At 39.3% G+C, this 64242-nt stretch overlaps 2 protein-coding genes across 4 annotated transcripts; one reads left to right on the plus strand and one right to left on the minus strand.

The window, feature by feature from the left end:
- The first annotated feature begins 46817 nt into the window (after nt 1-46817).
- Nucleotides 46818-50673, plus strand: LOC104221191 (ACT domain-containing protein ACR1). Its single transcript, XM_009772192.2, has 8 exons — nt 46818-47076; nt 47590-47734; nt 47998-48043; nt 48484-48598; nt 48797-48864; nt 49121-49777; nt 49892-49996; nt 50112-50673. Exons 2-8 carry the CDS (start codon nt 47661-47663, stop codon nt 50502-50504), a joined length of 1458 nt encoding a protein of 485 aa, XP_009770494.1. The 5' UTR covers nt 46818-47076; nt 47590-47660; the 3' UTR covers nt 50505-50673.
- LOC104221192 (uncharacterized) lies at nt 50578-55762 on the minus strand. Of its 3 annotated transcripts, XM_070168114.1 has the most exons (4): nt 54984-55752; nt 53415-53605; nt 51528-52193; nt 50578-50757 (listed from the first exon to the last, which is right to left on the minus strand). In XM_070168114.1, the coding sequence occupies exons 1-3, from the start codon at nt 55552-55554 to the stop codon at nt 51534-51536; spliced, it is 1422 nt and encodes a 473-aa protein (XP_070024215.1). In that variant the 5' UTR covers nt 55555-55752; the 3' UTR covers nt 50578-50757; nt 51528-51533. The 3 variants fall into 3 exon arrangements, with proteins under 3 accessions (XP_070024215.1, XP_009770496.1, XP_009770495.1); XM_009772194.2 differs by lacking the exon at nt 50578-50757 and having other exon boundaries at nt 51373-52193; nt 53415-53602; nt 54984-55762; XM_009772193.2 differs by lacking the exon at nt 50578-50757 and having other exon boundaries at nt 51373-52193; nt 54984-55751.
- Nucleotides 55763-64242: the final 8480 nt, after the last annotated feature.

Raw genomic sequence — 64242 nt, forward strand, 5'->3', positions numbered from 1 at the left:
TCGACGGTTTTAGAGAGGGGAAATACTTTTCTAGACCGACCAGTATCCGCGCAGGTGCTTTTGACCTTGACCGAGTATTTTCTAGTACGGACCTGGCAGAGTGCTTACATGAGGGTATACCTGGCACGGTTAACCGAAAATTGATGAAAGATTGGTCTGGAAGGATCCAAAACGTGATTAAGGCGTATGAGGCCTATACTTGTGAGGTATGCGGCCCTAACAAGGATTATGAAATGCATTTCTTAAGAAAGGTGGAAAGAATTGATTCTCTCTCATGAGGAGTTCCAACACGGTGTAGAGCTTAAAGAAAACACCAACCTCGCTACCTACCGTAGCTACACTGGCCCAACCATAGAAAAATGGAGCCCCTAGAGGAAGGATGCGGTCCAGATGGCGGCAGCGGCTGCTGCCTACGCTAGGATGCATATGGACCCCATTATCTGTAATAATAAGTCTGACTATACTGACACCGACTCTGTTGTGCTTGGTCATCCACTCCCTAACGAGCTGCTTTCTCCTTCTGTCTTAGGTAAGGGGAATAAAGAAGATTGGGGAACTCAAAAAAAGGATAGGCCCATCAACATTGACTCTTTAGATGATATCGAAGCGGAGTCCTCGGGGTAGTAGTCAATCCGATGTAGCTAGGCATTAGTAAACGAGTACCCATGAATATAGTAGCCCTATACAATAGATGGCAGTTCCAGTCTAACTATATGTCTTGGCGCTTTCAAAGGCCTTCAAAAAAAGAAAGAACTGAACTCAAACTTTCTATTCTATCTCGGACCCAGCTGCTACTGAGAAAGTATTAGGAAATATGAAGATTCAATGTTCTAAGAGTGGGATTTTCGCTTTTCTGGATTTCCCACCAATTCCTTAGATCCCTAGTCTTAGAGCTAAAGGAAGTCCTCTAACTAATCTAATCCACCGAAGGAGAAGGCGGAGTTCTCTTTCCTCTGCTATCAATAATAAGGAATAGCAGGCTGCCGTTAAGGTAGCTCACCCGGCTCAACAATAGAAATCCCTGCAGTTCAGCCACCCGCGGCTAATTCAATTCACTCTTCTTGAAGCTCTTGTGAAATGGTCTCTGTCCTTCGCTTTCCCTTCCATTCTTATGGTAACTAGGCCTGATAGCATCTTTGCTAGTCTTGTCGGACTAGGAGCTCTACTAGGCTTGACCGTGGGAAATTGCTTGATTTATGAAAGAAAGAATGACGTAGGTAGATAGAAGTAGTAGGAGTTCCCGTCGAAGGGCAAATGATTCATTTAGAAAAGATCCGATACCAAGTAAGAGCGCACTAGCTGGTCGGTGTGAATGATAAAGTCTTAAGTCAGTCTTTCTGGAACGCCACATCTTAGAATAGCAACATCCTTCTTATTACAGCACAAACCACAAAAAAGGAATTGCCTATAGAGAGGAAGTAGGCTTTAGACAAAAAGTGCCTCTTGTGCCCCTAGTAGGGAAAGCAGCTGAGATAGAGAGAGCAGCTCTCCCTTAAAGTCCTTTATAGATTTCTAGTCGGGAATAGAGCTGTGGCTTAGATCCCCTGATCGAGTAATGGGCTTTGTTTTTCTCTCGTTCACGTTGATAGCCCCGGTTCAGTTCAAGCTGCTGCGAAAGAATTTGTCGAAGTGGTGGAACGAGCTTTCCTATTAAAAGCTGCTAGGTGAATCCCTAAAGTAGATTAGTTCGATCAGCAAGACCCGTCTCCGCAGCATTGGAATCAATATTTTGCCTGGCATAGTTGCAGTACGACTTTCCTGGTCTATTTAACTAACTGAAGCTAGCCGAGATCGAGAGCTTTCTTATCATGCAACTCCTGGATTGAAAAGAAGCTGGTGGGCCAAGGCTTAAACTGCCAGACAGAGACGAGCTAGCTGGACTCTTACGTAATTGAGTATAGAAAGAGGAATCGTCTTATGTGCGGATTGAAGTGCGTGATAGAGATAGATGCTTCCGTAAGTTTACTTTTTTCAGGAAAGCTAAATTCTTTTAGTCTTCCAGGGGGATCGAATCTTAACTAACTGACGTATTGTAATATCAACCAGCCGAGAATAAAATCAAAAGAAGATTGATTGAAAAAGCTAAAGTACTATTGATGGACTTCATGCAGCTGGCTTTCACTCGAATCTTTTTCAGTTATAAGGTTTTCTACTCCTTTATCCTTTGACTCTCAACTCAATGCATCACAGACTGACGAGTCTAAGACAAGTTAGAAGAGCTAATAGAACTTGGCTTACTTCTTACTGAATGCCGTACTTAACTGAGAGTTCTCCCGGTCCCGAGAGAACCCGGGATGTTAGCGATTAGTCAGTCCGGGTCCAGCTAGTCTTGCACTTCACTTTAAGACCGGTCCTTCAAACAAAGGCTTAGTAAGCACAGATTCCCTAGAAAGAAAGATTTCCTCTCTTACCCAGAATTCGAATGCTTAGCTAAGACTGAATTTTTCACCTTCTCGTTCATTACATTAGGTTAGGAGATCTAACCAAGCACGCGAAATGCGACATTGACTCAAGAAAGTCAATAAAAGAAAAAGCCAAACCTTAGAGTTCGCTGCCGGTACAGTGCCTATTCCTTATGAGTTCTAGGCGTCTTCTAGGCTTTCACCCTCTGCCAGTCAGCTATCGAGATTGAGATGCCTGCCTCAAAACCAGTCATCCGAGTGGGGCCCTGCGACATGTGCCATATTTAGGTTGCTTGCTTCCTTACACTAAGACCACTATCAGGCTTAGAGCCAAGGGGCCACTGCTTGCACGGACATAGGGGCATACGAACATAGGGGTAGAGTAGAGGTTTTTCCAACGCAGGACGGAATGGACTAGATGGACAGCTAGCACTGCCCCCTCACTTCCCACTTCCAAGAGAGGACCGAATCGAGGACTCGAAGACTTAGACAGAAACCCCTTTATATCGCTCCTGCAACAGAAAGACTCAATCAACAGCCGTATAATCAAGCAAAAAACAAAGAGAAAGATTCGAGGGAGGAAGATGCTCTCCCTTACGGTCGAGTTACTTTGTTCCTTCCTCTCGCTTCGCTCGAGCATCTTCAAACCTCACTCCGGCGAATGGGTACCTAGGCTTCTCTTGCCAATGTATACAAATATAAAGACCTGGCGAACTATCTTTCCAAAGCCCCTTTCTTGCTGCAAGTATAATGATTAGACGAAGAAGAGGCCGTCAGACCAGAAAGAAAGCTACCCTTTTCAGCTAGATTGAGATTTAGGTAATGGGCCGTCAGACAGAGACTGAGCGCAGACGCACCCGAGGAGTTTGATTTCTACGCTTCTTCTTCCTTTCTGAAGGGCACTTTCTTTCTCTTGAAAGATTTGATGCGCCACACGACTTACCCAATAGCTTTTCGATTGTTGGCGCCGACTTCCCCTTTCAAAGTAAGATAGTTTCGAACAACATATATGATATTGTAACTTTACTCTTTTCATCCAACTCGAAATATCGTAAGAGAAGCACTTTTACGCCCAAAAAGTCCCATGTCTTTCCGGACCAACCACCGGCGATTTCCGACAAGTCTTTTCCCGGGGGAGCGGAAAAAGAAAAGAAAATGAATCAAAGCAATAGACTTGCTAATTTCAGAATACATCACATCTCTAGGGTTAACCCTGTCTATCGCCCTTCTTGTGGCTTTTAGGGCTGGACAGGCCAGAAATATAAATTCCATTAATATGAGGAATAAGCTCAATCAATTGACTATAGATACGCTAAAAGAAAGAATCGTATCCAAAGTAGAAATGCTTGTACTGGTTTATAAAGAAACTACTCCAGGTTTGGACTTTGAGCTGCCTCCCATATAACCTATTGCTCAGTAGATCCTTTTTACAGAGGAAAGTATTCCCTATCTTAATTCCCTATATATGAGTCTCATTGAGAACGGGACCCAAGGGGAATACTTTATCCAAGTTATACAATTTATTCTAGGATAATCTTTCTTTTTTTTGATGGTTCCTGATGTACTGGAGTTATAACATATGAATTTCTCTTACATTATACGTTCACTTTCACACTGAAGCTTGAAAGGAACAGTCAATTAAGAGAAATTCATAGCTATCTCCCGCAGGCTATTCTTTAGATCGTTCCACTCGTTTAAGAATACTCATACAGTCTAATAAAATAATAAAAAAAAACAAAGAAAAGAAGCGAGGCTTGCTGAACTATTGATTACGTCCTTCAAAGAAAAGAGCGTATTCTATTCCTTGCATGAAGAGTTTGATCCAGGCTCAGGATGAAAAGCTGGCGGCATGCTTCACACATCCAATTCAGACTATGTTTTCGATCAATCTCATTCGCTCTCTAAAATTTCTTATAATAAGAAATGAAATGTCTGATTTGCTCTTTCACCTAGTTAAAGAAAGGTAATTGTCCGCCCAATAGAGCTTAGCCATGAATAGGCCGAAATGGTCTCGCGAAGCCGGTCCCCGGAATCCCAGCGACAAAGTCAAACTTAGACTGGCCTACTTAAAGCTAGCTTTCTAACTCTTTGATTGATAAATAGAACTAGATCTCGACCTGACTTTCTCACACTAAGAGGAAATGCAGACTTTCTGGCTTGAAGACTAACTTGGAAACCAGGCTTTCGCCCTCTAACCCAGCTTTCAAAGAAAACTGTCTGGAACAGCTGCTTTCAAGCATCAAGAATTGATGATGCCCCCCTTAGGACAGCAACTGGGCCCCCGGTAAATGGAACGGGCTGGAAAGAAACAACAATAGCAACTCCTTCTAAAACCCCAGGGAAAGGGGAGATAGAAAGACTATTCAGTACAGCGGAGAGAGTCTATTTGATGGTAAGAGCTATAGGAGCCCTACTTAAGGCTTTTACAGTATAGTAAAAATAGATGATATTCGAGAAGAACGAGGAAGCAAGGGAAGGAGAAGCTGTTGTGAATGAATCCGGTCTTGGGAGTAAAGGCGTGCCTTAAGGCAGCGAGGGACAAAAGGATAGAATGATTCTTTGTATGCGCGAGCTGAAATACAGTTAGTTTCATTAGAGCCATTTTCTCACTTAGTTACCAACTTCCAATTCAAATGCCACCGAGTAAATGGTAGCTTCAGATGAGATAAACCCCTGAGTCCAACGACGGATCGTAAAGTAATGGTCTCCAATGACCCAAGGTTTTTTTTACATGCTGATTATCATTCTTATTCCCTTTCTCCAAGTTGAGGACATTCATTGGCTACGGTGCCAGTTACACGATCGAATCACTAAACCTATCATTTGTAACTCATACAAATAAACCAAAATACATTCATTACTACGAGAATAATGGTAATGAATACAAAGTGCCTAACATTTGATTATATCGGAACCTAAAAATACAAAGTGAAATAATAACTCATATTTATGGCAAAGCACAAAGGTTGATACGATATAAACGATTCTTTGATTACGACGTGACTCTTATACTATGACTTGAACTCTTATTTGATATGATTTTATGTTTCAAAAAATATTTCTATTTTGAAATTTCAATTTCTAAAACTTTATATATATTATAATAATGATTATTTTTATAATGATGCAAGTGAAGATATTATCCTTAATTTAAAATTCACTTTAATCGGCTATCTAAAAATTTAAATGATTCTTTGGCCAGATTTATTTCAGTATGACTCCACTTTAAGTTTATCGATATCTCTAGCCCCAGAATTTGAATTTTTAATACCCTATATATACAAAAATTTTGTTCTTTGAATTATTAAATGTTAAATTAGTTGATTATTATTATTATTATTATTATTATTATTATTATAAAATATTGCATATATTGTCTTAAAATTGTCAAGTAGTTTATTTTTCGACACCATACTTGGCTTAACCTCAATGCAAACTACTCAAATTGCATTCCAATTCAAATTCAAATATCATATTAGTTTGTTAGTAATAGTGATTTTTTTAAAACGACACAATGTAAATTAGAAAAATATTCTAAGATAGCCTTATCTTATAATTGTCACGACCCGGATTTTTCACCCTCGGAAGTCGTGATGGCGCCTACTAATGTTAGCTAGGCAAGCCAATTATTAGACAAATTACCCTTCTACCAATTTTTATTCTCTTTAACATTATATAAAACAATAACGTGTAAATAGCAAAAATTTAGAATAAGCGGAAGAAAGCAATAAAATATCTGAACATGCGTCTATTACAACAGCTTAAACCTTAATCACCCAGCACTGGTGTCACAGTACCACAGACGGTCTAACATTGCTAAATATAAGGTCTGAAAATAAAGACACACTGTTTCTGAAGCAAAGAGATAAAACAGGACATAAAGGATAGAGGAGACGCCAGGGCCTGCGGACGCCTGCAGGTCTACCTTGGATCTTCGCGTGGACTGAAGGTAGCCTCCAAACTACGGTTCGAGAGCTGCTTCGGGATCTGCACATAGTGCATAGTGTAGTATCAACACAACCGACCCCGTGTGCTAGTAAGTGCCTAGCCTAACCTCGGCGAAGTAGTGACGAGACTAGAACCAGACTACCAAATAAACATGTGCGGTTATATAATATATAGCTGAAAGTAAAGCAGGAATAAACAAGTAAAGATGGGAGGGGGAAAGCATGCTTCGGGGAATAACAGGTAAAAACAGAATATCAAGAGAATTATAAAGGAACCAAAATCCAGCTACTAACAACGATAAGGGAAACAAAGGCAGAATTCACTTTCATTTCACATCTTGTTGCAGGCGTGCAACCTGCTCCTATTTCATATATCTCGTGGCAGGCATGCCACCCGCTCCCATTTCATTTATTGGCACGCTCCCATTTCATTTATCTTGTGGCAGGCATGCCACCCGATCCCAGTTACAAATAAACAACAATCACAAATAATCCCGGCAAGAGAACAAGAGCAATATAACAACATCACGGCAAGGGAACAAGAGCAATATAAAAATATCTAGGCAAGGGAACAATAATATTTCAATAACATCCCGGCAAGGGAACAAAAATATTTCAATAACATGTGAAGGGCAATAATTTACAACGGAGTCATAACAATTACAATACAAGACTCACAGGCATGCTTGACTGTCACAACCCGGATACCCACCCTCGGGAGTCGTGATGGCACCTACTAGTACGAGCTAGGCAAGCCAATTAATTGCACAATTTACCTTTTTACCCATTTTATATTGATTAACAACTTCGAAATAATAACATTTAAACAACGGAATTTAACACAAGCCGAAGAAAGAAACAATAAGCTATCTGAACATGAATATCCAATACAACTATTAGAGTCACAACTACCCAGAACTGGTATCACAGCTTTACAGACGGTCTAAGAATACTACATATAAAGGGTCTGAAAGGAATAAATACAACACTGTCTCTAGAAATGCAAGAAAGAAACAGGAATAGTAGATAGAAGGAGACGGCAAGGACTGCGGACGCCTACAGGACTATCTCAGGTCGCCTGATGATCAAGAATAAGCAATCTCATTGCGGTCCGAAGTCCACAACACTGGGGTCCGCACAAAAGAGTGCAGAGTGTAGTATCAGCACAACTGACCCTATGTGTTGGTAAGTGCCTAGCCTAACCTCGGCGAAGTAGTGATGAGGCTAGGACCAGACTACCAAATAAACCTGTGCAGTTATATGATATACATCGGAAAGTAAAGCAGTAATAAACAAGTAAAGATGGGAGGGGGGAACATGCTTCGGGGAATAACAGGTAAGAACAGATTATCAAAATAACTATAAAGGAATCAAAATCCAACCACTAACAAGAGTAAGGAAAACAAAGGTAGATTTCACTTTCTTTTCACATCTTATGGTAGGCGTACCACCCACTCCCATTTCGTTACATCTTGTGGTAGGCGTACCACCACCTCCCAATTCATTATATCTTATGGTACGCCACACCACCTCCCAATTCATTATATCTTGTGGTAGGCGTACCACCCACTCCTATTTATAATATTGTTGCGGCGTGCAACCCGAACCACATATAATATTATTGCGGTGTGCAATCCGATCCATATATAATATTGTTACGGCGTGCAACCCGATCCATATATAATATTATTGCGGCGTGCAACCCGATCCATATATAATATTGTTGCGACGTGCAACCCGATCCATATATAATATTGTTGCGGCGGGCAACCCGATCCACATATAATATTATTGCGGTGTGCAACCCGATCCATATATAATATTTACAATTATAACGAGAGTCCCGACAAGGGATCAATAAGGTCTACATTATCCCGACAAGGGATTCGACAGCATAAGTAAATACATCCCGACAAAGGAGAAACAGCTATAACCAAACTTGTTACGACATCTAACCACCTCAGCTATAACCAACCTCATTCCGACACCTAACCACCTCAGCTATAACCAAACGTGTTCCAACATCTAACTACCACAGCTATAACCAAACTTGTTACAATACCTAACTACCTCAGGTTTAACCAAACTTGTTCCAACATCTAACTACCACGGCTATAACCAAACTTGTTACAACACCTAACTACCTCAGTTATAACCAAACGTTTTCCAACATCTAACTACCACAGCTATAATCAAACTTGTTATAACACCTAACTATCTCAACTTTATACTCAACTAGTTTCAACATCTAACACGAAGAATCATCAACCTAAGCGTCCGTAGTAACAATTAAGAACACAATGCAAGGGAACCTCAACTCAACAATAGCCCGGCAAGGGGGCAACATAATGATCTCTTCTCTTTCTCACTTTTACTTCACAGTTCACTTCACAACTCGAGCCAATGCTATAGAGTTTCCAATATCATTTATACTTTCACAATTCGTTATACAACTGGAGCCAATGCTCCTCAATGCTCATAGGTCACAATTCTTCCCACAACTTTACACAACAAATAGAAATCTTCACCAAGGCGTGAATAATACAACGAAATCATGAAAATCACAATACAAGACTCACGGTCATGCTCGACACCAACGTATAGATACTCGTCACCATGCCTATACGTCGTACTCAACAAGAAACAAATAGCAAATAGAACAAAACTCCTAATCCCTCAAGCTAAGGTTAGACCAAACACTTACCTTGATGCCACGAACACAACTCAAGGTTCAATTATAGCTTTACCCCTTGATTCCACCGCCAATTCACTCGTATCTAGCCACAAGTTACTTAATTACATCAATAAACGCTAAATGAATCAATTTGAATGCATGAAAATGAATTTTCCAAAGTTTTACCTAAAAAGTCAAAATCGCCCCCGGGCCCACATGGTCAAAACCCGAGGTTCGAACCAAACCCCGATTACCCATTCCCCCACGAACTCAAATATATAATTTATTTTGAAATCGGACATCAAATCAAGGTCCAAATCCCCAATTTTTGGAAAAAACCTAGGTTCTACCCAAAACACCCAATTCCACCATGAAAATAATTGATTTGAAGTTAAATCATGTTAAAAGATGTTAATGATTGAAGAAAACTAGTTAAAAATGACTTACAATTGATTTGAAGAAGAAATGTTGTTTGAAAAATCGGCTATTATGTTTTTGGGGTTTTGAAAAATGAAAATAACTGGAAATCCCGCCTATTTATGCCCCCCTCAGACCCCTGTGCGGACCGTACAAAATGGACTGCGGGCGCACAGGCCTTCCTGAGGTACTGCGGTCCAGTGCCCTGTGCAAACCGCACGACATGGACTGCGGCCGCACAGGTCTCCACCGCGGACCGCAAGAAATCGAGCGCGACCGCGAAGGCTTGGCCTTGCTCACCGCACAAATCCCACCGCGGTCGCGGAGTCCCCACCGCGGTTGCGGAGTCCCCACCGCGGACCGCGAGACCTGGCTTCAGAGACCTGCAACTTCTATGAATCTGCAACTTTTTCCTAAGTGTAAAAACATCTCGAAATTCACCCGAACCCTCGGGGCTCCAAACCAAATGTCATACTGACTCAAAAACATCATATGGACTTACTCGTGTAATCAAATCATCAAAATAACCTCATGAACATCAAATTAAATCTCGAGATCAATGAAATTTTCTCAAAACTTCTTTAAACATAAATTTTGCAATTTAAGTCTGAATCACGTCACATGACATCTGGTTTTCACCAAATTCCACATAAATGTCTTAAATCATATATAGACCTGTAACAGAACACCGGAACCAAAATACGGGCTCGATACCATCATGTTCTAATCAAATTTCATTTCAAATTTCTTTAAACAAATTCCAGAAAATAATTTCCTTTAAAAATTGATTTCTCGGGATTGGGACCTCGAAATTCGATTTCAGGCATACGCCCAAGTCCCATATTTTTCTACGGACCCTCCGAGACCGTCAAATCACGGGTACGGGTCTGTTTACCCAAAACGTTGACCGAAGTCAAATTAGCTCATTTTATAATCAAAACTTATCATTTTCACAGATTATCATGTTAAGCTTTTCGGCTATGCGTCCGGACTGTGCATGCAAATCGAGGTGACTCTAAATGTGGTTTTCAAGGCCTCAGAACACGAAAGTTTTGTTTTAAAATAAGTGATAACCTTTTGGGTCATCACATTGACACCGACGTAGAGATACTCGTCACCATGCCTATACATCGTACTCCACAATTAACACGTAGCAAATAAGACACAACTCCTAATCCCTCAAGCTAAGGTTAGACCAAACACTTACCTCGATGCCACGAACACAATTCACATTTCAATTATAGCTTTACCCCTTGATTCCACCACCAATTCGCTCGTATCTAGTCACAAGTTACTTAGTTACATTAATAAACGCTAAATGAATCAACCCCAATGCATGAAAATGAGTTTTTCAAAGTTTTACCCAAAAAGTAAAAAATCGCCCCCGGGCCCAAATGGTTAAAACCCGATGTTCGAACCAAAACCCGATTACCCATTCCCCCACGAACCCAAATATATAATTTGTTTTGGAATCCGACCTCAATTTGAGGTCTAACTCCCCAAATTTCAATATTCTTAGGTGTTTCCCAAAGTTCCAATTCCACCATGAAAAGCCTAGATTCTAGCTTGTTCCAACATCTAACTACCACAGCTATAACCAATCTTGTTACAATACCTAACTACCTCAGCTATAACCAAACTTGTTCCAACATCTAACTATCACAGCTATAACCAAACTTGTTACAACACCTAACTACCTCAGCTATAACCAAACTTGTTCCAACATCTAACTACCACAGCTATAACCAAACTTGTTACAACACCTAACTACCTTAGCTATAACCAAACTTGTTCCAACATCTAACTACCACAGCTATAACCAAACTTGTTACAACATCTAATTATCTCAACTATAACTCAACTAGTTTCAACATCTAACACGAAGAATCATCAACCTAAGCATCTGTAATAACAATTAAGAACACAATGCAAGGGAACATCAACTCAACAATAGCCGGCAAGGGGGCAACATAATGATCTCTTCTTTTTCTCACTTTTACTTCACAGTTCACTTCACAACTCGAGTCAATGCTCTAGAGTTTCGAATATTACTTATACTTTCACAATTTGTTATACAACTGGAGCCAACGCTCCTCAATGTTCATAGGTCACAATTCATCCCACAACTTTACACAACAAATAGAAATCTTCACCAAGGCGTGAATAATACAACGAAATCATGAAAATCACAATATAAGACTCACGGTCATGCTTGACACCAACGTATAGATACTCGTCACCATGCCTATACGTCGTACTCAACAAGAAACAAATAGCAAATAGAATAAAACTCCTAATCTCTCAAGCTAAGGTTAGACCAAACACTTACCTCGATGCCATGAACACAACTCAAGGTTCAAAATAGCTTTACCCCTTGATTCCACCGCCAATTCGCTCGTATCTAGCCACAAGTTACTTAATTACATCAATAAATGCTAAATGAATCAATTTGAATGCATGAAAATGAATTTTCCAAAGTTTTACCCAAAAAGTCAAAATTTCCCCTGGGCCCACATGGTCAAAACCCGAGGTTCGAACAAAAACCCGATTACCCATTCCCCCACGAACTCAAATATATAATTTATTTTGAAATCGGACCTCAAATCGAGATCCAAATCCCCAATTTTTGAAAAAAAACTAGGTTCTACCCAAAACACCCAATTTCACAATGAAAATAATTGATTTGAAGTTGAAATCATGTTAAAAGATATTAATGATTGAAGAAAACTAGTTAAAAATGACTTACAATTGATTTGGAGAAGAAAGGTTGTTTGAAAAATCGCCTCTTATATTTTTGGGGTTTTGAAAAATGAAAAAACCTGCAAATTCCTATCTATTTATACTCCTCTCAGACCCCTGTGCGGACAACACAAAATGGACTATGGCCGCACAGGCCTTCATGAAGTACTACGGTCCAGTGCCCTGTGCGGACCGCACAAAATGGACCGCGGCCGCACAGGTCTCCACAGCAGACCGCAAGAAATCGAGCAGGATCGTGAAGGCTTGGCCTTGCTCACCGCGGACCTCACAAATCCCACTGCGGTCGTGGAGCCCCACTGCTGTCGCGAAGCTTCCACCGCGGACCGCGAGACCTAGCTTCAGAGACCTGCAACTTCTATGAATCTGCAACTTTTTCCTAAGTGTAAAAACATTCCGAAACTCACCCGAGCCCTCGGGGCTCCAAACCAAATGTCATACTAACTCAAAAACATCATATGGACTTACTCGTGTAATCAAATCATCAAATTAAATCTCAAGATCAATGAAATTTTCTCAAAACTTCTTTAAACATAAATTTTGCAATTTAAGTCCGAATCACGTCATGACATCTGTTTTTCACCAAATTCCACAGAAATGTCTTAAATCATACATAAGACATGTACCGGGCGCCGGAACCAAAATAAGTGCCCGATACCATCATGTTCTAATCAAATTTCATTTCAAATTTCTTTAAACAAATTCCAGAAAATAATTTCCTTTAAAAATTCATTTCTTGGGCTTGGGACCTCGGAATTCGATTTCGGGCATACGCCGAAGTCCTATATTTTCCTACGGACCCTCTAGGACCGTCAAATCATGGGTCCAGGTCCGTTTATCCAAAACGTTGACCGAAGTTAAATTAGCTCATTTTATAATCAAAACATCATTTTTCACAGATTATCATGTTTAAGCTTTCCAGCTACGCGCCCGTACTGCGCACGCAAACCGAGGTGACTCTAAATGAGGTTTTCAAGGACTCAGAACACGGAAGTTTTGTTTTAAAATAAGTGATGACCTTTTAGGTCATCACATTCTCCACCTCTAAAACAACCGTTCGTGCTCGAACGGACAGAAGAAGGAAGTACCTGAGTCGGGAAAAAGATGAGGATAACGGCTCCGCATATCAGACTCAAACTCCCAGGTCGATGCCTTAGAAGGCTGACCTCTCCACGGAACACGAACAGAAGGAAAACTCTTTGACCTCAACTTACAAACCTGCCAATCTAGAATAGCTACCGGCTCCTCCTCATAAGACAAGTCCTTGTCCAACTGGACAGTGCTAAAATCTAACACGTGGGATGGATCGCCATGATATTTCCGAAGCATGGACACATGAAACACTGGATGCACGGCTGATAAGCTCGACGGAAACGCAAGTCTATAAGCCACCTCTCCCACTCGATCAAGAATCTCACACGGGCCAATGAACCTAGGGATAAGCTTGCCCTTCTTCCCAAATCTCACACGTCCTTCATATGCGACACTCAAAGCAATACCCGCTCACCTACCATGAATGCCAAATCTCGAACCTTGCAGTCGGCATAACTTTTTTGCCTGGACTGAGCTGTCCGAAACCTATCCTGAATAATCTTGACCTTGTCCAAGGCATCCTGAACCAGATCTGTACACAACAATCGAGCCTCTCCCGGCTCAAACCATCCAACCGGAGATCGACACTGCCTACCATATAAAGCCTCATAAGGAGCCATCTGAATACTCGACCGGTAACTGTTGTTGTAGGCAAACTCTGCTAGAGGCAAAAACTGATCCCACGAGCCTCCAAAGTCGATGACACATGCTCGGAGCATATCCTCCAAAATCTGAATAGTCCGCTCGTACTGCCCGTCCATCTGAGGATAAAATGTTGTACTCAACTCAACCTAAGTACCCAACTCTCGCTACACTACTCTCCAGAAACACGAGGTAAACTGCATACCTCGGTCCGAAATGATAGACACAGGCACACCATGAAGACGAACAATCTCCCAGATATAGATCTCTGCTAACCTCTCGGATGAATAGGAGACTGCCACAGGAATGAAATGCGCTGACTTGGTCAGCATGACCCATACTGCGTCGAACTTCCTCCGAGTCTGCGGGAGTCCAACAACAAAGTCCATAGTGATCCGCTCCCACTTCCACTCGGGAAGCTCAATCCTCTGAAATAAACCACCAGGCATCTGATGCTCATACTTAACCTGCTGACAATTCAAACACCAAGCCACATATGCAACGATGTCCTTCTTCATTCTACGCCACCAATAATGCTGCCGCAAATCCTGATACATCTTCGCGGCGCCCAGATGAATAGAGTACCGGGAACTATGGGCCTCCTCTAAGATCAACTCTCGGAGCCCATCCACATTAGACACACAAACTCGACCCTGCAATCTCAAAACTCCATCATCATCTAAGGTAACCTGCTTGGTACCTCCGCGTTGCACCGTGTCTCTAAGGACACACAAATGGGGATCATCATATTGTCGATCACGGATACGCTCTAATAAAGAAGAACGAGCACCGTGCAAGCTAATACACGACTAGGCTCAGAGATATCCAACCTTACAAACCGATTGGCCAAAGCCTGAACATCCAAAGCAAGCGGCCTCTCACTGACCGAAATTTAAGCAAGACTGCCCATACTGGCTGACTTCCTACTCAAAGCATCGGCCACCACATTGGCCTTCCCCAGATGATATAAGATAGTGATATCATAATCCTTCAACAACTCCAACCACCTCCTCTACCTCAAATTCAACTCCTTTTGCTTGAACAAATACTGAAGACTCTTGTGATCCGTGAACACCTCACATGCCACGCCATACAGATAATGCCTCCAAATCTTCAATGCCTGAACAATAGCTGCCAACTCCAAATCATGAACCGAATAGTTCTTCTCATGAATCTTCAACTGCCGTGAAGCATAGGCAAAATGACCTTGCCATCCTGCATCAACACTGCACCAAGCCCAATACGAGAAGCATTTCAATAAACTACATAAGGCCCTGATCCTGTGTGCAATACCAACACCGGTGTCGTAGTCAGAGCTGTCTTGCGCTTCTGAAAGCTCGTCTCACACTCGTTCGACCATCTGAACTGGGCACCCTTCTGGGTCAACCTGGTCATCGGTGTTGCGATAGATGAAAACCCCTCCACGAACCGACAATAGTAGCCTACCAATCCCAAGAAACTCCGAATCTCTGTAGCTGATACTGGTCTGGGCCAGTTCTTAACTACCTCAATCTTCTTCGGATCCACCTGAATACCTGCTGCTGATACAACATGACCCAAGAATGCAACTGAACTCAACCAGAACTCACACTTCGAGAACTTAGCATATAACTGACTATCCCTCAAGGTCCGAAGAACCACTCTAAGATGTTGCTTGTGCTCCTCCCGGCTGCGGGAATATATCAAAATATCATCAATAAAGACTATCATGAACAAATCGAAATAAGTCCTAAACACTCAGTTCATCAAATCCATAAAAGTTGCTGGGGCATTTGTCAACCCGAATGACATAACCAAGAAGTCATAATGCCCGTACCGAGTGCGGAAAGCTGTCTTAAGGACATTGGATGCCCTAATCCTCAACTGATGGTAGCCATATCTCAAGTCAAACTTTGAAAATACTTTGGCACCCTGAAGTTGATCAAACAAAGCATCAATCCTCGGCAATGGATACTTATTCTTGATTGTAACTTTGTTCAACTGCCGGTAATCAATACACATTCTCATTGACCCATCCTTCTTCTTAACAAACAACACCGGCGCACCCCGAGGCGAAACACTAGGTCTAATGAAACCCTTCTCAAGCAAGTCTTGCAACTGCTCCTTCAACTCTTTCAACTCCAGCGGGGCCATACGATACGGCGGAATAGAAATGGGCTGAGTGCCCGGAGCCAAATCAATGCAAAAGTCAATATCCCTATCGGGTGGCATACCCGGCAAGTCTGAAGGAAAAACATCAGGAAACTCTCAAACAACGGGTACAGAATAAATGGAAGGGACCTCTACACTAGAATCACGAACATATGCCAAATAGGCCAAACACCCCTTCTCGACCATACAACGAGCCTTCACATACGAGACAACACTGCGGGTAGAATGACTAGGAGTCCCTCTCCACTCTAAACGAGGTGAATCTGGTAAGGCTAAGGTCACTGTCTTGGCATGACAGTCCAAGATAGCGTGGTAGGGTGATAACCAGTCCATCCCCAATATAACATCGAAATTGACCATGTCTAGAAGCAATAAATCCACACGAGTCTCAAGACCCCCAATCACCACAATACAAGAACGATGGACTCGATCTACCACAATAGAATCACCCACCGGTGTAGACACATAAACATGAATACTCAATGAATTACTAGGCATGACCAGATACAGTGCAAAATAAGATGACACATACGAGTAGGTAGATCCTGGATCAAATAACACTAAAGCATCTCTATCACAAACCATAATAGTACCTGCACCTCCACCTCTAATACCTTTACCTCCACCTCTAATACCTCTACCTCCACCTCTAGTTAACTGAGCGGGCTGGACGAGTCCCTCAATGAACCTCCTCACTCTTTCTCACAGTGGGAAGTATGACAAGAGCATGGCGAGCTAAGTCAATGAATCTGATCTCATACTGATTAACGGTCATAGAACCCTGCGGGGGACACTCAAACTGCCTCCGATAGACCTCTCTCTGAGTGATGGGAAGAAACTTCTCTAGAAATAGCTGCGTGAACTGTTCTAAAGTCGAAGCTGATGACCTAACTGGTATAGCCAATAAATAATCCCTCCAACAGGTCTTGGCGGATCCAAACAAGCGAAAAGTAGCAAAATCGACCTCATTGGTCTCTACGATCCCCATGTTCCTGAGAACCTCATAACAACTATCTAGATAGTCTTGGGGATCCTCAGAAGATGCACCGCTGAAAGTAGTAGTGAAGAGCTTGGTGAAACTTATCCGACTTCCATAAAGCCTCCAAAGGCGTAGCTGATCTATCACCGGCCTGTGCTACTGCTCGGCTGAAGAAGCGGTACATGACATCGCCATTCGCGAAAGGACAAGAGTAGAGATTTCAATTTAGCATTGAGAGAACAAAATCGCACGATAGGAAAGAATAGAAGTGAAACTTTTCCTAACTCTGTGGCCTCTAGGATAAATACGGACGTCTCCGTACCGATCCCTCAGACTCTACTAAGCTTGTCTGTGAACTGTGAGACCCATGTAACCTAGAGCTCTGATACCAACTTGTCATGACCCAGATTCCCACCCTCGAGAGTCGGGATGTCGCCTAATAGTACGAGCTAGGCAAGCCAATTAATTGCACAATTTACCTTTTTACCCATTTTATATTCATTAACAACTTCGAAATAATAACATTTAAACAGCGAAATTTAACACAAGCGGAAGAAAGAAATAATAAGCTATCTGAACATGAATATCCAATACGACTATACCTAGAACTGGTGTCACAGTTTCACAGACGGTCTAAGAATACTACAAATAAAGGGTCTGAAAGGAATAAATACAACACTGTCTGAGTCACGACTATACCCAGAACTGGTGTCACAGTTTCACAGACGGTCTAAGAATACTACAAATAAAGGGTCTGAAAGGAATAAATACAACACTGTCTCTAGAAATGCAAGAAAGAAATAGGAATAGTAGATAGAAGGAGACGCCAAGGACTGCAGATGCCTGCAGGACTATCTCGGATCGCCTGATGATCAAGAATAAGCAATCTCACTGCGGTCTGAAGTTCACAATACTGGGTCTGCACAAAAGAGTGCAGAGTGTAGTATCAGAACAATCGACCCCATGTGCTGGTAAGTGCCTAGCCTAACCTCGGCGAAGTAGTGACGAGGCTAGGACTAGACTACCAAATAAACATGTGCAGTTATATGATATACAGCGGAAAGTAAAGCAGAAATAAACAAGTAAAGATGGGAGGGGGAAAACATGCTTCGGGGAATAACAGGTAAGAACAGATTATCAAAAGAATTATAAAGGAATCAAAATCCAACCACTAACAAGAGTAAGGAAAACAAAGGCAGATTTCACTTTCTTTTCACATCTTATGGTAGACGTACCACCCGCTCCCATTTCGTTACATCTTGTGGTAGGCGTATCACCCGCTCCCATTTCATTATATCTTGTGGTAGGCGTACCACCCGCTCCTATTTTATCATATCTTATGGTAGGCATACCACCCGATCCCACATATAATATTGTTGCGGTGACCCGATCCACATATAATATTGTTGCGGCATGCAACCCGATCCATATATAATATTGTTGCAGCGTGCAACTCGATCCATATATTATATTGTGGCGTGCAACCCGATCCATATATAATATTGTTGCGACGTGCAACCCGATCCATATATAATATTGTTGCGGCGTGCAACCCGATCCACATATAATATTGTTGTGGTGTGCAACCCGATCCATATATAATATTGTTGCGGCGTGCAACCCGATCAACATATAATATTGTTGCGGCGTGCAACCCGATCCATATATAATATTTACAATTATAACGAGAGTCCCAACAAGGGATCAATAAGATCTACACTATCCCGGAAAGGGATTCGATAACATAAGTAAATACGTCCGGACAAGGGAGAAACAACTATAACCAAACTTGTTACGACATCTAACCGCCTCAGCTATAACCAACCTCATTCCGACACCTAACCACCTTAGCTATAACCAAACGTGTTTCAACATCTAACTACCACAGCTATAACCAAACTTGTTATAATACCTAACTACCTCAGGTTTAACCAAACTTGTTCCAACATCTAACTACCACGGCTATAACCAAACTTGTTACAACACCTAACTACCTCAGTTATAACCAAACTTGTTCCAACATCTAACTACCACAGCTATAATCAAACTTGTTATAACACCTAACTATCTCAACTTTATACTCAAATAGTTTCAACATCTAACACGAAGAATCATCAACCTAAGCGTCCGTAATAACAATTAAGAACACAATGCAAGGGAACCTCAACTCAACAATAGCCCGGCAAGGGGGCAACATAATGATCTCTTCTCTTTCTCACTTTTACTTCACAGTTCACTTCACAACTCGAGCCAATGCTATAGAGTTTCCAATATCACTTATACTTTCACAATTCGTTATACAACTGGAGCCAATGCTCCTCAATGTTCATAGGTCACAATTCTTCCCACAACTTTACACAACAAATAGAAATCTTCACCAAGGCGTGAATAATACAACGAAATCATGAAAATCACAATACAAGACTCACGGTCATGCTCGACACCAACGTATAGATACTCGTCACCATGCCTATACGTCGTACTCAACAAGAAACAAATAGCAAATAGAACAAAACTCCTAATCCCTCAAGCTAAGGTTAGACCAAACACTTACCTCGATGCCACGAACACAACTCAAGGTTCAATTATAGCTTTACCCCTTGATTCCACCGCCAATTCACTCGTAGCTAGCCACAAGTTACTTAATTACATCAATAAACGCTAAATGAATCAATTTGAATGCATGAAAATGAATTTTCCAAAGTTTTACCTAAAAAGTCAAAATCACCCCCGGGCCCACATGGTCAAAACCCGAGGTTCGAACCAAACCCCGATTACCCATTCCCCCACGAACTCAAATATATAATTTATTTTAAAATCGGACATCGAATCGATGTCCAAATCCCCAATTTTTGGAAAAAACCTAGGTTCTACCCAAAACACCCAATTCCACCATGAAAATAATTGATTTGAAGTTAAATCATGTTAAAAGATGTTAATGATTGAAGAAAACTAGTTAAAAATGACTTACAATTGATTTGAAGAAGAAATGTTGTTTGAAAAATCGCCTATTATGTTTTTGGGGTTTTGAAAAATGAAACTAACTGGAAATCCCGCCTATTTATGCCCCTCTCAGACCCCTGTGCGGACCGTACAAAATGGACTGCGGGCGCACAGGCCTTCCTGAGGTACTGCGGTCCAGTGCCCTGCGCAAACCGCACGACATGGACCGCGGCCGCACAGGTCTCCACCGCGGACCGCAAGAAATCGAGCACGACCGCGAAGGCTTGGCCTTGCTCACCGCACAAATCCCACCGCGGTCGCGGAGTCCCCACCGCGGTCGCGAAGCTTCCACTGCGGACCGCGAGACCTGGCTTCAGAGACCTGCAACTTCTATGAATCTGCAACTTTTTCCTAAGTGTAAAAACATCTCGAAACTCACCCGAACCCTCGGGGCTCCAAACCAAATGTCATACTGACTCAAAAACATCATATGGACTTACTCATGTAATCAAATCATCAAAATAACCTCATGAACATCAAATTAAATCTCGAGATCAATGAAATTTTCTCAAAACTTCTTTAAACATAAATTTTGCAATTTAAGTCCGAATCACGTCACATGACATCTGTTTTTCACCAAATTCCACATAAATGTCTTAAATTATATATAAGACCTGTAACGGGGCACCGGAACCAAAATACAGGCTCGATACCATCATGTTCTAATCAAATTTCATTTCAAATTTCTTTAAACAAATTCCAGAAAATAATTTCCTTTAAAAATTCATTTCTCGAGATTGGGACCTCGGAATTCGATTTCAGGCATACGCCCAAGTCCCAAATTTTTCTACGGACCCTCCGAGACCGTCAAATCACGGGTCCGGGTCTGTTTACCCAAAACGTTGACCGAAGTCAAATTAGCTCATTTTATAATCAAAACTTATCATTTTCACAGATTATCATGTTTAAGCTTTTCGGCTATGCGTCCGGACTGTGCATGCAAATCGAGGTGACTCTAAATGTGGTTTTCAAGGACTCAGAACACGAAAGTTTTGTTTTAAAATAAGTGATAACCTTTTGGGTCATCACATTGACACCGACGTAGAGATACTCGTCACTATGCCTATACACCGTACTCCACAATTAACACGTAGCAAATAAGACACAACTCCTAATCCCTCAAGCTAAGGTTAGACCAAACACTTACCTCGATGCCACGAACACAATTCACATTTCAATTATAGCTTTACCCCTTGATTCCACCACCAATTCGCTCGTATCTAGTCACAAGTTACTTAGTTACATTAATAAACGCTAAATAAATCAACCCCAATGCATGAAAATGAGTTTTCCAAAGTTTTACCCAAAAAGTAAAAAATCGCCCCCGGGCCCAAATGGTCAAAACCCGAGGTTCGAACCAAAACCCGATTACCCATTCCCCCACGAACCCAAATATATAATTTGTTTTGGAATCCGACCTCAATTTGAGGTCTAACTCCCCAAATTTCAATATTCTTAGGTGTTTCCCAAAGTTCCAATTCCACCATGAAAAGCCTAGATTCTAGGATGAAATCTTGTAAAAAGAAGTTAAGAAATAAAGAAGTTACCAATGTTTTGAAAAAGAAAGGTTGTTTGAAAAATCGCCTCTTATGTTTTTGGGGTTTTGAAAAATAAAAATAACTGAAAATCCCGTTTTAATATACCCCTCTCAGACCCCCTGTGCGGACCGCACAAAATCGAGTGCGGCCGCACAGCTCTCCATGTGGACTACAGTGACATGCTTTAGTATTTTGGCCATAACTTTCTCTGCAGATGTCCAAATTGTAATTTCTTTACCTTTCTGGAAACTAGACAAGAAGGGATACAACTTTTGTTTCTGAATCATCTCAAAATTTCTTGTACATCAAAAGATATAGGCTTCCGAAGTCGGACCAGTGAACCTGTGCGGCTGCATAGCCCCCACCGCGGACAGCACCAAAACCAATGCGGTCAGCACTGGCGGGTTCAGAGATTTGCACTTATCTGAACCTGCAACATCCATGTTTTAAGCCTAAGACATCCTGGAACCTAGCCGAAACTCACCCGAGCCCTCGGAACTCCAAACCAAGTGTGCATACTAACTCAAAGACATCATATGGACCTACTCGTGCGATCACATCATCAAAAGAACATGTAAAATCATGAATTAAACCTCAAAACTCAACATTTTCATCAAGAACTCTCAAAGTTCATAACTCTTCAACCGGAAGTCCAACTCACGTCAAATAAACTCTGTTTTTCACCAAATTTCACAGTTATCTTTCAAATACCATAACAAGTTTGTACCGGGCTCTGGAAGCAAAATACGGGCCCGATAATAATGGTTTTAAACATTAATTTTTTTCTTCCTTTCTTAGATAATTCAGTAAAATAATTTCTTTCAAAAATTGATTTCTAAGGCTTGGGACCTCGGAATTCATTTCCGGGCATACGCCCAAGTCCCATATTTTACTGCGGACCTCCCGGGATCGTCGGAACACGAATCCGGGTCCGTTTGCTCAAAATATTGACCAAAGTCAACCATAATCAAATTTTTAACTCTAGAAATTTCTATTTCTCATATTTTCGCATAGAAGGCTTTTCGGATATAGGTCCAGACCATGCACGTAAATCAAGACGAGGTAAAAAGGAGGTTTTTAGGCGTCGAAACACTGAATTCACTTGTAACACAAGTGATAATCTATGTATTTGTGTTGAAAAAAAATATTTGAAATCGATGAGATTAACATTCAAAATTTTTATACTCAACAAAGATGAAACATAAGAAGAAATTTGTTGTCATCTATTATTTCTCGTTTTTAGATTTTTCTAATATTTTTTTCAATATATATTTTTTTATCTTTTTTTTATGTCATTATTTCTTTTGTTACAAAAAATTAATTTATTTCACTATAAAAGGATGAGTTTTAATAAAAATTGTCTACATATGAACTTTAATTATATTTTTAGTCTTTGGTTAAAATTATTTCATATTTTTCTTTTGGCTTTATCTAATCAGCCTAAATAGGTGCTCACCCGACCACTTAAATTAAAAAATTGAATGATGTGTAATTTATAATTCATATATAATATGTGTATAATCGTGTGTTGTCGGTATATTATCTATTTATATTAGCTATAAAAAGTAAACAATAAATATGACCGGATATTATATAAATATTCCATAAGATTTTGATTTTTTGAGTTTATCCATTATATAACTTCTATTATAATAATTTTAAAACTCTCTACTAATGTTCAAAAATATCTTATATTTTTATTATCTTTGAATTAAAAAAATAAAGATTTTTTTCAAAATAATTTGTTTACATTTTTAAAAAAATATTCCACGTCATACCAATTTTTTCTTTATATTACTCTTTGTTACATTTAAAAGTCACTATAAAAATTATCAATTAGAAACCAATTTATCTCTTGTTGAGTTTGAAAAAAACCTTTCACATAATCTAATGATTCACAACTAATATTCTTTGACGAAAAAAATATTATACTCTTGCAATATTGGCTTGACTACAGCTAAATGAAGGGGTTTCACCTTATACCCTTCAATTCCTTGAATGTGCTAAATTGAAATTAATGATAGCAATTGTTTAGCCAAAGTTTTGTTATTTGTTTGAAGTCCATTTATGCAAATTGACTTTTCAAACAAATATTCTTCAAGAAGAAAAAAGAAACAACTTCTTTTTTTTTTTTTAATATTGACTGATTTTTTATAAACTCTTTTCTGTTATTTAGATAAACATAGACGTGTAGCCTATATATGTAACGACCCGACCGGTCATTTTGAGCTTTTGCACTTTGATCGCCAGATTTCGGCAGGACTAGCCCCTTGTGATGTATTATGACTTGTGAAAATCGTTGGTTTGGGTTTTTAGGGAAATCGGAACGGATTTGGAAGAACAATTCTCAGTTTGTAGATTTGAAAGGTTTGACCAAGATTTGACTTGTTTGTATATGATCTCGAATCAGAAACTTTATGATTTGGTTAGCTCCGTTGGGTGATTTGGGACTTAGGAGCCTGATCAGAATGCATTTTGAAAGTCCGTGGAAGGTTTAGGCTTGAATTGGCGAAATTGAGATTTCGGCGTTTTTCGGTTGATAGGCGAGATTTTGATATAGAGGTCGGAATGGAATTCCGAGAGTGACAGTAGCTTCGTTGTGTCATTTGGGATGTGTGTGCAAAATTTCAAGTCATTCGAACGAGATTTAATAGACTTTTTTATCGAATGCATAATTTAAGAGTTCTTGGAATTCTTAGGCTTGAATCCTATGTTAAATTTGTGATTTGATGTTGTTATGAGCGTTCCGAAGTTTTGAACAAGTTCGAACGATGTCACGGGATGTGCTGGTACAATTGGTTTGAAGTTCCGGGAGTTCCGGGTAGGTTCCGGGATATTTTAGGCCGAAAGTCATAGTTGTAGCAAGTCCAGAAGGGTTGCAAGCCTCGGAACCCACCCGCGGGGTCCGCACAAAAAGAAGTGCGGCCGCGGTATGTGCTGTGCAGACCGCACAAAATGAAGTGCGGCCGCGGTAGGTGTTGTGCGGACTGCACAAAATGCAGTGCGGCCGCGGTGGGGGACATTTCACTGGTCCTACTTCGGAAGCTCATATCTTTTGATATACAAGAAATTTTGAGATGATTAAAAACCAAAAGTTGTAGCCCTTTGTGTCTAGTTTTCAGAAAGGTAAAGACTTCGTCATTTGGACCTCTGTAGCGAAAGTTATGGCTAAAAGACTAAAGTCTGTCACTGCAGAGGAAAGCCTGTGCGGTCGCGGTCGTTTTTGTGCGGACTGCGGTCGATTTTGTGCTGTACGCGGAGGTGGAAATCTGTGGGGTACTCTATAAATACGAAGTTTTGGGTTTTATTTGATATTTTGACATAGAGAGCTCGGATTTTGGCGATTTTTCGAAAGTTTTTCAAGAAATTCATCGGGGCAAGTGATTCTAAATCAAATTTGGCTAGAGTACATGAATCCATCATTGAATTCATCATTTAATTCGTGATTTGGGATGGAATTTGGGAAGAAAATTGTGCAATCTTTCAAAAATGTAAAATGATGAATTGAAGGAGCAAATGGTATCGGAATTGGATAATTTTTGTATGGTTAGACTCGTGAGGGTATAAGGATTCTTGTTTTGTGAATTTTGTCAAAATCCGAGATGTGGGCCCGGGGTGGGGTTTGACCAATTTCTGGAATTTTGTGGTAATTCGATTGTTTTTGCTTGGGTTTTGTTCCCTTAGCTTATTGTGACGTATTCATTCTGATTTTGGATAGATTCGACGCGCGTGGAGGCCAATTCGAGGGCAAAGGCGCCGCGAACTAGAGAATTAGCCGGTTCGAGGTGAATAATGATTGTAAATAATGCTCTGAGGGTTTGAAGCCCCGGATTGCACATCGTAGTGCTATATTAAGGTGAGGCACACAAACGAGTGTGGGGTCATGCACTATTGGGGATTGTGACTTGGTTCGTCCCGATTGATGATTTTACCGCGTATTTGACTGAAACTTATTTGTTATCATCATGATTTGGGCTGACTGCCATATTTCGGCTTCGTGCCAACTATTTGAACCCTTCGGGAATTTTATTTACTATTTCCTCATTGCTTTGACTTATTAATTGAACTCAATTATGTTATTTTCCACTGTTTTAAAACTCAGCCATTTTTACTCCGTTTTGAGACTTAAATGATATTCTAAATTATGTTTTGGGCTGAGAAATATTGTTTTACTAACGCCCGATGGGCTTGTGAGTATTTTTGACTGAGTAAGGCCGAGGGCCTAGTTATGAGGAAACATTGATACTGATTGAGGCCGAGGGCCTGAGATATGTACGCCACGAGGTGGCTTGTTGATATTGTTTATGAGGTCGAGGGCCTGAGATATATACGCCACGAGGTGGTTTAACTGATATGAGGCCGAGGGCCTAGATTTGATGTCACGATATGGCTTGATAATTGCGCTTGGGCCGTAAGGGGCCTCTCCCGGAGTCTGAACACCCCTAGTGAGCGCGGGTACCCATTGTGATGTGAGATATAGCCCGAGGGGCTGATATTGTTCTATGTGATAGCCCAAGGGGCTGATATTGTTCTATGTGATAGTCCGAGGGGCTGATATTGTTCTATGTGATAGCACGAGGGGCTGGTATTGTTCTATTTGATTGCCCAGGGGCTGGTACCGTTCTAGTGATTGCCCGAGGGGCTGGTATTGTTCTGAGATATTGCCCGAGGGGCAGAGTTGTTGACATTGAGCCCGAGGGGCGAACCTTTATGTGTTTATCTTTCATATTTACTGGTCATTTACCTGTTAAACTATGTTATTTGTGCCCAAGGGGCGGATTTCTGTGCTTATCTGCACTAATTGATTTGCATTCATTTGTGTACTATTGAACAAGCCATTTTCAAAGAAGTTTAAACTGAGCTAAGATGTTTAAAGAGATTTTACAGCTTCACTGCTTTCTTATTGGTTTTTGAACTGCTTCTATACAACATCCTGATATGCTTTACGTGATTTCTTGCCTTCAGTCTTTATTTACATTTGTTTCTCATTGAGTTAGAGTACTCACTTTACTCCCTGCACCTTGCGTGCAGATTCAGGTATTTATACACCTGGTAGCAGGTTTTGGCTGATCGGAGACAGGGTCATCGGAGTTTAGCAAGGTAGCTGCCAGCGTTCGCTGTATTCCTCTTCTCTCTCTTCATTTCATTAGTCCGTATTTGTCCACTTCAAGCCTTCAGTTGTATTTATATCCTAGTAAATGCTCGTGACTTGTGACACCCCGGTTAGGGCTGTGTCGGGTTGTATTTCTGCTACTTATTATCATCAAATCATGTTTAGACTGCTTTTATATTGTTTAATTGTTATAAAAGCAAATTGGGTTTGATGGGCTAGCCTTGTCTTCACGAGAGGTGCCATCATGACCGGGTTCGGGGTTAGGGTCGTGACAAGTTGGTATCAGAGCCTAGGTTACATAGGTCTCACGAGTCATGAGCAGGTTTAGTAGAGTCTCGCAGATCAGTACAGAGATGTCTGTATTTATCCCCGAGAGGCTGCAGAACCTTTAGGAAAAACTTCACATTCTTGAATTCTAATCGTGCGTCCTTGATTCAACTTGAAATGTAACTCTTGAAATTCCTTCCACGCGTTCGTATGCATGCATGAGCGCTCAGTATCGGATGTGCATTGATGGCTTGTGATTCCCTGATTGAGGGGCGAGATGTGATCTCTGTGAGTTGATGTTGGGCCAGTCTGGAGGACTTGAGGCCGGATCTTTGCCTATGGCTTGAGCACCGAGGTGCTGATTGTGTGTGCAAGTATTTTTGAACTTATATGTTCGGTAGTGTCCCTGTTAGTGGAGGTGATGGCTAGGTAGCTATGTGATGAGTATGTTAGTACTGCGAGATGTACCCATATGATTTGGAAGCGACGAGAAGGGTCTGCTGGAGGATAGAAGAACTATTAGGTGCTTGAATTCCACCTTGATTCGAGGTATAGCCCTGAGTTATGGGCGTGTGAAGGATCTTTTTTATGTTTCCCAGTTGAGAGTGAAGTAAATTTCATGTTGCAGTATGAGTTCAGACTTAGGAAGGCTAAGTGACTGCGTAATATTTGTGATGGTGGAAGGTATACAAAAATGTTAGTTGAAGACAAGGCATGTGGGTTATCTCCTGCGAAGTTTTCCGAGGTTGTGTGATAGGATGTGTCTTTTAGAAGGTCTCATTTACAAGTGAAATATAAGTGTTGAAATTTGAATTTTGAGTCGCTTAAGAGAGTGGGCTTGACTGTTGCAAGGATGAATGCGAGATTTGCTGAAGATTTAAAGTACTAGATGGTCTGTGTTTTTACAAGCTTACAAAGGGATTTGAGTTTAATCTCACTATGGTATTATGGCAGCAAGAGAGTATATGCGTTATGAGTCATTGGGTGTGTGATGATCTATGGCTTCGAGCCAAGTGGGGGAGTCTGCTATTGATTAGTTGATTGCACGGTTATGTGCTATATTGATTCCAATTTGAGGTGTGCTGGTGAATCAGTTATGGCTTGCGGAAATTGAGATCGAGGATGGCTCGAGTAAAGGAAAATTTTTAACAAAGGTTATAAGATGCTTCACAGGTGTGTGAGAATCACGGAATGTCTTGAGTTGTTGTTGGTAAAGGATGCTCGGTGCATAGAGCGAGAAGTTGCTTGGTTGTAATGGAATGATGTCACATTTTGTGGTGTCAGAGTGCCAACGAGGCACGGGTTGTTCGGTTCGCATGATCAGGCTAATTGTAGTTTGAATAGAGTGAATGACTCTCGAGAATGGTTCCAATGTGTTCAAGATTCTACATGTAACAATGGGGTATTTTAAAGTCGTATATGTGGTTAAGAACTGAGTTTTCATTTGGAAGATGTCAAGACTTGTGGTACTTTCTACATTAACTATGGGATTCTATATATCAGTATCAGGAAGATAAAGGTAACGGATTTAGATTCGCATGAAGTTTTCTTAGAGTAAAGTATTTTGAATGTGGTGCTTTTGGAAATATTTGAGAGAGTACTCAGCGGCTTGTGAGCCTTAGACAGTGTAGTTTTATGCTTGGGTCTTGAGTGGTAAGTCTGGGTTGAGGAATTGTGGTGCTATGGCAAGAGGGAATATCAAGTTGAAGATAAATTAGAAGGAAACTCGGATAGATGAGATAGCTGGGTAGTAGGACGGATCGGTATGGTAAGGATATGATTAGTTCCTTGGGTGTGTACGGGTTAATGAGTTCCTACAGGTATTTTGCGGCAATGCTCTTAGGTTTTGATGGCTTGTGTAGCTTGGGCGAGTTAGAAAGATTCAGTCCTGGCAGGTCTGGGTCATGCAAGGGGAACTCGGAGAGTTCTTGATGGTTTCTACTTCGATTGGAGATGTATAATTTCTGTGGGCATGAGGAGCATGGGATGCATAGTGATTTTCTTCTAGATGGGATCAATGGAAAGTTCTTGACTAGTTGATTACGTAAATGTTTGTGGCTCGGAAGGGAGATGAAGTTCTCATGTTATCCTAGGATGGTATGGTATATGCGGTATGTTGTGGAGGATTGAGATTTGCATGTGTAAGGTTACGGTTCAGTTTGAACGGAAAGTCATAAAATTCTTAGGTAGCACGGGCAGTTTCAGATGATTAGAGAAATGAACTTAAGATTATTAGAGGGATGATCTCCAGGTGATTAAGGAAATGGTATTGTTAAATGGGAGTGATTTGAAGAGGGTATATGTTTCAGAAAAGGCAATGTGATTAAGTTGATGGTACTTCGGTGGAATTGCGGCGCTTTCTTGTTAGATTGACTGTTGATATTTGAGTTTGCTTGGTGACACAGGGGAATTTTAGAGTATCTTTTGTGGAATGATCGGGTATTCGAGGTGTGGTATGCATTCAGACTGCGGAATTGGGATCAGGTGTGTTGAGTCATGTGCCATATGGACTTAGAGTCAGGGAAGTTCTCACATTTAGGCTATATTGTAATTGTGAGTCGTGTGTATCGGCACTGTTTAGTGATTATTGGGGGTTTGGTGACCCGAGCGGATCTTTCGTTGCTTGGTATGTTAGATTTTAGATGTGATATTGGGTTCAGACTGGTTGTCTCCGTGTTATGTCATTTTGGACTATTGCACTAAGGCAGCGCTGTTGGCTATGCCGAAAATGCCACGGATTGAGTGACGAGGTTCAACGGATTATGTCCTATTGAAGTAGTTTTATATTTTGAAGACCCAGCGGACGGCTGGGAAGAATTTTTTTTCTTATGTGGGCTTTCGTGATAAATGTCAGTGCGGAGGTTCCTACCATTGATTCGGTTCCGGTGGTGATAGACTTTTTCGGATGTGTTTCTTGTGGCCGGGCAGGGTGGTTGATTTTGGTATTGATTTGATGCCGGGCACCGTATCGTATGGCACCGATAGAGTTAGAGGAGTTGAAGGAACAACCTCAGGATTTCCTTGATGAGGAGTTTATTGGCAGGCCAATGTGGATGTGTGTTCTAACTTGAGTTGGCTCGGGTGGCTCCGAATTGTATTGCTGAGAGAGGTGTTGTGATTTGTTGGTTATAGGCACCTAGGGTGCGGTTCTATTGGGGTTTCATAGTGGAAGTCAAGCGGGAAGAAAAATTGGGTGTTACTCGGTGAATGGTGTATGGGTTATGTCCTTTCATGTTTGTGTGGTGTAGGTTATTTTCTCTACTGTGGGTATGATGACTTGCTTTGGTTCCAGATATCAAAGTGTGCGTGGTTGTCGATTTTAAGCATAGTGACTTGAGGCGGTTCATGTATAGCAGTGTTGGATAGGATCGCGCACCGCAACGAAGTTATGTGGCGGTATGACCTTGCGGGTTAGATTCGTGTGTTCTGTTTCTACGATGCGAGATGGGTTCTCAGCCTTGTGTTGTGGTGGTACTGGTGAGCTTGAGGTACAGCTCTTTCATTTGAGTCATTTTCATGATTTGAGTATGTTCGGACCGTTGCTTATTGGTGCGTGTATTATGCAAGTTGTGGCTTAGGCCTATATTGCTGTGTCATGTCACCAGAGTGGTGTGTTGGATTAGAGGAGATCATTGGGAACATTAGTGAATACGAACGGATTTGATTTCAGCATATTGGAAGGATAATATCGAGGTTCGGCTCGGAGATTTGCTATGGTATTTGCCAAAGGAGAAGTGGCTTCATGAATGGTTGATCTGAGAGATGGTTATGGTTTATTGCATGTTTTATTTATCGTTGGCAGTATATGAAAGTGTTGGAATGAGACTTTAGTTGATAAGAGGTTTTCTACCGGTATTCTGTTGTTGTGGGCAGCTACTATGAAAAGAAGTTATCGCTACGAGCGTTTGAGTTGCGTGGTTTATCGTGTAATCGCACCTCAGGTTGCAGGTATGGGTTATTAAAGCTGGTTCGGGCCTATTCTGAATATAGATGTGAGATTCTGATCTTGTGGATGATTTCGGAAGTGGAAATAGGGTTCTAAGGTTTATGGTCTAGGTTGGATTGTGAAATTTTAGTTGTATTGTGTTATCAGACCTATATGAGATAGGGTGACGTGGGATCACCGCCGGGTATATGCATGGTAAGGTTATTCAGCAATTGGTTGGCTTTTAGAACAACTTTGGGCACGTTCGAGGACGAACGTATGTTTAAGTGGGGGAGGATGTAAGGACCCGACCGGTCGTTTTGAGCTTTTGCATTTTGATCGCCAGATTTCGGGCAGGACTATCCCCGTGTGATGTATTATGACTTGTGAAAATAGTTGGTTTGGGTTTTCAGGGAAATCAGAACGAATTTGGAAGAACAATTCTCAGTTTGTAGCTTGAAATTTGAAAGGTTTGACCAAGATTTGACTTGTTTGTATATGATCTCGAATCGGAAACTTTATGATTTGGTTAGCTCCGTTGGGTGATTTGGGACTTAGGAGCGTGATCGGAATGCATTTTGGAAGTACGTGGAAGGTTTAGGCTTGAATTGGCGAAATTGAGATTTCGGCGTTTTCCAGTTGATAGGCGAGATTTTGATATAGAGGTCGGAATGGAATTCCGAGAGTAACAGTAGCTTCGTTGTGTCATCTGGGATGTGTGTGCAAAATTTCAGGTCATTCGAACGAGATTTGATAGACTTTTTGATCGAAAGCATAATTTAAGAGTTCTTGGAGTTCTTAGGCTTGAATCCTATGTTAAATTGGTGATTTGATGTTGTTGTGAGCGTTCCGAAGTTTTGAACAAGTTCGAACGATGTCATGGGATGTGTTGGTACAATTGGTTTGAAATTCCGGGAGTTCCGGGTAGGTTCCAGGATGTTTTAGGCCGAACATCATAGCTGTAGCAAGTCCAGAAGGGTTGCAGGCCTCGGAACCCACCCACGCGGTCCGTACAAAAAGAAGTGCGGCCGCGGTAAGTGCTGTGCGGACTGCACAAAATAAAGTGCGGCCGCGGTAGGTGCTGTGCGGACCGCACAAAATGCAGTGCGGCCGCGGTGGGGGACATTTCACTGGTCCTACTTAGGAAGCTCATATCTTTTGATATACAAGGAACTTTGAGATGATTCAAAAACGAAAGTTGTAGCCCTTTGTGTCTAGTTTCCAAAAAGGTAAAGCTATCGTAATTTGGACCTCTGTAGCGAAAGTTATGGCCAAAACACTAAAGTATGTCACTATAGAGGAAAGCATGTGCGGCCGCGGTCGTTTTTGTGCGGACCGCACTAGTTTTGTGCGGACCAGGTCGATTTTGTGCGGTCGACGGAGGTGGAAATTTGTGGGGTACTCTATAAATACGGGGTTTTGGATTTTATTTGATATTTTGACCTAGAGAGCTCGGATTTTGGCGATTTTTCGAAGGTTTTTCAAGAAATTCATCGGGGTAAGTGATTCTAACTCAGATTTGGCTAGAGTACATGAATCCATCATTGAATTCATCATTTAATTCGTGATTTGGGATGGAATTTGGGAAGAAAATTGTGAAATCTTTCAAAAATGTAAAATGATGAATTGAAGGACCAAAGGTATCGGAATTGGATAATTTTTATATGATTAGACTCGTGAGGGTATAAGGATTCTAGTTTTGTGAATTTTGTCAAATTCCGAGATGTGGACCCGGGGGTCGGGTTTGACCAATTTCTGGAATTTTGTAGTAATTCGATTTTTTTGCTTGGGTTTTGTTCCCTTAGCATATTGTGACGTATTCGTTCTGATTTTGGATAGATTCGACGCGCGTGGAGGCCAATTCGAGGGCAAAGGCGCCTCGAACTAGAGAATTAGCCGGTTCGAGGTGAGTAATGATTGTAAATGATGCTCTGAGGGTTTGAAACCCATGATTGCACATCGTAGTGCTATATTGAGGTGAGGCACACGCTTGTTGACGAGCGTGGGGTCGTGCACTATTAGGGATTGTGACTTGGTCCGTCCCGATTGATGATTTTACCGTGTATTTGACTGAAACTTATTTGTTATCATCATAATTTGGGCTGATTGCCATATTTGGGCTTCGTGCCAACTATTTGAATCCTTCGGGGATTTTATTTACTATTTCCTCACTGTTTTGACTTATTAATTGAACTCAATCATGTTATTTTCCACTGTTTTACCACTCAGCCATTTTTACTCCGTTTTGAGACTTAAATGATATTCTAAATGATGTTTTGGGCTGAGAAATACTGTTTTACTAATGCCCGAGGGGCTTGTGAGTATTTTTGACTAAGTAAGGCCGAGGGCCTAGTTGTGAGGAAGCACTGATACTGATTGAGGCCGAGGGCCTGAGATATGTACGCCATGAGGTGGCTTGTTGATATTGTTTATGAGGCCGAGGGCCTGAGATATATACGCCACGAGGTGGCTTGACTGATATGAGGCCGAGGACCTAGATTTGATGCCACGAGATGGCTTAATAATTGCGCTTGGGTCGTAAGGGGCCCCTCCCGGAGTCTGTACACCCCTAGTGAGCGCGGGTACCCATTGTGATGTGAGATATAGCCTGAGGGGATGATATTGTTCTATGTGATAGCCCCAGGGTCTGATGTTCTATGTGATAGCCCGAGGGGCTGGTATTGTTCTATGTTATTGCCCGAGGGGCTGGTACGGTTCTATGTGATTGCCCGAGGGGCTGGTATTGTTCTGAGATATTGCCCGAGGGGCAGAATTGTTGACATTGAGCCCGAGGGGCGAACCTTTATGTGTTTATCTTTCATATTTACTGGTCATTTACCTGTTAAACTCCGTTATTTGTGTCCGAGGGGCAGATTTCTGTGCTTATCTGCACTAACTGTTTTGCATTCATTTGCGTACTGTTGAAAAAGTCATTTTCAAAGAAGTTTAAACTGAGCTAAGATGTTTAAAGAGATTTTACAGCTTCACTGCTTTCTTACTGGTTTTTGAACTGCTTCTATGCAGCATCTTGATCTGCTTTACGTGATTTCTTGCCTTCAGTCTTTATTTACATTTGTTACTCACTGAGTTAGTGTACTCACTTTACTCCCTGCACCTTGCATGCAGATTCAGGTATTTATACACCCGGTAGCGGATTTTGGCTGATCGGAGGTAGGGTCATCGGAGTTTAGCAAGGTAGTTGCCGGCGTTCGCAGCATTGCTCTTCTCTCTCTTCATTTCATTAGTCCGTATTTGTACACTTTAGGCCTTCAATTGTATTTATACCCTAGTAGATGCTCGTGACTTGTGACACCCTGGTTAGGGCTGTGTTGGGTTGTATTTCCGCTACTTATTATCATTAAATCATGTTTAGACTGCTTTTATATTGTTTAACTGTTATAAAAAGCGAATTGGGTTTGATATGCTGGCTTTGTCTTCACGAGAGGCGCCATCACGACCGGGTTCGGAGTTAGGGTCGTGACAATATATTACATTTATTTTAAAAAAATTATTTTGTTCAAATCTAGCTACAGTGTTTCAAAGAACTATACTTATAGGATTTTAAATGTGAAAGAGTTTTATAATTATATGGAGTAGTTTTTTTTTGTTAGAGGCAAAGTAGTATTTAAATAATTCGAAAAAATAACAAAAGTTCCTAACATGATTGCATATGATCATTAACCAAATTAAGTATGATAACATGATTAATTTTAATTTTTATTTTTAATTTAAATTCGAATTTTAGAACATTATTTATAAATTCCAAATTAACTTTTAATTTATATATAAAGTTACCATATACTATTGACATTTATTAGCTTGCCACTTGGCTTATATATATGGTAACTTTCTTGCTTTAATATATATACTTTATCTATAAATTGGAATATATATATATATATATATATATATATATATATATATATATATATATATATATATATAATATAAAAAAAATAGTCAAATATATAATAAAGTTACCATATACTATTGACATTTATTAGCTTGCCACTTGGCTTAACCATAATGTCAATTATATATGGTAACTTTCTTGCTTTAATATATATATATATATATATATATATATATATATATATATATATATATATATATATATATATATATAGAAATTTATCTATAAATTCAAAATTATCTTTTAATTATATATATATATATATATATATATATATATATATATATATATATATATATAATATTTGTATTTAACTAAAATAGTCAAATATAAAATAAAGTTACCATATACTATTGACATTTATTAGCTTGTCATTTGGCTTAACCATAATGTTAATTATATATGGTAACTTTCTTGCTTTAATATATATATATATAGATTAACTAAAATAGTCAAATATAAAATAAAGTTACCATATACTATTGACATTTATTAGCTTGTCACTTGGCTTAACCATAATGTTAATTATATATGATAACTTTCTTTCTTTAATATATATATAGATATAGATATATAGATTCATGACATTCTTCTAGAGATATTTGCACACTTGATTCACGAAATAGTTATGTGTGAGTTAAAAGATTATTATACTCTGACTAATAATAAATAAATTATAGTGAATAATATATTAATTAATATATTATGATTGCTTGTTTAGAGATTCTTTGTATCGTTAAATACTTTACGTATTGATTATATTCATTAAGCTCATATTTCTGGGTTATGTAGCGTGAAAAGGATTCAAGTCTCAAGATGGGGGTGATTGACACAAAGGGACTTTTTGGGGGTGGTCTTAGTGGAATGTTTCTCAAATTGGTGGTATTTAAAAAATGATTCCGGACTCGTATAAGCTTTTTAGGGGTTTTTTTACCGGATTAAATTATTCATCGAAATTCTACCGGATTGTCATGATATTGCTCTTCGGGGGTTTCTTTATCGGATTAAATTGTTCATCGAAGTCTATCGGATTATCATGTTATTGCTCTTTAGGATGTCTCTACCAATCCAGTAGAGTTGATGCAATTATTACTCTGCCTATATGTTAAGTTGTTCATTAAAGTCCGCAGGATTGTTATACTTATACTCTTCAGGGATTTTTCTACCTGGTCGGTAGAGTTTATGCTATATTTTATTTACCTATCCATTAAATTGTTCATCGAAGTCTACCGGATTGATATACTTTTTCTGGGTTGTTTTAACAAACTATTCTTTGAATTTACAACTTCAATTTCGATCAAACAATCCCAAAATCTGCTTCAAATGATCTCAAATTTGAAATAAAGCTTTCAAATACAAACATAAATAATGCCCAATCACCAATTTAGTCGAATAACACCAAATTAAAAGACCTACTTTGTTTTCTTCAACACTTTCTAAGGTCCAAGAATGGAATTTTGAGATTTTTACGGTAAATCACCAAAATCTATATTTAAACTAAAATTTAAGCACAAATTATTACTCCATCCGGTCCAAAATAAGTAATTTTTTGGATGTTTTCACACAGATTAAGAAATCCACCTTTTAACATTAATTAGCAATAGAATTGACCATATGAACCTTTACTATCTCACATAAATGCTCCTAACACATATTCCAACACTATTTACTCCAAGGAGAATATAGGAAAAAAATAATTAATTCATTCTTGAAATCTGAAAAAATTACTTATTTTGGACCACAGGAAAAAGGCCAAAAAATCACTTATTTTGGACCGGAGGGAGTAACATTCAAAAGATTTTACAATAATTAATCATTAACTTTTATTTTCCACCTTTAAATAAGAATTTCAAGTTTTAAAAATTTGAGAACTTTAGTATTCAAGTAAAAAAAAAGGGAACAATTTTCTTAATATTTGCACAATTCTTTATGTGCTAAATGATAAGAAGTATCACGCTCTCTCTCTCTTATGCTCTCAGTGCACGTTAGTTAACATACTTTCATGGGAAAAGGGCGAGGTTGTGGACGAGGGAGATCCAAAAAACCTCCCATAATCACGTTCGGAAGCTCAGTAAGTACTAGAACACAAGCAACAAAATTGAATCCATCGCAGGAACAAGTTATGTCGACGCCGGAAATGCAGAAAGTGAAGATGAACTCAACGAAAATTGGATCAACATCGAAGACCACTAGGGTAAGTAAGAAGTTAAATCTAAGTGCTCCTCTATCAATTAATCAGAAGGAACAAGCAAACAAAGAGAAATCCTCTGAGAAAACCAGTGCAATAGTACTTGTAGCTAACCCTAATTTGGAGATTGGTACGGGAGAGAACATAAACAAAGGGAAAATGCATGAGCAGGAAGTTATAAGTGAAATTGATGCAATTGGACCTAACATAGACCCGATTAAGAGTGAAAAAACTCAAGTTCCCATCAATGACACAGGCAAAGCCACCATTGGAGGTCTCAAGCCTTGGACAAGCCTGTTTCAACAAAATAGAGCAGCAACACATGAGATGGCACTCGGATATATTCCACCAACAATAGTGGATGGGAAAATAGTGGTGTAACTGGAATTACAGGATATAGCAGAAGAGGAAGAGAAATGGAGATGTGTTATGATTGCATGCATAATTGGAGAGAATCCTGGGCATAATGCAATGAAGAGATATATAGCTCAACACTGGCTGGACATTGCAGAACCAGATCTATTCCTGCATGAGGAGGGGTACTATGTTATTAAGTATCAGTCGATGGATGATTTACATAAAAATTTATATATTGGACCTTATAACATCAGCAACAAACTAATCATCCTGAAAACATGGACACCTGACTTTTATCTGAGCAAGGAATTCCTCACAGAAATACCACTGTAGGTGATCTTCCCCAAGCTCCCAGTGAATTGCTGGGGGAGTGAATCTTTAAGTAAGATTGCTAGTGCAATTCGAAAACCATTATTTGATGATGAATGTACAACTAAGCAAACAAGGATCTCATATGCGAAGATGCTGATTGAGACTAATGTAACCAAAACCTTGCCAACAGAAGTTACTGTGATGTATCCTAGAGGTAAGCAGTTTCAACAGAAATTGGTGTATGAGTGAAAACCAATTTACTGTGACAAATGTCAGGCTATTGGGCATAAATGTGCCAATCAAAAAGGATCTAAAATACAACAAGAGGATCAACCTAGAAGAAGAAGAAGAAGAAGAAGAAGAAAACCAAAAAGGGTTACCTATGAATGAAGAACTAAAGGACCTGTGGTGGTAGCAACAGAACCTGAGGCGATAGCAGCAGAACCTCAAGAAAATTAGAATGGGATCTCCACTATAATTCAGCAAAGCCAGATTATTCCCCAAGTGGAGACTCCAAAAATTTCCAACCAAAATAAGGTAGAGTACCAGAGAAGCCTAAATTGCAGAGAAATAAGGATAATGAAGTGATTAGTCCAGCACTGAACTTGATAAACTTTCTAAAAATGTTGGTTTATGTTTAGTCAACAATGGCATGCCAATTAGAAGAGTTGGTGGAAAGAGTTGGTGTGGATGCTAGGAGGAAGCTTCCTCCTTTGATGTCACCCATGACATCAAGAGGAGGTAGTTTGATGTAACCAATGACATCAAGAGGAGGTCTTTACCTCTATAAATAGATGCACTCCTTCACTTGTAGAAATTATCCCAAAATAATATAATACATTGTAGTGAGTAGAGAGTTAAGAGAGAAATTCTCTTAAGTGTAATTGGGAAATCTCCCCTTCCTTTGTTAATATTAAAAGGGCAATTGTTCTCTGGTGGACGTAGGATTATTTTGATCCGAACCACGTTAAATCTTGTGTTCTTTCTTTTACGTTTCCGCTAACAATTGGTATCAGAGCGACAAGATTCTTTAACGATCCAAGGAGGAAGAACAAGCAAATATGAGTTCCATGAAGTTTGAAATTGATAGATTCAATGGACGCAACAACTTCAATATCTGGAAGATCCAGATGATGGCGTTACTGCGGAGGGAAGGTTCAATCCATGCTATTGACGGAAAGTATCCTACGGATATATCAGCTCCCGACAAGGAGAAGATTGAAGGGGATGCATTGAGTGCAATCCAACTATCCCTTGCACCTAACGTGCTTTGTGAAGTGAGTACGGGTACCGAAGAGACGGCCAAACAGTTGTGGGAAAAGCTAGAAGGGCTATACCAAGACCGATCAGTGACAACAAGAATGTTGTTACAACGGCGTCTTCACACATTTAAGATGGGGTCAGGTACTTCGTTACAAGATCATTTAGATGCGTTTAATAAACTTGTCATGGACTTACAGATTGCAGGAATTAAAAGGGAGGAGGAGACGCTTGCATGTGCTTTGCTATTTTCATTGACTTCAGGATATCGTGATATTGAGAATTCAATGATGTATAGCAAGGAGCCTATCAAGCTTGAGCAAGTGCGGCAGGCACTTAACTCTAGTGATGTGCGGAGGCACATTGAAGGAGATAGAGATGACCAGGCAAGTGGCCTCTTTGTAAGAGGCCGGACTAGCCAACAGGGAAAGACCAAATCAAAGCACAGATCAAAGTCTCGTGTGAACAAGAAGAATACAGAGTGTTGGGGTTGTGGCAAGAAGGGGCACTTTGAACGAGATTGCCCAATGTCAAAGTCCAAGGAAAAGGCGAGTGCATCTACAGTTGAACAGGTACATAATTTTGATAATGATTATGTACTAACAACATCGTGTAATAATAATAGTAGTTATGAAAACAAATGGGTGTTAGACTCTGCTTGTACTCTGCATATGACGTTCCGAAAAGACTGGTTTAGCAGCTACGAGAAAAGTGGAGGAACCGGGTTCGCTGCCATGATGGAATCGTGAGGACTATTACACAAGTCCGTCATGTTCCTGATCTGAAGAAGAATTTGATCTCCTTGGGTACTCTGGATGAACAAGGCTACAGGTACATGAGCGAAGCAGGAACTATGAAGGTGACTAAAGGTTCTTTAGTCATGCTGAAAGGCAAGCTGGAGAACGGCCTTTACACATTGGCCGGAAGCACCATTGTTGGCTCTGCAAATGCATCTACAGTGCAGTTATCTAATGATGACAAGGCAAGACTATGGCACATGAGACTGGGTCATATGAGCGCACGTGGACTGGAGATGTTGAGCAATCGTAAACTTTTGGAAGGTGAGAAGATCAGCACGCTTGACTTCTGTGAGCACTGCGTTCTAGGGAAGCAGAAGAAGGTCAGCTTCAGCACTGGCAAACACAAGACAAGAGGAGTGCTAGACTACATCCATTCAGATTTATGGGGTCCTTCTAAACTTCCATCGAAGGGCGGAAAGAGGTATCTTCTCATTTTTATTGATGATTTCTCACGAAAGGTTTGGGTGTATTTTTTGAAGGCAAAAAGTGATGCTTTTGAAGCATTTAAAGAGTGGAAGATTTTGGTTGAAAATCAAATGGAGCGGAAAATCAAGTATCTTCGCACAGACAATGGCTTGGAGTTTTGCAATGAAGAGTTTAATGAATTCTGCAAGGTTCATGGGATCTCAAGACATAGGACTGTCAGGCATACCCCACAGCAGAATGGAGTTGCCGAGAGAATGAACAGAACTCTTCTTGAAAAGGCTCGTTGTATGCTCCTACAAGCCAAAATGTCCAAAGTATTTTGGGCTGAAGCAGTTCACACTGCTGCTCATATTGTCAATCGATCTCCAGCATCGGCAATTGACTTTAAGACTCCGAATGAGGTATGGTCAGGTGAACCCTCTAACTATTCATACTTACGAGTATTTGGGTGTCCAGCTTATTATCACGTTAATGAAGGAAAGCTTGAACCAAGGGCTAAGAAGGCCATATTCGTAGGGTATGTGGATGGAGTAAAAGGGTACAAACTTTGGTGTTTGTCTTTACTCAAATTTATAGTTAGTAGAGATGTCACCTTCGATGAATCCTCTATACTTGATCCCCGTAAAGTTTCCGTGGAGTTTTCAGGAAACAAGAACAACGAGCAGGTGGAGCTTCCGGTGGAGCTTGCCAAGGAAAAGGATCAAGAGACTCAGGTTAAAGATGAGTCAGAAGATGTAGGCGTTGAAGAACTTGCTGTCAATGAACCATACACAATTGCGAAGGGGAGGGAGAAGAGGCAGACACGAGAACCGGAACGCCTTATAAATCAAGCAAACTTGATTGCATATGCGTTCGTAGCTGCACAAGAAGAGATTAAAGATCTGGAGCCCTCCTCGTATATTGAAGCAACTTCTTGCAAGGATGCCGCACAATGGCGGTTAGCCATGACTGAAGAGATGGAGTCTCTTCACAAGAATCAGACATGGGTCTTAGTGAAAAGACAAAAGGGGAAGAGGACAGTTGGATGCAAGTGGGTCTACCGAAAGAAAGAGGGAATTCCTGAAGTGGAAGATGCTAGGTTCAAGGCGAGATTGGTTGCAAAAGGTTTCAGCCAAAAGGAGGGAATTGACTACAATGAGATTTTCTCTCCGGTCGTGAAGCATAGCTCAATTCGCGTGCTACTAGCATTGGTTGCACAATTTGACTTGGAGCTTCAACAGCTTGATGTCAAAACTGCTTTCTTACACGGTGATCTAGAAGAGACAATCTATATGGATCAACCTGAAGGTTTCCTAGCTGAGGGAAAAGAAGATCACGTATGCCAACTAAAGAAGTCTTTGTATGGTTTGAAGCAATCCCCTAGACAGTGGTACAAGAGGTTTGATGCATTCATGACTACACATGAATTCTCAAGGAGTGCATTTGATAGCTGTGTGTATCACAAGAAGATGTCTGGTAACTCAATGATTTATTTACTGTTGTATGTTGATGATATGCTTATTGCTGCTAACAACATTACAGAGATAAATGCTTTGAAGAAACTGTTGAGTAAGGAATTTGACATGAAGGATTTAGGAGCTGCAAAGAAAATCCTTGGTATGGAGATTTCAAGAGAAGACGATGTTGTACATCTTTCTCAGAAGAGGTATATTGAAAGGGTTCTCGAGAGATTCAATATGCAAACGTGCAAGCCTGTAAGTACACCATTAGCTCCTCATTTTAAACTTTCAGAGTCACAAATGCCTCAGTCCGAGGATGAGGTGGAGCATATGTCAAAGATTCCTTATGCCAGTGCAGTTGGTAGTATTATGTATGCTATGGTATGCACACGTCCAGATATTGCTCAATCTGTAAGTGTGGTAAGTAGATACATGTCCAACCCAGGAAAGAGGCATTGGGAAGCTGTCAAGTGGATATTGAGATATCTCAAAGGAGCTTCTGGTGTTGGTCTTACCTTTCGAAAAAGTGGTACAGGTATTTCAATTCTCGGTTATGTGGATTCTGACTATGCAGGAGATCTTGACAGAAGAAGGTCCACAACTGGATACATCTTTACCCTCGTTGGCAGTGCCGTCAGTTGGAAGTCGACTTTGCAGTCGATTGTCGCTTTGTCTACGACAGAAGCAGAATACATGGCAGCAGCGGAGGCGGTAAAGGAAGCTATCTGGTTGAAAAGTTTAGTAGCGGAATTGAGTTTGGTTCAGCTGGAATCAACTCTTAGATGTGATAGTCAGAGTGCTATTCATCTAATGAAAAATCAGAGATTTCATGAGCGCACTAAACACATTGATGTCAGATTTCATTTTATTCGAGATGTTATTGATGAGGGAACTATCAAGGTCGTGAAGGTTATCACAGACGATAATGCTGCAGACATGTTGACCAAGATAGTCCCGCTCGCTAAGTTTGCACACTGCAAGGACTTGGCGGGGGTGTGCATCAACTGATGCAACTCCGAAGAGAACAGTTGCTAGGTGGAGGTGGTATGTTCAACAATGGTTTGATTCTTCTTGTTTCTTACAACGGGGTTGCCCAGTAAGCTTAGAAGTTTTGGCCAGAGTTGTTCACACGCTCGAAACGCAAACCAAGGTGGAGATTGAAAATGTTGGTTTATGTTTAGTCAACAATGGCATGCCAATTGGAAGAGTTGGTGGAAAGAGTTGGTGTGGATGCTAGGAGGAAGCTTCCTCCTTTGATGTCACCCATGACATCAAGAGGAGGTAGTTTGATGTCACCAATGACATCAAGAGGAGGTCTTTACCTCTATAAATAGATGCACTCCTTCACTTGTAGAAATCATCCCAAAATAATACAATACATTGTAGTGAGTAGAGAGTTAAGAGAGAAATTCTCTTAAGTGTAATTGGGAAATCTCCCCTTCCTTTGTTAATATTAAAAGGGCAATTGTTCTCTGGTGGACGTAGGATTATTTTGATCCGAACCACGTTAAATCTTGTGTTCTTTCTTTTACGTTTCCGCTAACACTTTCCTATACTATCACCTTCTACAAGTAGGAATGAAATGGTGGATTCAAGAATGGGTTGTGGTGTAAATCAGTCCTTGCCTCATAATAGAGGAGGGGATAAACATAACAATCAATGACTTGGTTATTTTAGAATGTCAGAGTGTGAATAAATGGTTAAGCAGAAGGAGCTGAGAAACTGCTTGAAAACCAATAATATAAAGCTAGCTGGTATTGTTGAGACTAGAGTTAAAAAGCACAATCCAAGTAGAATAAGTAGTCATATTGCCCCTGGCTGGGATGTAATGCAGAATTATAGTCATGCTGTTAATGGATGGATTTGGATTTTGTGGGACTCTAATTACTATACGGTTACCTTGATTAGGACAGAAGCACAAATACCCAATGTCTAGTCAAGTGGACTACTGGGAGTATTGATTGTTACTTGACAGTAGTATATGGATACAATACTATTGAACAAAGGAAACTCCTATGGGATAACCTGACTGAGGTTGCTCAAGGAATCACTAAACCATTGCTGATTGATGGTGATTTTAACTCAATATTGTACACACAAGATAGACTACATGGATGCATAGTCAACAGTGAAGAGATCAGGGACAATGCCAATTGTATACAAGCACTGGGGTTAACTGAACTGGCATGGGAAGGAGATTACTACACTTGGTCCAATAAGAAATTTGGCTCAGATAGGGTATTTGGGAACTATGAATGGATGTTGACATGGGATTATATAAGTACTGCTTATGGTATGTCTTACTTCTTTGATCACTCTACCATGACCTTAAAACTAACTCTACAACAGAGGAGTGGAAAATCACCCTTTAAGTTCTTCAATGTGTGGGTAGAACATGAAGATTTTCTGAACATTGTGCAATAACACGGGGTCAAACATTGAGTTACAGGAAAATGAACAACATCTGGCTCAAATTGAAATCTCTTAGGCTACTACTCAAAAAGATGAATACTCAAGAGTTCAAGTATATCAAGCAGAAGATTTAAAGAGCCAGGGCAGACCTTATTATTATGCAAGAAAGAATCCATACACAATGACATTGCCAAAGAGATAGCCTACGTCTGTTGTGCGCAAGCCTCTCCTGGAATTGTCCACCATCCTAGGAGCTTTCATTTTTGAAGTATCCTGTTAGTTGAGTAGGTGTTATATTATTTAGACAGTGTTTTTTTTTTTTTCCAGTCTTTAGATAGCTAGCTTTGTTGGCTTAGCTATGACTTTGTACATATTTACATTGGTGATTAATATAATTAAATTAGTTACCAAATAGAAAAGGGAACATTTTGCTAAAACCATAAAAATGGAAACATTCCGCCAATACTAACTTTGTTGGGGTCATGCCATGCTAATTTTTGCTCAATATGTTAACACCAATACCTGACTTAAAAATTGAATTGGCTGCATTGTTGCCTTGCCGATGCTGGCCTAGACCCCAACTGAAAGTTGAGCCTTCGCGAAGTATAGACTAGGCCCAAAGAAGGGTCAAGAACATGAGTTATGAATCCAATTTACAACTAAAGGGAATGGGTTAGGTTCGTCATTTGCCTTAAATTCTGGGTAAAGCCCAGCATAAATCTAGTAGAAGAAAATTAAGGTTTACAAATAGAATGCTTTGAATTGGTTTCTTCTCATACATTCAGACTGTGGTGAACGTACGCTGTAATTTTTCCACTTACATATCATTTCCACACTCTAAATTGATTGGTGCCACGTGTAAACTGACTGCTATAGCTATGTAAAGCAAGTTCACCAAGAAAACTATTCCAAAACTCGGCTGTCTTAAAACACTCGGAATTTCAAAATATTATCTTGGAAAATAAGTAATTTTCTTACTTATTTTCCAATGTTAATTTGATTAAATAGCAAAAAGTATTTTTAAAAAGTATATAATTTAGACAAATATTATATGAGATGAAACGGGTAAGATAAGTTGGGGTCGAGGGGCCGAAGTAACGGTAGCGATATTAGGGGGAGGGGTTGGAGGGAGTGGGGGTGGGCACAAGAGAGGGTGTGGGGTGGAGGGGGAGGGTGGGGGTGGGGGTGAAGGTGAGGAAGGTTGAAAAGGAAATTTGAAAAATATTTTTCCTCCTTTTGGCAAGAAAGTCATTTTCCTTCAAATGGAGAAAAATGAGATCATGAGAAAATATTTTTTTAAAATATTTAAGTCAACAAACACAATAATAAAAATAAAAATTCACTTTTACCTAATACATCCAAAATCATTTTTCTTTTTGTCGAGCAATCAATGAATATACATAACAGACCGTTGATCATGTCAAAGCTTAGTTAAAATCAATTTTAGTAGATTTAGAAGACAACTACAAGTTTCTAATCAAGAGCATTGATTTGTAATTGAATTTTGCTACTTATAGCAAGGTTTTATCGGCTGATCTAATATTCGGATTAGACTAATGTGAATGACGTCTATCGTATTCACATAATGATTCAAGTGTTCCTTTTCTTTAATCAACTTGATCATTATGTAGTAGCAATAATAAGTTTGACAACTTCATTAGTACGTCACGTGATGCATGCTAATTGTTGTGTTCAATTAACCTATTTATTTGTTTATCTAGTAAGAACGGAGAAAAAAGAGTTGGAAAAAAACATGCAGGCCCATAACTATAAAGAGAAAGGATCACGTGCTTCATTAGCGGCCACCATTTTCGCTTGGCAACTACGTATCGACACCTACCACCCGAGCCGCCGCAGTGGATCTAGGAGTTTGCCAAGCCCATATTGGACCGCACTCGTGGCACACCCCTAACGTAAAGCTTCACCGCCAACGCCTAATATGTCCCGCCAGCCTTAACTTTCCCTATTTTTTGGTACATATGTATTCAAATTTTTGTAATATGAATGTGCGTAGAGAAAGTCCAATATTAAAGGATAACAAATAGTAAGATTTCATTTCCGGAGTTCAAATTCAAGATACTAGTTAAGAGTTGAAGAGTTTTTAATCATTCTATTGAATGGTGATTAATTAGCTATAAGTATTAAATGATGAGAAGTACTTCAAATGTTGAATTTTTTAAAAAAAGTAATTATGTGTTTGGATAGTAGCATTCAAAATACTTTTCCAGTACATACGTGGTCATATTATAGGTATTTTATTACTTATGAATGTGTCAATAAAATATTCTTTTCGTTTTAATTAATGTGTCTTAATTTGATCGAATACGGAGCTATTTTTGTGTAAGGGGTGTTAATTGACATGCTTTCACTGAAAAATTATAATTGTGTATCTAGGTAAAAAAATTTAGTATATATATTTATTATGAGTTGAATTTCCTTAACTTCTTTGTGATTTTAATAGTAATTTATATTTTTGTCATCCTTAATGAAAGTTGTAGCTCGGCGATGATGAATAATATGCCACAAAAGACCTTTAAACTTTATGAATTTAAATATATCATGTCATTTTTATAAAGTAGTGCTATTAAAGGTAAATGAAACAAAAAACATAAAAGGTATTCATAAACGATTTGACCAGCTCATATATTTACTCAAACACCCTCAATCGCGACTCTCATGCACACTCCATGAAAGCAAGCCAAAAAGATTTAAATAAATAATGTCACAAAATAAACAGAAAACTTGGAGAAAAAGAAAAAAAAAGAAAAAGAAAAGAAGAAAAGGAGAGAGACAAGTGAAGGGGAGTTTCTTGTGGCTGAAAAGAAAAAGAAACAGTAAGTGCGGATCTCCCCTTTGCATAGTTAGGAGAGCCACATAACCCATACATCTCTATTTGCTGCAGTTTTTGATACCTATATTGACTCTGTCTCCCTCTCTCCCTCCCTCCCTCCCTCCCTCCCTTCTATATATACATATTTCTCTTCTTCCTCTCCTTCTTTCTTTCTGTCTCTTTATCAGAATTCAATTCCAGAAAGTTTGAATCAACAAGCTTCCTTTCCCAGGTAAATTTCTCTGTCAATCTTCCCCTGTTTGAAATCTTGTTTAATTTAAACCAAAAGGTTTCTGTTAAATTATATCAATTCTGTTCAAAACCTTCGTTTGCATTCATTCAACCTTGCTAGGAGTTTCTACTTTCTTCAAAGTTCCAATCTTTTTTCTTATGCTATATCAAGAAAGTGAGGAAAAAAATATTAAGAATTTCCTCTCCTGAGTTATGAATCTCCTCTTAGAATTTCGTCATCTCCTTATAGGATGATTACTACTTCTCGTGAACTACTTATGATCAATTTGGAAGTGTTTTCTTGGAAATTTAGAAAAGTTTATCTCAAATTTCTACTCAATCTTCGCTGTTTAAGAAATTATACCATTCTTTATCTATCTTTTTTTATTTCCACGCGTTCCCATTGTTGCTTGTATATTACTATTCTTTTTCCAACTTCTTGATTTTCAATTACAGGCGGCTGCCTAGTTGTATATAAATATTGATTTTTCTCACATGTTGTACATTTATCTAGTTGCATATCACAGAAATCGAATTACAGCTTCAAGCTAAGTTAAACGTCAGAGCTTTGAGGATTAGGACATCATGGAGATTTCTGCATACAAACCCTATGGTGATCCTGAGTTCGAATCACTCATTGAAAGAATTCACCCTCCCAGGTTCTGCTTTTACCTCACTTTTTCAATACTACCATATGGGTTGTCTTTGACAATGTTTTAGTATTTACACCAGCTCAATGAATACATAACATATATCTTTATATACATAATTGTCACTAAATAATACTTACTTAAGACACATTATCACTTAACCATAGTAAATTTAGATAATTTGGGGTAAACGCTGAGTACATATGTGTTTTATCATGCTTTAATTCGTATAGAAGGGAAGCTTATTTGTTTCTTGTTTGTTGGCTTTTCAGAGTGTGCATTGATAATGATTCCTGCCGAGACTGCACTATAGTGAAGGTAAGTGAGGATTAAAGAAGAATCTTTTGCTATTATTCTGTGTGTAATCTGTTCCATTTTAATTGGAAATTTCTATCATTGGTTATTCAAAAGGACGACAATACCAATGGATGTGTTAGATAATGACTTGGTTTGCGTTGTTTTGGCATATGAGTGGGGGTACCTACCAGTTAAATGGATTCCATCAGAGATTCGAAAAGAACTAATTAAAGAACCCCTACCGTACAAGAGTATCAGCGTATAAACCTGCGTTAGCATCATTTAATAGTTGTATTATTTAAGTTAGGCGATAAGTTTATATATTTTTCTTGCGTTAGTGGTTTAAGATTAATACATGTGCGGATATAATTGAACAATTTTTAAATTATTCATTCTCACAGAATAGTATGGGTCTTACAAGGACTCAGACGTATTTGTTGTTGTTTGTTTGTGTGTCACAGGTTGATAGTGCGAACAAACACGGTATATTACTGGAGATGGTTCAAGTTCTCACTGATCTCGACCTTGTGATTTCAAAATCATACATATGCTCTGATGGTGGCTGGCTAATGGATGGTTAGTTCTCCTTTTCTCTATGCCTTTCTCATCTTACCAATTTGCTTAACCGTCTTTCCCAACAGCAAATCAAGAATGAATCAACAGCTGGTCTGAGTATTATAATCCAATATAGAAATGCAACTAACAACTTTCTGATCCATATCTGAGTCATCCACAACTATAAGATTTGTTTTTTTTTTCTTGCATCTTTACCAGTTTTCCACGTGACTGACCAACTTGGGAACAAAATTACTGACGAAAGCCTCATCCACTATATCGAAGAGGTTAGTCTATACTTTCTCTATGCTTCAGTCACTTAAATTAAGTATTCCAAAAACCATTTAGTGGGTTTTAGGGATAAGGCCAACAAAGCATGCAGTTAATTTGCTCAACTTTCCCTCCTCTTGCTCTTTGCTCACTTCTTTTTTTTAAAGAAATTGCTGAGCAGAGAAGTATTCTGGCAACTGTTGCCCAAAAGTATAGTATATGTTTTTTCTTTCAAATTAATATTTAACTAAAATCAAGCTTAGTGTTTGACAGGCTATTTGTGCTAGTAGAAGAGGGTCCAGGGAAATCCAAACATGTGTTGATAGAAATGTAAGACCAAGGCATGTTTCAATGGAGCACACGGCTATGGAGATGACGGGGATAGATAGACCCGGACTAATGTCTGAGATATCTGCTGTGCTGGCTGAGTTGGGTTGCCACGTGTCTGCTGCCGTGGCATGGACACATAACAAGCGAGCAGCATGCATTGTCTACGTGGAAGATGAACTGAAGCATGGGCCAATTCAGGACCCTTATCGAGTGGCACAAGTACAGGCCCAACTGGAAAATGTTGTAGAGGCCCACCATTATGATGGGGAACGACGGAGTGTGAGGCTCGCAGCACCTGCAGCTAGCCAAACCCATACCGAAAGGCGGCTCCACCAATTGATGGCTGCTGACAGAGACTATGAGCAATGTTGTTCCTGTGGTTATGAGTCGAGTGCAGATGATGAAGTATACAGGCAGAAAAAGGGATATAATGGTACAGAAGTGAAGGTAGAAAATTGTAGGCAGAAAGGCTACTCCATAGTTACTGTGAGGAGTGTAGACAGACCCAAATTACTATTTGACACTATCTGCACCCTGACAGACTTGCAATATGTCGTATTCCACGCCTCCATCAGCTCTTTTGAATCCATTGCCGTTCAGGTAAAATCTGTTACTTTTGCCTAACTGGTCCTTAAAGTCCTAGAGGTTCTGCGCCAGAAAGTACGGTCCTCATGCTTTGTTTCTAACATTTCTAAGTATGCACGAAAATCTCAGGAATACTATGTGAGACACAAGAATGGATGGACTTTGGATTCAGAAAGTGAAAGACGTAGACTGACCCAAAATCTGATGGCTGCCACTGAGAGGAGAGTATCCCATGTAAGTTTCAAAGGATTGACTAACACAACATTTACAGTATATTTTCTAATTCAACTTCCCTACTCCCCTATAACAGAAAGGTACTCATGAGTTGAACTGACTATGATTTGTACAGGGATTGAGGCTGGATGTTAGTACTCAAAACAGGGTAGGATTGTTATCAGACGTTACAAGAGTGTTTCGGGAGAACGGATTATCCATAAGCAGGGCCGAGATTGGGATACAAGGCGAAAAAGCAGTTGGCACATTCTATGTAAAAGATGCTTCAGGACAAGCTGTTAACCCAGAAACCTTGGAGACAGTACAAAGAGAAATTGGAGGCACTGTCCTGGTGGTAAATAAATCCTTAGGGAGATCAACTTCACAACCCACTTCATCAAATACAAGCCCTAGCATAAGCACTAGCCGCAGCAGCAGCAAGCAAGACAAACCTGGTTTCTCACTAGGGAGCTTGTTGTGGTCTCAGGTTGAGTGGCTTTCTAGCAATTTCAGACCTATAAAATCCTAAGATTCCAACTGGTGATCTGGAGATGCTTGTGTGTTTTAGCCATCTTATTTGTAAATACATAGCATCATCCCTCTGTAAATAATTAGCAAAACTTGTAAATAATGATAAGACACATGATACCATGTACATAGCTTTGCAGCATAAAACAAGTGCAAGTTCTGAAGTTCAACCAGTGGTGTCTCTATCAACTGCTCTCTCCCTCTTCTAACAGTGAGTCAACCCCGCCAATTTTCAACAGATTCTGAATTGGGCACTGAGAAAAGGGAAAGTGACATTCCATAAATTTCATTTACCACCTGGCTTAAGCATTAAGACTACTCTAATCAGTGGACTTAAGTAACTGGCTCTAGCTTAGATGATGCTGGAACTGGAAGGGTAAGTCTCACTAAGCTGGAGGTGACACCTTAACTAAACAAGTGAAGAAGATCAGACTCATTAAACGACTTTTTAATGATTACACGGGTAAATTAACATTGATTAAGCTTGACAATTAAATTTGGAATTATCTCCTTCGAATTATGCTCATATAGTGAAACAAGTAGGAAGACACCACCAGAATTCTGGCAGACACATCATCAGCATTTAATATCACAAAAACAATAATTGCAGCGAAGACATCTATTAACAAGGACTAACATATGTGTAGTTGATATGCAGCAAGTACACATATAGTTTGTAAGTTATAGGAAAAGAGTATATTGTAAAGAGCTTAAATGTTTTTTTTTGTCATTCAAATGGGCATGTCCATTCTGCCTTAATGGAGTATTGTGCAGAAGCACAAACTCAACTATCTTGTTGTAATTTTCTCTTGTTATACATAAATGGCACTGCCACCATATGGCAGAATCAATTTAAAAAGAAAATTGCATAAGTGTAATAATGGGAGCAACCCAACTATTATTCATTATGCATTTTATGTACAAACATATAGTTGAGAATTCTTAGCGCAGAGCGGAGAAAGGAGGATAGGGAACAACTATTCACAACAATAAATGAGCGGAAATAACTATATTTAAACCTTACATAAGGTCATGCCACCTCAATGTCATCAATATCCAGCCAATCATTTGATTCTTTGCTATCAGGATTCTGCACATTTTCCTTGACAGAACCACCTTGATTCACAGAGCTGATATCACTGGAGCTTTTCCTCAACTGGACCCAATCTCGTGAGTCCTTATCAGAACTGTAATTTACTTTCTTTGAATTTGCGGGCACATCTGAATCATCTTCTTCAAGATCACTGAAGGACACATCCTCATCATGCTCAATGGACATGCCCGTTTTACTGGTACCCATAATTTCTGTGCTTTCTTCCTTTAACCAATCATCAGCATCCTCTTCATCACTCTCCTCTAACTTTATAACCGATGCAGATTGCAATTTTTCATCTTTGCTATTGGTAATAGGTCCTTCAACCACAAGTTTATCAACAGTTTGATTTTCATTAATGACAGGGTGCACATTGGTACCAGAGCTGGAAACTGTAGGTGAAGTGGCAGATTCCACACTAGGCATCTCTTGAACCACATCCGTAGAAACAGCAGTGGACGGGACGGCAAGCATCTCCTCATGTTGAGAGCCACTCCTGTCAGTTGATTCAGAAGTTTCCTTATTTGACCAATCTTCTTCTATTGGCTGGGTTTGCTTATGTAACTCGTGTGCCAATGAGGCCCTGGCTCTGACAACCTACACACAGGATTAGCATTTTTAGCACTAAAAGGTCAACAGCCATTCTCGAGTACAAGGGCACGCTCTGATCGTATGCTAACTACCCAAGCACGACCAGTCACTCTGCTTCAGTATTGGATTCTTTTTTTTTTTTGTTTTTTTTTTTGAATAAGTTTCAGTATTGGATTCTTTTTTTGAATTAAGATCAGTATTGGATTCATGCTCACTATATTGATTGACAGGTTATTGTCTCCCTCCCTGCTCATTCACAGGCACACTACTGAATAATACACGTTTATGGTACAAACTAGGGGGTCCGGGGGGAGAACAAGAAGCCCAAGGCAAACCCTAGGATGCTCACCAGAAAAAAATGAACAAAAAAGTAATGCATTAAGAAAAGAAGTACAACCTTGAAGCATTCGACAGTAAAAGAGATGAGAGGATAGAGGAGCAGGAGAATTTCCAAGCAGCAACATAAGCAGCAAAAAAAAAAAGAGAGGAAAGAGTCATGGTGAAAAGAAAGGTAGGAAGATGTTTCGACTAGCTCCCATGAATGGCCACAATGGCTTCACATGTACAGTAGTGAAGGCCCAAGAATAGTACTGCATCAGAAATAGGATAGAGAATGATCCCTAAGCTCTGATGGCAGATTCAAATGAAGATACAATTGGAACAGTAAAAGGAGGCGCAGATTGCGCGCAGCAGAAATACTAGCATCGGTTTAACGAGAAATAAGCTAAAGAGCTTCTCACTGGGAAAAAAAGCTTTTCTGACCCATACACATCAGGATAACAACTTCCATGTACCAAAAAAATAAAAAATCACTTCTGTATAAGAGTTGTTCACCTAGAATCAAAAGAGGCCATGAATTTCTCTAAACCCCATAATTAATTAACCATGATATGTGGTGTTCTCTCAAATCCCAGATTAACTTTTTCTGTTTAGGATGGTCCCAACTGTGTCTATTATCTCACAAGGATACTTTTCCCTATGCTCCTTAAGACTTATTCAGCATTCGATTACAAATAGTAACACAAGAGCTACATAGTTGACAGTGTCAATTGGTGTCATAAGCCAACTAGTCATAGATGGTATGTTATGCATGGAATGGCTTCTGCTACCTTTGCAGATAAAGATTGTTTTTCTTGGTAAAAGAAAGAAAAAAAACATCACTTCAAGTGCTAAATAGAAGGGAAACGAGAAATGGAACCATTACTGGCATTACATGCAGTGCCTTACCTGGGGTGTGGATAAAAGTTCAGCATCTTGTTTATCCAGTCTAGGGTGAAGAAGAACAAAGTAAATCTCCCAAAAGCGAGCCTCACTCATGTAACCTGGGCAGAGCTCAATCCTCAAAGCGGCCAGTCTTGGAGCAAGACGTTCAACAGCTAATGCATGCTCTTGTTGTGCATCAGACAAGTCAAAATCTACTGTAAAGGGAAAACCCATAAGATAATTGATGTGAGCTAACTGCTTAATATTCCCTTTAAGTTTACACAACACAGAGTATACATTACACAACAACTACACTAGGAGAAGTGATAGCCACGTATATGGAAAGAGTTATTGCCATGCATAATAACCAATCGATCATGTATTAAGGGCTTCAAGTTGAGCCAGCAAAGCAGGGAATCAGAAAACATGCAATTAGAATATTTAAGAGTAAGAATGTATAATATTTATTTGGCTAGTAGGGTAAGAATGCGTAACAGCATGATATATGAAGAAGGGTAAACAATTTGAAAGATTGATCCAAAAGTAGCAGAACATAACGAATTGGTGTCATCAACTGACATAAAAACATTAAGTTATCTGTTGAGTGTTAAGACTAACCACTCGTGTAAATACACAGAAAACTACTTCTTAAAATCCTAGATAATAAAATGAAAGTGAGAAAGAGATTCAGCATACATAATTACAATTTACATGTCACAATCATAATGGGGGTATTAATAAAAGTTCAGCGCCTTGTTTAGGGTGAATAAGTACAGATATGACCTAAGTCATTGATAAATAAAAGGGCAGTGATGCAAACATCCAAAGGGTAACGTTTCATCATGAAATGCACATAAATAAGCAATTCACCATTTGACTGTTGGACATGCAAAAGATATCTGTGCACAACACTTGCAACTTTTAACCCTCTACTTTCAAGTAATCAAACAAGCATTGCATCTTTTACCTCTATTCAAGTTTCATTTTTCTTTCTAATTCCATTAAGGACTTAATTCCACAAAATTTTCATTTGCTAGGACAATGTTTTACCACTAACCAAGACGGAGTTCAACCTCTCTGATCCCCTAGTTCAAATTTGAAATACCAAATTATCATACAGTACCACATCAATTAACAATCTTTTATGCTATGCTTGAGTTTGCAAAACCAACATATATATCAGGAACAGATCGGGGCAGCAGTTTTGGAACCCCAGTATATCTGTATATGGGATCCTGCATTAATCAAATTGAAACCTCAATAAAGCTTCCATCTTTTCTATCTTTCCTGCAGATACCTAGTAATTGAAATGTTTCAATTTGAGGCCAGTATGAATTGATGGGTGATCTTTCACAAGCTACAAGCAACCTTTGATATCCGCTTTTTATCCGACAGTTTAATTTCATATCATATTCGGCTAAGAGAGGGAAGTCTTCTCATGCTCAAGCCATCTTTTCAGTCTCTGATTTATTCTTTTGCCCCCCTTAAGAGTAGCACTAGAAGGTTTGATCTAGAGCATTGCAGTGAGTATTAAAACGCAGCGAAAGTATGAAAGGGCAGGTTCAAATAGAAAATGAAAAAGGGAAAAGACACCTTCGTCATCTTCGTCGTCGAGCAAAGGGAAATCCAACCAAGTTTCAGGATGCATAGCAATGTCCCTCACAAAAGCTACTACTTCTTCAGTAACACCTACTGCACCTCTACCTTCTTCTTCCTCCTCCTCTGGTCCCAGTTGCAGTAAGTTGGATGCCATTTTGGTAATTTCGGAGACAGGGATATTCTTCGACAGCTTAGATATTCCAGTCTTGAATCTGCCGCCGATTTCAGCAATATCGCTCCGCAAACCCGCGATCCCTGCCGGGTCGGATTCTTCCTCATTCGAATTACGATCCGGTTCTGAATTCGGATCCTCTATAGGTTTGTAGGGGTCGGATTGAGGCGGTGGGGCCAGGAAAGAAGCCACTCCCCAGAATTGACGGGTTAGGGTTTTGGTCAGCTCTGAGATGTCCTCCTTGACGCCGCGTGATGGTGATACTGGCGATGAATCATTATCATCTGTTTGGTTCTTCTCCTCGGTGGAGTGATCGTGATTTGGACGTGAAACGAAGTCGTTTTCGTCATCGAGTTTGAGTGTGTTGGCGATAGATCGAGCAAACCATGACATTGAAAGATCACGAACTGAGAAATGAGGAAAACTTTTGCAGGCCGCCGGCGAAGACTATTTGGTTTGGACAGTTGCGAACTTCGATACAAGCAAATAATAGAAGAGCTCAAGGACAGATTAGCAAGGCTCAATTACGTCGTCGTTTAGTATCCACCTACACGAGCCCACCTGGCTACTTATATTAGTTGCTCATAAAGATAAAGCTTACCCAAAATAATTGGCAGAATACGACGGCTGCCAATTAAACTTGTACTCACTTTCCACTGTGACACTCAATGTTGAGTATGTTCTATTTGAACCATGTAAGCAGGTTATTATACTTATATTAGTTGCTCATAAAGATAAAGCTTAGCAAAAATTAATTGGTGGAATAGATCGATAACCCATTAAACTTGTCATCACTTTTTACTATGATACGCAATCTTGTCTTTATAAGCACGTTATTACTGTATCACTTAAACACAAAATACACACGAATCACCTGCGTGGCAATCACAAATATTGAGCGTGTGAGTATTATAAAAAAGGTTGGCATGGACTATTTCAACGGTACTAGACCAAATCCCACGTTATTTTAACATGTTTCTCCATCGTTCTCTTCTTCTCCCAAGCCCTAATTTTTCAACATTTCAACTGAGCTAAATTCTTCATCAAGTAGTAAAAATCGGAGCTTTTTTCCCTCAATTTGAAAGAACTCCATCATCCTGCTATCTTCTCTTAATTTCTAGTTGAACAATGTCCCAAAACACCGAAAGGGTTGGCTCTTGTCGATGTGAGCGTCTGTGTGAACTAAAAATTTCATGGGTTCCAGTTAACCCAGGAATAAAGTACTTTGTCTGCAAAATTGACAATGTAAGTATATTCTGCCAAAAAACTTTGTATGCTACAATTTTACTGTAACTCTTTTCTATGATTTCTTTTCCATTGATTTATATGGGTTTATATTTATTTTTTTTGAAGGAGAATGGCGGATGTAAATATTTTAGATGGTTTGAGGACGAGTTTCCTAAGCAAGTGAATAGAGTTATTTGGGGTTTGTTGAAGAGAGTGAAGGACTTTGATCAAGAAAGAGATCAAGCAAAAAAAATGAATAAACACACTAGTGTATGTTGTTCTACTGATGGCCTTAATCATATGGCTTTGTTGTGGTTCTTGCTCTTATTGATGGGAACTGTTCTATTTGGCTTTGGTCTGTTATGAATTTCTGAGAAAATTGTTTGTAATATAGGTTAGCTAATGTAGTTAGTGTATTCTGTTGCTTCTGTTTTGTTGATTCCTGCTATACTTCGGATGGTTGGGATCCTATTTTGTATAATTGACTGCCTTAATACTGCAATGTTTCTTTGTTTTTGTTAAAAAATATTGCAATTCTTTAGTGTTTACTGTTGTTGTACTCTTATATGAATGTTGCCTTATCAATGGAATGTATCAGCGGTTTTTGTACAAAATTGTTGCAATTCAAAAGCTGGTTCATTGCTGCCTTATAAATGGAATGGAATGTAATTCATACCAAAGAATGAAAAGAAGTGCAGCAAATTACATTGAACCAAAAGTAAATTTAGACACAAAGAAGTGCTGCATATTACATAATCCAGTTCCAAAAAATTAAATTAAGTGTAGCAAACTACATTGAACAAAAAAGCTAGTTCTAACAAAAACAAGTGTTGCATATTACATAATCTTGACTTGTCACTAATTTACATAACCTTGACTGGTCACTAACTTTTTTTGATTAGCTTATCCATAATCACTTAAATTGAAGACTGAGATAATGCTTGTGGACCAACTTTGTTTCTTCTACTTGCACTCATGCTGCAGTTGTGATGTAGTAATAACATCTCCCTCATTTCATCTAAGTTTTAGAAGCCTAATTCCATCATCCAGATTTACATCAATAGTACTCCTTACTCTAGTCCCATGGTTGACAACTCTCAGACTTGAAGTACCAGGCTATAATTGTCCAAATCAGAAAGATAAGAAAAAAAACTGAAAATAACTAGAATTGAAATGTGCAAGATTCTTACATTAAGGACGGTCCTTCCCGTCTCTAGGTTAGTATATCATCCAAAGCCAACAATTCTTGGCCTTTTTCCCTAGAAGAAACACATGATTCTGCAGTTGCAGGTCCATTTTCCCTTCCCATTTTCATACCAGATGAAGATCCTCTTGCTGCCCTTGATTGTGTAGTTCTTCCCATAGGAGCGGTCCGAGAAAGTGCATCTGGAAATGCACCTTTTGTAGGTCTGATAGCTGCACTAGGTGGCTTTCCTCTTCCCTTGCCCCTTCATTTGTTGTTTGCACCAATTGTTGGCCTTGTAACAACTATTGTTGTTTCATCGCAGATGGAACTCCTTTGACTTGGTTGACTTCCACAAGGTTCTTGTCTACTTGAAGACCCTCCAGATGCATTCTAAAATGAATACATACATACAGTTAGTTTCAGCTTACATGATTAATATAAATTTAGAGAAAAATATAGCATGCCCTTGATGTACGTGTTTTTATGTTATGGCCTACTTGATGATATTGTGAACATGTCATCTTCACTCCTTTTTTGGACAACTCGCCCCATTTCTTTTCAGGTTCATTCATGTTCTTCTTTCTATTTTTTTGGGGTCTGCCTAGCATTGGCTTTGGGGCTGGTGATTCAATGGTAGGATTATTACTCTCAGGCCACATCTTCAAGTTAAGAATTGGTCGAGTGAAGACATAAGACTTTAGAAATATTTCCTTTCTTTATCAATCCTTCACATATTGATCTGGATTAATAGTATTTACACACAACATGTTCACATGGGATGCCTCTGAACCTCCAAAGTCTACAACTGCAAGTCTTCATCCTAGTGTTAACCATAAATCTCAAATCTTCTTTTTGATTTCAAAGCTATCCTGCCCATTCCATATAACTGTGCACTGTCTAGCCAACTCCTTATTTTTTTCTAATGTTAGCCTAGCCATATGCGATATATTTGAAATCCATATTTCAGTAAACTTTATCTTATCAACCTTTCTAGACATGATCTTATGCCTAATTTCCTCTAACATGGTAATAATACTTTTACGCCTAGCAGTCAATATCCATAAGTTAAAAGTCTCACACATGTTATTCTCTACTATGTCACTCCTGGAATATTCTTGGAAGAATGGTCTACATCATGTCTCTCTTGGGTACTTCATCATGTCTTCGCATATAGTTGAGCTGAGTTTCCTCATGTTTGCAACTTCATTATTGTACTTAAATAGATAGCTGGCCTTTGCAACCATCCAGAATTGTTTCCTCTTTTCTTCTCCCTTCCATTTCTTAGATCATATGTGCCTCGCACATATTCTTTGTTATGCCATATGTAATAACTCCTTAACTGATATCATAAGCCCCTGCAAAACATGATATACAACATCAAAAATTAAATGAAACTATAGAATACCAAGAACTAATAAACAAAAATAAATTATTTACTTTTTGCATATCTGACATTACTGTTAATCCTTCACCTTCACCTAGTTGCAAATCTTCTATCAAGTGACTGATGAACCAATTCCATGAATATTTTGTTTCATGGTGTACAACAGCCCAAGCAATAGAAAACATCTGTTAGTTCTTATTTCTTCCCACAGCCACCAGTAGTTCACCCTTGCAGTTTCCCTTTAGAAAACAACCATCTAAACCAATGTTGTTCCTACATCCTTCTAACCAACATTTCCTGAGTGCATCAAAGCAAACATAGAAGTACTGAAATAGGTTCTTACCAGGCTCTGATTCTCTGTCAATTTTTACCCAACAAGAGCTGCTAGGATTGGTTTCCTTAATAATATGAGCATAGTTATACAATCTGGCAAATTCTATTTTCCAATCCCCATAAACTTTCTAAGAATAATTTATTTGGCTCTATAAGCTATTGTTCTGCCAACATACAATCCCAACCTCTCTCCAACTAGTTCTTGAATTTTCTAGATTCTCATATAAGGAGCAACAATAAGTTCTTTCTTGAATTTATCGGCAATGTATTTTGAATTACACATCTTGTTGGTGTTCATTGGTTGATATTTATGAACAGGATAATACTTTTTGATCATAAAGTCACCAGAATCTCTATTAACACTAGCATACAACTCCCATTTGTATTTATTTATTTACACTTCACCCTTACCCTATCCTTCTCATTTGGTTTAAGTTTAAGTTGAACTTTATACTCTATTGCATAATCAGCCACTACCTTCCTAAATTCTTCAACATTCTTAAATATCATGCCCAACTCAAAAATTGTCACTTCACATCCTATGTCATATCTAACCTTTGTGTTCTTTCTTCTACTTGGAAGGTCAACACTAGGCTCAAAATCCACCTCTACCTCTTCATCAGTACAATCACTACCATCATAGAGCTGTCAATGAACTCCTCATCACCTCCTAATATGCCAACATATTTCCCTTTTTTGTTCAATCCTATATCTTCAAAATTTCTATCAATTCCAGCTTCTCCTACAGCCACACCAACAGTTTCAAGTTGTTTCTTCCTTCTGCTCATTCTTTTTAGTTCTCCTCTCATTTATGAAGGTCTTCTACTCTTCATCAACCTCGTTATCATCCTCATCAGGAATTTCATCAAGATCTAATTCACTACTAGCTACCTCTGAAGCAACCAGCTCCTTCTCCACCAGTAACATTCTCTACACTAGCGACATCATCTTTTAGGTTACCAGAAGCATCTTCCCCACTAGCAACAGCCCCTTCCCCACCAGTAACAAACCATTCCCCGCCAGCAACAACCCCTTCCCCGCCAGCAATAGCCTTTTCTGCAATAATAATAGTCTCAAGCTCTTTAAGTAGAGGCTTCAATAGGTTGTGATCCATCTATACTGTTTGGACCATCTTTTATTCTCCTAGATGGATTATTTATTGTGTTGTTACTTTCTTCAACAACCTCTGGCCTACATAAATATCCAATTGGGACCGCACTATCAGGAATTATCTCAATAATATGTAAAATGTACAAATCTAATATACCTTCCTTACAATAACAAGCAATATTATATAGTTGTTCATCATTTTCCACCTAGACAAATTCTTTAGTATTAGGATTAAAGACATAAAACCCCCAACAGTTGCATAACCCAAACCCCTTGTATAATATTGAAGTTCAAACATGAAGAAATGGTCTTTGTCAATAGAACACTGATTTATCTCTATATTAGTGACATATTTGGCACCTGGAGATTCGGCAAATGTTCTACCATGGTAAAAGCGTACAAGAATATATTCGTCCACTGATATGATTTTACCCTACAATGAACAAGAAAACACAACACGTGTGCACAGTCAGCAAGATTCGAAGAAAAGAAATGAAAAAAAATCTATTTTTATATCTACAATTCCCAAAATATCATTTTACTAGCACAAAACCCTAATAGACAACTAAAAATCTCAGTAAAATAGTAACTAAAGACATACCAATAAAAATAGGCAGAAGGACAATATTCTTGTTGAAGGCCACGCTAAATAATCGACTTTACAATTTCTTCAGATGAAAATGCAGATGATAAACTAAGACGGGAGTGAAATTTGTACGAATTTCAGGTTATTGGCTTCAATCTTTTATGAGAAGTAGCTGATGATTCCAGCATTTTCTCTAGTGGAACAATTGATTTTGGAAGGGGGAAGAGGATGGATGGAGACGGGGTTGAGGTTAGGGTTTTTTACTGAGTGGCTGTAAAATTAAAATAGTTATTTGGGGTGGGTAATTTAATCTTTAATCCGGTTTGTTTGACTTGGAATTACCCGGTACACATGGATCTTAGGTGGACAATAATTCCACATATACTATAATTATTCGTTGGCTATTACACGTGTTGGGTTTTTAAGTATATGATATGCTTAAAATAGGGTGAATGGAAAATGGAGGAAAATAAAATTTTAAGTTTCCTCTCTTGGCAAAGGGACATTGTCCCATATTGGAAGAAGAAGAGGTTTTTTATGGGTATATAAGCAATTTCTCTTCTTCTAGCTTTTAAAGAGTTGAGAAGAAGGCAAGCCTCGCGCTGTCGTCGTCGTTTGTCGTATTCATCAATGGTCGTGGTCGTCCAAATTTGGACCCATACAATGGGAGTATTCTACATTTTTAGATAACAACAACAACAATAACAACAACAACCTAGTAAAATTTCACAAGTGGGGTATGCGGAGGGTAGTGTTACGCAGACCTTACCCCTACCTATGAAGGTAGAGAGGTTGTTTCCGAAAGACCTTCGGCTCAAGAACGTAAAAGATGGAGCAATAGAGAAACAATACCAACAACAATATAATAAGACAGTGTAAGAAAATAATACAACGAATTATGACAGATATCTAGAGATATGAAACTACAAGAATAGTGCCAATCCTACTGCTAATAGTGTCATACCGTACAGAAACAAGGAATTAGGAATAGGAAAGTACCCGACTAGTACTACTACTACTACTAGTGGCAAGATAAGGCAAAACTTAGACTATCTATCAACCCACCACCCTAATTTTCGATTTCCACACCTTTCTATCGAGGGTCATATATCCTCGGTAAGTTGGAGCAGAGCTATGTCCTACCTAATCACCTCACCCTATTTCTTCTTAGTCTTTCCTCTATCTCTCCTCTGACTCGCCACGGGCAACCTCTCACATCTCCTAATTGGGGCATCAACATCTCTCCTCTTCACATGACCAAATCATCTCAGCCTCGATTCCCTCAACTTCTCTTTCATAGGAGCCACATCCACTTTGTCCCTAATATATTCATTTCTAATCTTATCTTTTCTGATATACCCACACATCCATCGCAACATCCTCATTTCTACCACTTTCATCTTATAGGCATGAGATTTCTTGACTGACCAACACTCGGCTCCATACAACATGGTCGGTCTAACTACCGCTTTGTAGAACTTGCCCTTATATCTAGGTGGCACATTTCTGTCATACAAAACACTCCATTTCAACCACCCGCTCCTATACGGTGTGTGACATCCTCGTTAATCTCCCAGTTACTCTGTATAATTGACCCAACTGAAAAATAAAAAGATGAGTTAACGGACTTTTCCGATCACTTATGAGATCTTCTTCGCGAAAACTGCATAAAAATTCATTCCATAACTGCGCAAATTTTGCAGCTTCACTTCTCTTATGGGTGAAACCTAGACATCCAACAAGAACATGTTTTATAAGATTTTCACACTTTTTATGTCCTTAGCAATCTATTTACCTTCATGGACAGAAGAATAAAAGCATATACAAAATGGAAAAGATGGGGCAAAGAACCTCGTTAAACTCTTGGAGAGGGAAAATCCCTTTTTCTCAGTTTTGTCTGAAGGCACCAAGTAAAAGTTGAAAAGAGACTGAAATCTTGACCTTAGCATGTCTAGAGTTCAGCAAAGGAAAGAACAATAGCAGAACTATATGTTAACAAAGATTAACAACCTCAACAAATAATTAAAATGACAATTTAATGACATGAAAGCCTAGCTTTTTAAGATAGAATATTTCACTTGCTTCCAAACCTAAAATAACTCAAGCCAAGACTGATATTTGATACAGCAGAACCCAGTAGTGACAATTCCAGAGATAGAACCACGGTTATGCTACTGGAAAAGGAACTACTACTTTTAAAAAATTCATACGATAATTAGTTGCAAAGATAATCATAGTAATGCAGTTTTGTGACTTCCTAACCAGCCTTTAATAATTACTGCTTCGATATAGACGAAGGGGGAGAGAGATGAGGGTTTAATTGTTTAGGGGCTTTTTTTAAGCGGGGGAAGCTGGGTCAGATGCTGGGTCTTTTTAATGGATCAGAGTAACTAAAATTAGGGTTGCATTTTATTATTCATGAGCTTCCACGTGGCATTCTATTAAAGTTAAGGGTATTTTTGAATTAAAGTATAACGGTAGCCGTATTAATAACTGACAATGAAACAGAGAATAAATTTAAACAATTTTTAATAGTAGAGGGATATATGTGTATGGGTTAAAATCTGACCAGACAAGAATCGGAATGGGAAGGAACGGCGAAAAGTTACTTGGAACTGTCGTGTCCATACCACGCAGTAACGGCCGAGGTCGTGTTTTTAGGATATCAGAGAGGCGAATTGGATATCATGGCATTTCAAGGGGTCAACCCGTAATAAAGTCAAATAACTTAAATACTATGGTTAATGACCACTGGGTAAGAGAAAAGATCTAGTATCTAAACTAAGTGAGAAGAAGAAGAAGAAAGGGGGCGAAACAAATCAAAACACAGACATATTCCCTAAAAAGAGGAGGGATCATCATCTTTCTCTCTCCATGAAGGAGAAAGAAGCAAGGAAGCTCAGATCTTCAGCATAGATCGTTAGCATCATCACACCCAATGTATGGGGTTCTAGCTTATTAAAGATCGGTGACCTTTCCATCCATGTATTCCTCAGTGATTGTTAAACATTGTGAAAATCGTCATCTTCTTCCTATATAGTGTGATTTAATCAATATTACAGTTAAATCTTATGTGTGCTATGCATGCTTACACTCATCTTCTATCATAGACCTAGAATAGATTATCGTTGGCTAAAATTTACCTAAAGTCTTCTTATTTAGTTAGTTTAACAAAAAGCTCAACATTTTTTGTCAAACAAATTGGCACCGTCTGTGGAGATTTCTTAGCCAAATTTTAGTTTCCTCTAGATCTAA

The sequence above is a fragment of the Nicotiana sylvestris genome, chromosome 2, assembly GCF_000393655.2.
Source record: "Nicotiana sylvestris chromosome 2, ASM39365v2, whole genome shotgun sequence".
Lineage (NCBI taxonomy): Eukaryota > Viridiplantae > Streptophyta > Magnoliopsida > Solanales > Solanaceae > Nicotiana > Nicotiana sylvestris.

Bases quoted from the DNA above. Each gene is read 5' to 3' on its own strand.
- LOC104221192 (XM_070168114.1), bottom strand. From the start codon at position 55,554: ATGTCATGGTTTGCTCGATCTATCGCCAACACACTCAAACTCGATGAC. The intron at 53,606-54,983 runs GTGTCTTTTCCC...TTCCCTTTACAG, and splicing joins CGACGACGAAGATGACGAAG to TAGATTTTGACTTGTCTGAT. The intron at 52,194-53,414 runs GTAAGGCACTGC...TCCTGTGTGTAG, and splicing joins AACTTTTATCCACACCCCAG to GTTGTCAGAGCCAGGGCCTC.
- LOC104221191 (XM_009772192.2), top strand. From the start codon at position 47,661: ATGGAGATTTCTGCATACAAACCCTATGGTGATCCTGAGTTCGAATCA. The intron at 48,044-48,483 runs GTAAGTGAGGAT...TGTGTGTCACAG, and splicing joins GAGACTGCACTATAGTGAAG to GTTGATAGTGCGAACAAACA. The intron at 48,865-49,120 runs GTTAGTCTATAC...AGTGTTTGACAG, and splicing joins TCATCCACTATATCGAAGAG to GCTATTTGTGCTAGTAGAAG.